General features: G+C 49.3%; 1 protein-coding gene and 1 long non-coding RNA gene across 9 annotated transcripts; both read left to right on the top strand.

Moving 5' to 3' along the window:
• The first annotated feature begins 12,645 nt into the window (after positions 1–12,645).
• Positions 12,646–22,548, top strand: LOC149342621 (uncharacterized). Its single transcript, XR_016282673.1, has 3 exons — positions 12,646–12,793; positions 19,631–19,913; positions 22,408–22,548. It is a non-coding gene; the product is annotated as an uncharacterized LOC149342621 (long non-coding RNA).
• A 14,553-nt stretch (positions 22,549–37,101) lies between these two features.
• Positions 37,102–65,175, top strand: LOC149342620 (uncharacterized). 8 transcript variants are annotated; one of them, XM_089544998.1, is made up of 9 exons: positions 37,104–38,236; positions 39,451–39,496; positions 41,186–41,417; positions 42,757–42,950; positions 48,304–48,388; positions 53,315–53,421; positions 53,868–54,107; positions 56,447–56,492; positions 64,619–65,175. In XM_089544998.1, exons 1-8 carry the CDS (start codon positions 38,218–38,220, stop codon positions 56,448–56,450), a joined length of 927 nt encoding a protein of 308 aa, XP_089401124.1. In that variant the 5' UTR covers positions 37,104–38,217; the 3' UTR covers positions 56,451–56,492; positions 64,619–65,175. The 8 variants fall into 8 exon arrangements, 5 of the variants coding, with proteins under 5 accessions (XP_089401123.1, XP_089401122.1, XP_089401124.1 ...); XM_089545000.1 differs by having other exon boundaries at positions 37,106–38,743; XM_089544997.1 differs by having other exon boundaries at positions 37,102–39,496; positions 64,630–65,175.
• Positions 65,176–65,715: the final 540 nt, after the last annotated feature.

Genomic DNA, 65,715 nt, shown 5'->3' with positions numbered 1-65,715 from the left:
CAGCATCTGACACATGAGTTCAGTCTTCGCTCACACAGGAATTGAACTTATTTATTGCAGGCATACACGATGCTTCAACATTAATACATATGTTGTCATTTGTGCAGACAGTGTTTTATAGTTTGTGGCTTCACGTGTCTGGAGCCACGCGGCTATCAAATGGTGCTTGCGATTAGAAGGGTCTGGAAACCATAAATACGAGATGCTAGAAAATGTTACACGCAGTACTGCTTGATGCGGAATATGCCGAAAAGAATCACAGTTCTGCACGGTCTTACGTACATCCACGAGGATCCACGGTAAAATAAACACAATCCATCTAGAAATCACTGTTAAAGCGAGCTGCATCGTTAGCACAACGCTTTGCAAGATATTCTTCACGCTGTTCTGGTGTCTCTTGCGCACGTTGTCGCTTTCTCGCTTCTTCCTGTCGCTGCCACTTCTACTTAGAGGACTGCATAGCAAAGCATTCACGGTTGGTTGCGACTGAGAGAAGAATGAAAAGGAAAGTGCATGGGCCTGCCTACTGGCTCAAGCCGAGCCACCACCGCTGCCATGTGCAGATAGAAGACTGTTGAAAGATATGACTAAGGATAAAAAGAGAGATAAAAAAGACACGCGTGGCAATAACCGCCTCCGCCAAAGCGGATGCTGGATGAAAAATATTCAGTGGGGCACTTTGTTTACCTAAAGTGCGGTGAGGCGAAAGCCTTAAGCGCAGAGTTGCTGCTTGTGTAACTGATGTGTTAAGATGTTAAACTTCGCCTAGAGCGAAACGCGACAGCGTCTTGCAACGCTGCCAGGGAGTCCACAGAACGCCATCGCCCGTTCGGCTCTACGCTTTGCTTGTCGGTAAATTGGTTTTTGAGGAAAGGAAATTATCTGTCTCGCATACCTCGGTGTACACCTGAACCTCGCCGTAACGGGAAGGGAGGAAGATGGGAGTGAACGAAGACACCGGATTCACTAGACGCGCCTTTGTTCATTCCAAACCATCGAGCAAGCGAAAGTGCTGGTTTCTTGAAAGAAAACATTGAAAAGTATTCACTTCAAGACGCAGCCCAGTTTGCAAAGGGCGGAATGAGGCGTCATTATACACATTTTCAAGGGCGTAGTCATGCTAGGCTAGATAGAGCTTACGTTTCCCTTGAGCTGGCGGCAATTTGCGATAACTACATCATCGAACCGGTTAAGTTTAGCGATCACTGTTGTCATATTCATCATGGGAAGGAACATAAAACCTCAAGAGAAATTAAGCTGGGACTTGTGGAAGTTCAATGCAAAATTACTAAAGGACGATACGTTTCCTTTAAAAACAAAGAACGTGTTAGAAAGAGTTCGGTAGAATTATGAAAAAAGTTGGACAGAAAAGTGGAAGGAATTCAAAGTTGATGCCAAAATGAGGGCTATTGAAAGGTCCGTAGAAATCAAGGACGCTGAAAAAGCAGAACTGAATAACCTAAAACAGATGTTGAAAGAATTAATTATAGAAGAAAATAGAGCTCCGGGACTATACACTGACCTTACCAGCGAAGTTAAAGCAAAGCTTGAGGTTATCAATGTGACATTGTTTCAGGGAGCTGCAATTCCTGCACGAACAGATCGCTTGCTGGCAGATGATATGCCCAGTAGGCGGGATTCGACGACAGAAAAAAGATACGCTACAAGAAAAGATATCGTAGAAATTGAAAACAAAGGCATTCTGACAGACAATCCTAAGGCGATAAGGGGGGCTTTCAGTGAGCATTACCGTGATTTGTTCGCTTCCAAATCGGCTGATGTACAGGCCTTTCAGGATGAATTTTTAAGTCTATTACCCCGACTGACCAGTGAGGACACTGAGATCCTGTCGGCCGACTTATCAACAGCGGAATTGGAATACGCTAACTGTTGATGAGCTTCCCTTGGGGAAATCGCCAGGTGCTGACGGGATAACAGCAGAATTTTATAAGGCGTTCAAACGTCAAACTGCTCACATTTTACAACGCGTTTATGAAGAGTCATTTAGAATTGGTATTTTACCACCGTCGTTTTCCCGTGCACATACAGTACTTACACCGAAAACTGACAATCCTGCTCAGCTTAAGCAAGTAACTGGTTATCGGCCGATAACGCATACTAATGTTGATTATAAAATTTTTATGAAAGTATTGGCCAAACGTTTACAATCAGTTACGGACATCTTGGTTGGCCCCCACAGGACGTGTGGATTTCAAGAGTGGACCATCTTTACGAAAGTTCATGTCACTCGGAGTATACTGGAATGCTTTGACGCTGACTTTAGGTGAGTCGCAATGTTGCAAATTGATTTAGAGAAGGCATTTGCCCGTGTATGTCATGACATTCTTTTTAAAATTGTTGAACATGTCTTTGTTGGAGAAGTTATTTTAAAAGGGGTTAAAATGGCTTATAGTAACTGTGCCACGAATCTGGTTTTTAACCGAGAGCTCAGAGATAGAACTGCCGTTAGAGCATCCGTGCGGCAAGGCTGCCCAATGTGACCGCTACTTTTCGCTCTGTACCTGGAGCCACTTTGCCGAAATGTAATAAATAACACCTGTATTCGTGGTTTCGAACTGGAAGCATGTGAAATTAAAGTGTTGGCTTATGCCGATGATATGGCAGTTTTCTGTTGACCACAGCAGCATAGAACATGCGATGTCGGTTGTTCGTAGGTTTTGTGATGTAACCAATAGCGTTGTTAACCTGGACAAGTGTGCGGGCCTTTGGCATGGGAATTGGGCATCAGCGCCTTTGTTTCATGCAAGTGTTTCACGATCCCTTTAATTGGTCGCATGATTACCAGCCAAGCGCGCCGCAGCTCCACCGGAGTGAAGGATGAACCTCCATCGATGAGACGAGTTGAGCCCCCAGCTCTCCTCTTGTCGTTACGTCACGCGGTCACGTGGTAGCGCGCCGCAGCTCCGCCGGAGCGAATAATGAACCTCCATCGATGGCAGAAAAGTGCAAGCAGTATTGCTTTCGCAATAAAAACAGATAAGCGGCCGAAGCCGCGCTTGCTCCACCAAGGCAAGCGCGCATTTATAGACGCTTTACAGCGCAGCAGCATGGGCGCCGCCATATTTGGTAACATGACCATTCCGCCACGCTGCCAGGGAGTCCACACAACGCCACCTCCCGTTCGGCTGTACGCCTTGGTCGTCGGTAAATTAGTTTTTGAGGAAAGGAAATTTATCTCTCTCGCATATCTAGGTGGACACCTGAACCTCACCGCAACGGGAATTGAGTAAGATGGGAGTGAACCGAGGCACCGTATTCACTAGATGCGCCTTTGTTCATCCCAAACCATCGGGTTGGCATGGCGGAGTGATTAGCGTGCTCGTTTCGCACTGTGGAGAACCTTGTTCGATTCCGCAACTCGGCCAATTTCCTGCTCGGTGTTATTTATGTCGTGTGACTAAAAATTAGGCTAATCGCTTAACCGATATCATTCCAATGTCATCGATGCACTGCGCGCCAATGCTGCTAACGCCGGCTTCGAAGGCCAGAAGTGGCGTACCTTCTAGTGGCGCCATCTGTCGTAAACCGAGCAAAATGCTCGGCGCCGCCACCGCGTGGCGCGCTGATGGCGCTGCCATCTTGATAACAATCTATGATAACTATCTATGATAACCATCTATGATAACTCAAGAGGCAGTGCCCTACTTTTTGAAGCTAGGTCAGGGTGTCTTGGAACTCGCAGATACAACAAGAAATTTAACGAAGATGACACACGTGCAGTGTGTGGTAGATCTGTGGAAACAATTGAACACCTCATAATCAAATGTGATGGTATCCATCCGGATGTTTCTGAGGCCCTAGGGTTTAAAGATAACAATGGTCATGTAAATAAATCTGCAGTGGAAGTTAGCAAAAAGCTATTGGAGGATTGGTGGCTGAAAAGCAGAGATGTGGCATAAGGTTAGAATTGTAGGAAACAGTAGGTAAAGATGATGGCGAATCTTAATGAGAATTGCCAACACAGTAAACAAAAAAATAAATAAAGAAAAGCTGAGCATGGTGGCAATCGCCAACACACCGTTTCAAAGGGGGCGCTTCTATCCGTCCGTCCGTCCAATCCGTCCATCCCGTCCGTCCATCCGTCCGTCCGTCCGTCCGTCCGTCCGTCCGTCCGTACATCCATCCATCCATCCATCCATCCATCCATCCATAATAATAATAATAATAATATTAATAATAATAATAATAATAATAAATACTTTATTCACACCAAAGAATCAATACAAGACGCGGACGCGCCAAAGCCTCAATTGGGCTTGTAAGGCGCCGTCCGGCAGCAGCAACAACCTCTGTTACCAAATCAATTCTTTGTTTTGTGTACATTAAAACATATGCACTAGAGCTGTTCAAGCTCGGCAATAGCATCACGTAACTGTCTGCGAGTGTTCAAGTTGAAAACATTATCAGGCATCTCATTGAATATACATGGGATATAATATGACCTCATAGACATACCAAAATTAGTTCGCACCGCAGGGACAATATATCGAGAAACTTTTCTTAATGGGATTGGTTTGACGTTGGGGAACCGAAATTCAGAGTTCCAGAAATACCTGAGGACAGTGATTTGTTTGAACACAATGTCAAAGGAAGGCAGACCTGAAGAAAGGAATACACTTTGCTGTTTATGGGGTATTGAATAGATAACACTCTTAGCCATATTCTTGAGAATACGGTTTATCCTATTTTTCCATGTTGCAGAACATTTGAAGAAACAGCACATGCCATATCTCAGCAGAGAATACCCCAAAGGTTGGTTGGTTGGTTTATGGGGTTTAACGTCCCAAAGCGACTAAGGCTATGAGAGACGCCGTAGTGGAGGGCTCCGGAAATTTCGACCACCTGGGGTTCTTTAACGTGCACTGACATCGCACAGTACACGGGCCTCGAATTTCTCCTCCAAAGAAATTGAGCCGCCGCGGCCGGGTTTGAACCCGCGTCTTTCGGGCCAGCAGCCGAGCACCATAGCCACTGAGCCACCGCGGCGGCTAACTGTGCAATTAAACGTCTTATGGCAAATGGCAGGTAGGCCCTTAGAGCATAGAGCAAGCATGCGACGCCTCTAAGCTTCTTACTGAGGTGTGCCATTTGCGTGTTCCAGGATAAATCACTGTCAAAGTAAATGCCAAGGTATTTCACGGATGGAACACATGTAATGGGGTAGCAAGAACATGCAGTGCAACTGGAGCTGTGCAAAAAAACCGCAGCGTTTTTCGGGATTGGCTTGTGTGCATTTCTAAAGCACACTAGATGAGTTTTTTGGGGGTTTATATCAATCAGGTTACATTGAAACCAATCATATAGATTAGTAGCGTCCTGTTGAAGTTGACGGAGTGCGCAAGAAAAGTCTGTATTAGATGAGATGAGGAGGGTGTCATCTGCATATTGATAAATCTGTGATGAAGTTATAATGCTGAGGAGGTCATTAACATAGAGATTAAATAATAGGGGTGATAAGATGGATCCCTGGGAAACACCACTGTATAAGTCTATAATTCTGTTTTGCACAGGTCCAAGTTCCACCATTTGAGATGGCTGAGACACATAATTTCTTAGTAACATTTGAAAAGGACCACGAAAACCATAGCAAAACAACTTTTCACAGAGAATATCATGGTGAACAGTATTAAACGCCTTCCTGACATCAAGAAAGAGACCAAATGCCACTTCATTTTGATCAAAACTAGAATGAACGGAATCCGACATCTTTTCTAATAACGTTTGGGTACCAGAACCAGCAACAAATCCGTATTCATGTGGGCTAAGCACGTTATGCCTCAGCAAAAATGCTGACATTGTACATAAGACGTGTTTTTCTAAAATTTGTGATATGCACGACACGATAGATATTGGGCGATAATTCGAGATATCATTTCTTTTGCCACCCTTGTAAAGTGGTATAACACGCGCTTGTTTAAGAGAGCATGGTAAAAAGTCACTTTCAATCATATCATTTAACATAAAAAGAAGGACACACTTCAAGCTTTGGAAGTTTCTGGATAGGTCGCTGATAAATATTCCATCAACAACTCCAGCCGATTTGTTTCCGTCCGTCCGTCCGTCCGTCCGTCCGTCCGTCCGTCCGTCCGTCCGTCCGTCCGTCCGTCCGTCCGTCCGTCCGTCCGTCCGTCCGTCCGTCCGTCCGTCCGTCCGTCCGTCCGTCCGTCCGTCCGTCCGTCCGTCCGTCCGTCCGTCCGTCCGTCCGTCCGTCCGTCCGTCCGTCCGTCCGTCCGTCCGTCCGTCCGTCCGTCCGTCCGTCCGTCCGTCCGTCCGTCCGTCCGTCCGTCCGTCCGTCCGTCCGTCCGTCCGTCCGTCCGTCCGTCCGTCCGTCCGTCCGTCCGTCCGTCCGTCCGTCCGTCCGTCCGTCCGTCCGTCCGTCCGTCCGTCCGTCCGTCCGTCCGTCCGTCCGTCCGTCCGTCCGTCCGTCCGTCCGTCCGTCCGTCCGTCCGTCCGTCCGTCCGTCCGTCCGTCCGTCCGTCCGTCCGTCCGTCCGTCCGTCCGTCCGTCCGTCCGTCCGTCCGTCCGTCCGTCCGTCCGTCCGTCCGTCCGTCCGTCCGTCCGTCCGTCCGTCCGTCCGTCCGTCCGTCCGTCCGTCCGTCCGTCCGTCCGTCCGTCCGTCCGTCCGTCCGTCCGTCCGTCCGTCCGTCCGTCCGTCCGTCCGTCCGTCCGTCCGTCCGTCCGTCCGTCCGTCCGTCCGTCCGTCCGTCCGTCCGTCCGTCCGTCCGTCCGTCCGTCCGTCCGTCCATCCATCCATCCATCCATCCATCCATCCATCCATCCATCCATCCATCCATCCATCCATCCATCCATCCATCCATCCATCCATCCATCCATCCATCCATCCATCCATCCATCCATCCATCCATCCATCCATCCATCCATCCATCCATCCATCCATCCATCCATCCATCCATCCATCCATCCATCCATCCATCCATCCATCCATCCATCCATCCATCCATCCATCCATCCATCCATCCATCCATCCATCCATCCATCCATCCATCCATCCATCCATCCATCCATCCATCCATCCATCCATCCATCCATCCATCCATCCATCCATCCATCCATCCATCCATCCATCCATCCATCCATCCATCCATCCATCCATCCATCCATCCATCCATCCATCCATCCATCCATCCATCCATCCATCCATCCATCCATCCATCCATCCATCCATCCATCCATCCATCCATCCATCCATCCATCCATCCATCCATCCATCCATCCATCCATCCATCCATCCATCCATCCATCCATCCATCCATCCATCCATCCATCCATCCATCCATCCATCCATCCATCCATCCATCCATCCATCCATCCATCCATCCATCCATCCATCCATCCATCCATCCATCCATCCATCCATCCATCCATCCATCCATCCATCCATCCATCCATCCATCCATCCATCCATCCATCCATCCATCCATCCATCCATCCATCCATCCATCCATCCATCCATCCATCCATCCATCCATCCATCCATCCATCCATCCATCCATCCATCCATCCATCCATCCATCCATCCATCCATCCATCCATCCATCCATCCATCCATCCATCCATCCATCCATCCATCCATCCATCCATCCATCCATCCATCCATCCATCCATCCATCCATCCATCCATCCATCCATCCATCCATCCATCCATCCATCCATCCATCCATCCATCCATCCATCCATCCATCCATCCATCCATCCATCCATCCATCCATCCATCCATCCATCCATCCATCCATCCATCCATCCATCCATCCATCCATCCATCCATCCATCCATCCATCCATCCATCCATCCATCCATCCATCCATCCATCCATCCATCCATCCATCCATCCATCCATCCATCCATCCATCCATCCATCCATCCATCCATCCATCCATCCATCCATCCATCCATCCATCCATCCATCCATCCATCCATCCATCCATCCATCCATCCATCCATCCATCCATCCATCCATCCATCCATCCATCCATCCATCCATCCATCCATCCATCCATCCATCCATCCATCCATCCATCCATCCATCCATCCATCCATCCATCCATCCATCCATCCATCCATCCATCCATCCATCCATCCATCCATCCATCCATCCATCCATCCATCCATCCATCCATCCATCCATCCATCCATCCATCCATCCATCCATCCATCCATCCATCCATCCATCCATCCATCCATCCATCCATCCATCCATCCATCCATCCATCCATCCATCCATCCATCCATCCATCCATCCATCCATCCATCCATCCATCCATCCATCCATCCATCCATCCATCCATCCATCCATCCATCCATCCATCCATCCATCCATCCATCCATCCATCCATCCATCCATCCATCCATCCATCCATCCATCCATCCATCCGCCCGCCCGCCCGCCCGCCCGCCCGCCCGCCCGCCCGCCCGCCCGCCCGCCCGCCCGCCCGCCCGCCCGCCCGCCCGCCCGCCCGCCCGCCCGCCCGCCCGTCCGTCCGTCCGTCCGTCCGTCCGTCCGTCCGTCCGTCCGTCCGTCCGTCCGTCCGTCCGTCCGTCCGATCGATCGATCTGGCGGAGCGCGGCTGAAGCAACGCTGTTCAATCTACCGACCGGGGCTGCGCGACGAGGCGAAACCTACTGTAGTATTGCTAAAGCAATAAAAACAGCAATACATAAGGCAATGTGAAGGTGTCCATGACCGTCTTGCGATGCAGAATATCGCGGCTAAGTTTGAAGCATGAAATGCTTTTAGCCCCCGTTGTCGGCAGTGTGGTGACGTCACGCCGAGACCGAGAGCCATCATCCCGGCACTGAAATCCACTTATCCGGGCTCTGAAACGAGAACATCCGGGCACCGTACGAGACTTCACGAGATTTAACGAGACTCTGTAAGCCCTCCTACGCGACCGGCATGCAAGCGCCGGTTGGTCTCCAAAGGAGTCACAAAAAATAACTGCTCCCAGTGCCTTCTCAATGTTTATCAAGATATCAGTCGCTGTGCGTTTGATTACGCACGGAATTATAATTTCCGATATCTAATAACTCGCGCAAAAAGCACATAAATGCCACGATACACTTCGTTGTCATACGTGATCTCTTAGGGGCTTCGCGCATCGAAGCAAAGCCGCGCAGGCACACAGGGGCCCGGGGGAGAAGCGCTGCGTTCAAAGGGCAAGGCATCGCGCCGAACGGGTGGTGGCGTTCCTCCCTTCCATTACGGTGCGGTTCGGGTGTCCACCGAGATGGCAGAGAATTACTGCGCCATTTCCTCTCCTCAAAAAACCTTGCGTTCAAATGGCAAGGCATCGCGCTGAACGGGTGGTGGCGTTCCTCCCTTCCTGTACGGTGCGGTTCGGGTGTCCACCGAGATGATATTAGGCCCGTAACATTTCATGCTTACTCTACTCTCGGTTACGGGAGAGGCAGAGATTTTTTTTAAGCATGAAATGCTTTTAGCCCCCGTTGTCGGCAGTGTGGTGACGTCACGCCGAGACCGAGAGCCATCATCCGGGCACTGAAATCCACTCATCCGGGCTCTGAAACGAGAACATCCGGGCACCGTACGAGACTTAACTAGATTTAACGAGACTCTCTAAGCCCTCCTATACTCCGTTTCATACATAGCTGTCAACGCTACCAAAGGTACGAAAGTAGTCCGCTGCAAAAAACAAGCAAAATGTATCCGTCCGCCTCGCGTCGTGGCTGAGTGGTACGAAGCGCGCGCGTGTGTTCGTTTTACAAGATGCCAAGGTTCGACTCCGGCTTGGCTGTTTTTTTTTCATTTCTTTTTTTATTTTTATTAAAATAATCATTAGGTAGAAAGTCGAAACTGTCAAACTCTAATGCCTACCTTGAAAAACACAGCGCTCTTTACTTGCTTCGAAGGGAAAAGGCAGAGTAGTCTATTGGCGACGGACGTGATTGCGAAGTGCTTTTTTCGGGCAATGAGCGACTTTTTAGCATGCGGCACACAAGGTGATCTTATTCCAGTAGAGAGACCTTCTTTCTTGAACCTCGCAACTGTCCGAGGGCTCACCCCGGTCACCTCGCCCACAGTTTCGAGAATTTCACGCGCAGTCTTCTTCGGGAAGCGCTTCCTTACGCTACAGTAAACGTTGACAATCACCTGCTTGCAGTCTTTCGAAATTTTCGGAGGCTTCAGCTTGGAGAATATGCGAGCAGGAGATGTTTTTAAAGCCGCAGTGGGCGAAGAAAACAAGCGAGTAGGAGATAGCGGTGCCATTTTCGCATACTCGGAAACCGAAAGACGAAAGCAGACGACATCGCCGGCCGGCCGGCTGGCCTAGCTGCGAAAACCTGATACAGGAGGAGCCGAAAAAAAACCAGAAAACTAAGGCACTCTGTTTTGAAGAACATTAAAGAAAAAGGAATCTTTTTGCAAAATAAAACACCCTTATCATTGTACTGCAATATTAACCAACAATAACTTTAATTTTGAGTTCATTACTCTTTTCACTTTCGACGCACTACATTACGATGCGGACGAGGAGCGCGAACAGGCGCCGTAGCCTTGGCTGCGTTGACAGCTATGTATGAAACGGAGTATACGCGACCGGCATGGAAGCGCCGGTTGGTCTCCAAAGGAGTCACAAAAAATAACTGCTGCCATTGCCTTCTCAATGTTTATCAAGATATCTGTCGCTGTGCGTTTGATAATGGACGGAATTATAATTTCCGATTTCTAATAACGCGCGCAAAAAGCACATAAATGCCACGATACACTTCGTTGTCATACATGATTTCTTAGGGGCTTCGTGCATCGAAGCAAAGCCGCGCAGGCGCACAGGGGCCCGGAAGAGAAGCGCTGCGTTCAAAGTGCAATGCATCGCGCCGAACGGGTGGTGGCGTTCCTCCCTTCCATTACAGTGTGGTTCGGGTGTTCACCGAGATGGCAGAGAATTACTGCGCCATTTCCTTTCCTCAAAAAACCTTGCGTTCAAATGGCAAGGCATCGCGCTGAACGGGTGGTGGCGTTCCTCCCTTCCTGTACAATGCGGTTCGGGTGTCCACCGAGATGACATTAGGCCCGTAAACATTTCATGCTTACTCTACTCTCGGTTACGGGAGAGGGAGAGACTTTTTTTATAATTTAAGCATGAAATGCTTTTAGCCCCCGTTGTCGGCGGTGTGGTGACGTCACGTCGAGACCGAGAGCCAACATCCGGACACTGAATTCCACTCATCCGGGCACTGAAACGAGAGCATCCGGGCACCGTACGAGATTTAACGGGACTCTCTAAGCCCTCCTACAGCACCGCCGTACAAGCGCCGGTAGCTTCGCGCCGAACGTGTGGTGGCGTTCCTCCCTGCCTTTACGGTGCGGTTCGGGTGTCCACCGAGATGCCAGAGCATTACTGCGCCATTTCCTTTCCTCAAAAATCGTTGCGTTCAAAGGGCAAGGCATCGCGCCGAACGGATGGTGGCGTTCCGTGTACTATCAGCGTCAAATGAAATGCGAACAAAACACCTGAAACGCGAGCACAAAAAATCAAGCATATTAGAGGCTGGAGGTGAAATACAGGCGTGGCCTATTAACATTTCAGATGAGCGGTCTTTTCGGCTTCGATGGGAAAATCAACTGCTCATGTATTTTGCCTCCCTAGCATAATATATACGAGTTGGTGTGTTCGCGTTTCAATTGGCTTGTTCGCGTTTCAATTGACGCTGATAGTACTGTCTGGCAGCGCTACAACACGCTGTCGCGTTCCACTCCTAAAGGCGAAGCTTAAGCGTCATTAATTAGCAGTTTAATTAGTGGTTAGTTATTAATCAGTAATTAGTCACTAATTAGTAATTTGTCATTACTTCTTCATCAGTTATGTGTGACGTAATCCAGCGGTGACGTCACCAGTGTCACATAGGCAAAGTGGTGCGGAAAACACTTTCGCCTCTGCGCACTTTCTACAGTTTCGAACGCGCTGCAAATACATTCTTGTCAGGCCTGCGTCTCGTCGTGTCCGCGTACGCTTCGTTTTATGCCAGTAAACATTTCATGCTTACTCTACTCTCGGTTACGGGAGAGGCAGAGAGGCGCAGGCTAAGTCCGCACGCAAAAAGTAGTTCACCACACAACCAACGCGAACACATATTTCGTAGTGATAAATCTTTTTATTCAAGTCGACAGGGGTTATCTATGACCAACCTTTTTGGCGAAATTCAGGATATTGATCACTTTTTACTGTTCCGCCGGCGGTTCGCTGCTCTCCGTAGAATTTACTCGGAGATCCCCATCACTCGGCTAGGGCTTCCTCTATCTATTCCGATTCTCCTTTCCTTCGGGGCAAGCGCCAAGGTATATATACTTTGAAATCACTGCGCGATTATATTCACGACTAAGTAATTACACCAGGTAGATTCCCCTAATAAAATGATAATTCACTTTTTTTTCCTTTCCGTATTTTTTTTGTACTAATTCTAGACTGTCACAAAATTATCGAAATACTTCACTCCTTGTACGCGAGTGCCTTTGTATCCGCTAGGCACCCTGGCCAATCCCCCGCCGTAGGTATGTGCCCTTAAGTAGAGTGTACTAGAGAGTAGAGTGCCCTTAAGTAGAGTGCACCTATTCTAGTACACTCTACCTTAAGCCTGAGGACATCATCATCATCTTTTTTTCAGGTGCTGTTCCTTCTTTCTCTTCAGCTCGGTTCTTCTCGCGACCAGACGCCACGTTGCTCGCGCGTTCTTCTCGTGCACTGCAGCCTGCATTTTCTGAGCTCCAGCAACCGTACACGACGACCTACGCCAAGTAAGAGGGCCTTTTTATTCCCGTGCTTATTAGGGTCTTGGTCGCATCTAAGATGGCGAGTTCCTCCCGAGCATGCAGACAGCGACCTGTTCAGTGTGAGGCATTCGTCATCGCGCGACTGGAACCCATTCCAGGGTGATGCGCAGCATGGCATGGAGCCAGGTTTCCCGAGTGCGACGGCGATTAGGAGCTATCGTCTCGGAAGGATTCAGTAGAATTGGAGCTGCCTTACAGTGCTTTCGCAGCTTTTTAAATAAAGTACGCTGCGATTGAGCACTTCAGCTCGGCTAAGTTAAGCCTTAAGCGAACCCCTGCAAACCATATCACAGTGTACCACTCGTGAGTGCAGACTATCCTTCCAACCGCTGAGAGCATTTCAGCGGCCATATCTGTAGTCGTCTTAGACAAGAAAACACTTCGGCGGCTTCAGCAGCTTATCTGTTTTTTCGGCAGCGTCCGCTCCGGCGGACGCAGTTGTCGCTGCGACGCGCGTCTTTTCTTTACTTTTTCTCTTTCCTCTGATTTTTTAGCTCTCCTCTATCTGCACGTGGCAGCGGTGGTGGCTTGGCTCGAGCCAGTAGGCAGGCCCGTGTAATTTCCTTTTCATCCTTCTCTCAGTCACAACAACAACAACAACACTAAGAGTAGCTGTCACGGCGTGATGCTAGACAATGAAATTGGGATTTTGATGATTTCAGGCCAGCCCTGGTTCATTCGCAAACCTGTCGCGAACAATGCATCGACTGACGCTCCTATAAGCTCACTCCTAGTGGAGTCGCCACTGGCTCCAACGTGCCGTGCCAGTGCGTATATCAACTTTAGGATAGGATAGGATACCTTTATTTGGCTCTAGCACAAGTGCTTTTTTTTATGTGGTCAGATGAGTCCATCCGCAACGGTCGGTTGCCCCTATTCCAGGGCTCCGCTGGATGCTGCCGTCAGCTGAGCTCGCCGTATCAAACCGATCTGGTCATCGCGGCAGTCGCTGGAGAGCAGACCCTCCCATTGCTCCACACTGGGGTTTTGTATAACTGGGACGATGTCGACTTTCTGACATGCCCATGTGATGTGATACAGTGTAGGTTTTTCATGGCACCACGGACAATTGGGTGCGTAAAGTGTGGGGTGAATTTTACTTAGTGTGTTTAGATTTGGATATGACCCCGTTTGCAGTTGTCTCCATGTGACAGCCTCTTCTTTGTTTAAAGATTTGTGCGGTGGTGGGTACCGCATCCTGCTGCCTTTGTAGTTGTTGAGTATGGCCGAGTATTCCTGAGGTACTGGCAGGGATTCCTCAAGGTCGTTGACGTTGGATGCTCGGTAGTTAGTATATCCTCGAGCTATCCTGTCTGCCTCTTGGTTTCCTGCCACCCCCGTGTGCCCCGGTACCCAGATGATCTTATGTTTGATCGGCTTGTGTGGTTTTGCATGTGTTTGTTGCGTCTTGCAGTCTGCAGAGCGGAGTATGCGGAGCGCTCTGTGACCTACTCTGCCGCAAAGATAGTTGCGGCAGGCTGCTTGTGAATCAGTAAGAATTGTCAGTGACCGCCCAGTCCGATAGCCCTCCGCTGCCGCTAGAGCGACGGCCGCTTCTTCAGCCTCAGCTATCGTGCAGTCTTGCAGGGAGGCACTGGTAATCTCGTGTAATTCCGAGTTGACTACAGTTGCCACTGCGTTGTTGGTGCCTTGTCCCCTAGTCATGGCATATGTGGCAGCGTCGACATACACTGTTGTATCCTGGGATGCGTGTGTTTTCTGTAAGCGGTCGGCCCTTGCCTCTCTTCGGTCTTTGTGGAGGTTCGGGTCCCTGTTTCTTGGTATTGGTGCCACCCTGAGCGTGCTGCGGTACTCATCGGGGATCGTTTTAGTTCTCAATATTTCTCGAATTTGTTCGGTGTAGCCCAGTTTCTTTAAAAGAACTCTGCCTGTGGAGGTCTGCTGTAGTCTGCGCATTTGGGCAACATGCTGCGCTTCCCGTAATTCCTCGAACGTGTTGTGCAGTCCCAAGGCTAAGAGCTTTTCAGTTGAGGTGTTATGGGGTAGCCGAAGCGCGGTTTTATACGCTTTGCGTAAAATCGCGTCCGCCTATTGTATTTCACTTTTGATATGATTGTAGTACGGGAGACTATGTCGCCCGGCTGACCACTAGGCTCCTGACCAGCTTGAGTGTGTCTTCTTCGCGCATGCCATGACGTCTGTGTGAGATGCGCGTAATCATGCGGGCCACTTGAAGTGTAGATGCCTTTAATAGCGCAAGGGTGTGAGTACAGAGTTGATTTGACTGTATCCACATCCCTAGTACCCTATGAGTGCCTTCTCTGGTATTGGTTCTCCTTCGAGGTAAACTTGTAGTCGAAGTTCTTTACTGGTAGGGACTGTTCGGTTCCGTTTTCCTCTCCAAACCCGTAAGAGCTCAGATTTTTCGGTCGAGCATGCTAGCCCTCTTGCTTTGACATAGTTTTCAACGCAGGTGGCCGCTTCTTGTAGCCTATCCTCTTTCTCGCCGAGTGAGCCAGTGTTAGTCCATATTGTGATGTCGTCGGCATAAATGGCATGGTGGATGTCGTCAATTTCTTTTAGTTGCTTCGCCAGTCCGATCATGGCCACGTTGAATAGCGTGGGTGAAATGACCGACCCTTGAGGTGTTCCCTTGTTAGGCGTTCGAAACTTCTCGGACCGAAGTTCTCCTATACCGATGGTTGCAGTTCTGTTGGATAGAAATGCTTTGACGAAGCTGTGAATCCTGCGCCCGCAGTTCAGGTTGTCCAGGCCCGTAAGGATTGCTTCGTGGCTCACATTGTCAAAAGCCCCTTTGATGTCTAGGGCCATTATCACGTTTTCTCCGTCCCGAGGAACGTTCCGAAGTACACCTTCATATAATTGGAGGAGTACGTCCTGAGCTGATAATTTTGCTCTAAAGCCGAACATGCTGTGAGGGATCAGTTCGTTGTCTTCCATGTAGTTTTGAAGTCTCTGCGTTACCACTCGCTCGTATAGTTTTCCCAGGCATGACGTAAGCGAGATCGGCCTGAGGTTTTCTATCTGCAGTTTCTTGCCTGGCTTGGGTATCATCACCACTTCAGCATGTTTCCACTCCTCGGGGACAGTTTCAGCTTCCCAATGTTTGTTGAGGAAGTCTGTCAGTTCAGCGACCAGCGCATCGCTGAGGTTGCGGATGAGTGCGTTGTTTATTTTATCCGCTCCCGCGGCCGTATTTCTGGTGGTGTTTCGCATGGCCGCGTAGACCTCTTCTCGTGTGATGGGTCTGTCCAGATTAGCGTTATCGTCTCCCCGGTACTCCCCTGTATAGGTCGGCGGGTTCGTGCTGCCAAAGCATTTGGCGCGCAATCTGTCGAGGAGTTCCGAGTCAGTGCCCTCGAACTGGTGAATGAACCGGTATATGGATTTATTGTTTTCAGCTTTTGTCTTAGTCGGATCGAGGAGCGCTCTAAGGATACGCCAAGTCCGTGTCGTGCTTAGCGTCCCACTAAGGGAATCACTGAATTGTTGCCAATTTTGTTTTGCCAGCTGTGTGGCGTATTCCTCTGCTTTCGCTGTAATTTCGGCGATTTTAAGCTTGAGTTTCCTGTTATGTTTTTGTTTTTTCCATCTCCTGGTGAGACTGCGCCTAGCATCCCAAAGCTTGAGCAGCCGACCGTCCACCTCGGGTGTTTCCGCTGTTCGGTTTATGGCTAACAATACTCACCGACTCTCAAACAGCCTGCCGAAATTACATGAATGGCAGGATAGGTCGTCACGCGCTCCGTATACTCCTCGCAGCGAGCGACAGAATTAAAAACCAGGAAGAACAAAGCGACAAGATCCCACACAAAATTGTGTGGGTACCGGGGCACACGGGGGTGGCAGGGAACCAAGAGGCCGACAGGATAGCTCGAGGATACATTACTTTCCGAGCATCCGATGAGCCCGCGGAACTCGCGCCAGCACCCAGGGATTACTCGGCCATACTACAAAACTACAGAGGCAGAAGATTGCGGTATCCCCCACCGCACAAATCTCTCAGCAGAGAGGAAGCTGTCACTTGGAGACAATTACAAACAGGCTCTTTCCCAAACCTACATATACTAAACAAAATGCACCCTACCATATACGCGGACAAATGTCCCTGGTGCGACGGAAAACCTACTCTCTATCACATCACATGGGCCTGCCAAAAGATAGACGTGGTCCCCAAAATACAAAACCCGAGTGCGGAGCAGTGGGAGACTCTGCTGTCCAGCGACCGCTGTGAAGACCAAGAAGGTCTGGTACAGCGAGCTCAACGGGCGGCAGTGGCCAGCGGAGCCCTGGACTGAGGGCAACCGACCACTGATTAGAGGCGGACGACTTCGACAGAGAAGACTCCTGGGGGTAAAATCAAGGAGAAAACGTCTCTGAAGATGCTCCCAAACCGCAGGAAAAAGGACTAGAGTAAAATAAAGTTTTTCCTTCCTTCCTTCCTTATGGTTTTGGTGTACTTGTCTTGCGTATCCCTTAGCATGCTTCCCCATTCCTCTAACGACTATATGCCATTCTCGGTAAGGTTGCTGTCGCATGCTTCGCGGAACGCATTCCAGTCCGTTATTTTTGCCGCGCCCAACTGGCGTCTCAGCCTGTCTGAGGTTACTTGCGTCTTGAGTATGTAGTGGTCGCTGCCTAAATTTTCCAATAGGTTCTCCCATTGTGTTTGTCCGAGTCCTCTTACGAATGTGAGGTCGGGGCAGGTGTCGATGCTGACGCTATTTCCAATTCTGGTAGGGGTTGCTGGGTCCGTGAGTAGGTTGCAGTTGAAGTTATCTGCAGCCTCGGCAAGCGTTTTGCCTTTAATGGTGGCCTTTTGGTACCCCCAGTTCTTGTCCATGGCGTTGAAATCCCCCAAGATGATTAACGTGTTGTTTTTCGCTAGTCTGTGGACACCGTGAAAAAGTTCAAAAAATTTTGCTTTTCTTTGCTTCGGGGGGCTGTACACGTTGACGATGAATACGCTTCCCCCTTTCCTTTTCTTTTTCGGTACGATCTCTACAATCACATGCTCAATGTCAGTGTCGGGTATGCTGTCGTGATTGATGGCTATGACTGCCTTGCTCACTAAGATGGCTGTCTTTCCCGTCATGTGGCTGTCGTAGCATGTGTATCCCGTGAGAGTGGGTGTCGCGCCCGTTTCTTGAAGTGCGATAACGTCAGGTGGTGTTAGCTGCGTCTGAATGAATTGTTTGATGAGGCCTTGTTTCTTACGATAGCCTCTGCAGTTCCATTGCCATATGTCTAAGATGTTTTGTTTGCTGTGGTTCGTGTTAGCCATGATTTAGGTTCTTGAGCTTGTGCAATTGCCCGTTCCCTGGGATGTAGATGGATTGGCGAGAGCTGCTAATGCAGGACGGTTGTAGGCCTTTTCCTTAATGTTCTCTGTGTGTTTTTGTTTGCGGAAAGCACTCCGTAGCTCTGCTAGTTGTCCTTGTTCCTGATGCATTGTCTGTTGCATCATTTGTTGCACCATTTGTTGCATCATCTGTTGTATTTCCGCTTTCAAGTTTGAGCGTTCCTCATCGCTCATCTGCAACGAGGAGTTCGTTTGTGTAGCGTTCGACAGCGGGTGGCAGTTGGATTTTAGGTCTTGAACTATCTTTGTGAGTTCCGCAATTTGGCGTTCCAACTCATTCTGTTTAACGCGAGCAAGTTCTAGTTCGCGCTTAAGTGCTGCTTTCTCTGCGTCTCCATGTTCAAGGTCACGGTTGTTTGCGTTGTTTGTATTGGTGTTGAGTTTGTTACCAGTCCCACCCGAATGTGGAGCAAACCCGGGAGCATCGGCTCTCCAGCTCACCTTGTTGCTGCTTTTCTGGGCGGACCCGGTGTCTTCGTTCTTCCGGTGCTGGTTCCCGGCATTCGTCCCCGCAGGGGGTGGCAGGGGAGGAAACGAATGGGACCGTGAGCGATGCCGTGATGAGCGGGATCCCGAGCGGCTCCGTGATGTCTCTCCCTCCGAGCTGAACCACCGCGGCCGTCTGCTGCGGTCACCGCGGCTGCGGCGTCTGCTGTCGCGTCCGCCGCTGTTGCTGGCGTTTTCACCTGTAGCGTTGCTGAGGGCGGTCTTGGTTTGCTGCCTTCTGACTTTCTTGAGTCGTTCGCGGCAGTCCTTCGACCCGGTAGGGTGGGCCTCACCACAAATCACGCACTTTGGAGTGCAGGAATGTCCAGTCGGCGGGTTTTGCGTTCCGCACTGGCTACACGCGCGCACATTAGGTGTGGGGCACACGTCGGAGCGGTGGCCTTGCTGGAAACACACATAACACACTTGTCTCGTGGGGCGGTACGGGTAGCATGCCGTCTCGCCCCGGTAGTTAGGAAAAGCCAAGACGGCCGTCATCACCTTTGACGGTCCCATTGTCCCAAAATATGATATCAACTTTAGTATCCTCTATATTCTCGCTCTTCCTAGACTAATCTGCGCTAGCTTCTTTGTATTCTATATTCTCGCTCTTCCTAGACTAATCTGCGCTAGCTTCTTTGTCCTTTTCGATTTTTCATCTTTCTTTCCCGTATTTGTTCCTACATTTCAGTATTCAGCTGCGTAGCACTTACCCACTTCCATGATACCGCTGGTTGATTGAAGAGGTGGATTCTTTCAATGTGCTCCGAAATGACCTCCGCCATTTTCTTGTTTTCTGTGCCCCAGGAGCGAATGCTGTCTACATCGTTTCCCCATAGTCTGCTGCGTTTAAGCTCTTACGCAGCCAGTCGGAAGCTTGTAAAGTGAAACGCGTGCACTCCAGTTAGTAGATAATGATTAGGCACGTTAACATTCAGGTAGGAAATATCTGATTTGTTTTCTGCTTTCAGCGAAACTGAAAACATAACCGTGGGCGTCCATTTGGGCGTAGACGCTGACAACGCACGAGCAATGCGAGAGCTGGTCCCGTGCCAGCTTGCCATGTCTGGCGCCACCAAAGGAGACTGCGACGAAAGTCAGCGGCCCAACTTTGTGGACACCAGCGAGCTGCAAAATGCTCAGTCTACGTTCATCGCCGCCGTCGCTAGGGCCAGCCAGCGCCATCTCCAAGGCCTACACGTCACGCTGCTCTGTCCCTGCTCACGGCCCAACATACCCGATGCCACAACAGAGGTATGTGACACATACGCAGCGCTTTTCTGTTAAGGCAGGCAAATAGAGTAAACATTTCTCGGAAATTGTTCTGCAGCTCTTCCGTGGTTGCCTCCTCGCCGATAGTATTTCAGAAGTGCTCGACAAAGAGCAACACAGTCCAGCTGGAATTTAACTCAAAAGGTTGGTCGGTTTTATCGGGTTTAACGTCCCAAAGCAACTCAAGCTATGAGACACGCCGTAGTGAAGGGCTCCGGAAATTTCGACCTCCCGGAGTTCTTTAACGTGCACTGACATCGCACAGTACACGGGCCTCTAGAATTTCGCTTCCATCGAAATTCGGCTGCCGCGGCCGGGATTGAACCCGCGTGTTTCGGGCCAAAAGGGATCACGGAATAGTTCAACGTATCTATTATTGAACGTAAAATGTAGGAGTAAAAATTGGTAAGCTGGTTTTTGAGGAAAGGAAATGGCGCAGTATCTGTCTTGCATATCTCGGTGTACACCTTAATCGCTCCGTAGGGAAGAGAGGAAGGTGGGAGTGAACGAAAGAGACAAAGAGGTGCCGTAGTGGAGGTCTCGAATAATTGCGACCACCTGGGGATCATTAACGCGCACTCACATGTTTATGTTGCGACTGAAAGAACGATGAAGAGGAAATTGCACGGGCATGTCTACTGGCTCGAGCTGAGCCACAACCGCTGCCGCGTCCTGATAGAGGAGAGTTGAAAGATATGAGAGGAAAAAGTGAAAGAATAGACGCGCGTCGCAACGAACGCGTCCGCCGTAGCGACGACACCGGCTGCGCTGACATCGCACAGCACTCGGGCGCGTTTTGTGTTCTGCCTCTATTCGAACGCGGCCGCCGTTGTGCGGGTTCGAACCCGGGGCTCGGTTGACGAGCGCCTTAGCGACTGAGCCACCTCTGCGGCTAGGTGTCTGTAAACTAAAAGCTAGAATACATTGCGCCCACTGAAGTAACACGCTTCCTGCAGAGACTCGCCTCCTGTCTGTGGTCTGACAGCGCATAGCTGGCTAGGCGTAGCTAGATCTAACCTGCTTAGCATCACAGCGGTTTTGCAGGGTGCTTTGAAACTAGCCGCTGCCTATCATGTCTGGTCCTGTTAGCAGTGTACTGTCAATAGAATAAGTTTCACTATCTCGTCTAGTAAAATTCTTATAAAATAGTATGAGTTCACGTCTCATCTCCCACCTTTTCTTTTTTAGCTAATAATTCGAAAGTTTCTATATGTAAGCAGCAGGGCGAAACTACCGGTAATGTAAGCAAGCTGTGAGCCATCGTTCAGACGCTTGCTTCACTTAGTTAAAGCACGCCTGCAACGATGATCTTCGGAGATGATGGTAAAATGGCGATGGTATTACCTTGTGCAATAAAATCCAACCCTATTAGATAGAAAAAGCAACGCATTGTGCCAATGCGCACCTATAATGCCTTCCATGTGTTGCACACGTCTACCTCCAGTCTTTTCAAAGATATTAGGAAACGCTGCAGCCCAGAGCTGCGCAAAGGCCTTCACCAAGAGCCCAGGCGACGACAGCCATCAGCTATTTTAGCTTGACTTCGTACTTTCCTCAGCAGGCCGCCGCGGTGCCTCAGTGGTTATGGTTCTCGGCTGCAGACCCGAAAGACGCGGGTTCGATCCCGGCCGCGGCGGACGAATTTCTTTGGAAGAGAAATTCTAGAGGCCCGTGTACTGTGCGATGTCAGTGCACGTTAAAGAACCCCAGGTGGTCGAAATTTCCGGAGCCCTCCACTACGCCTGGGTCGCTTTGGGACGTTAAACCCCATAAACCAAACCAAACCAACCCAAACTTTCCTCAGCAACATTTTTTGCATTATGTGTAAATTCGCCAGCTGCGCATTACTGCTGCACTCTATACAAAAACAGGAAGGAAATTAGATCAAACAATTTTGTGTGACCTAACCAATTTTTATAGAGCAGAATGTCAGACGGTCTAGCGATAAACTCTTCAGCGCTTCCGTTCAATTCCTTATTGCTGCTTGTTTCCTTTTCTAATTGTTATTGATAACCCACCCTTAAAAATTTAGGTAGGAGAGGGTTTGTTTAATAAATCAAAGCAACTATCTAATTGAAGTAGACAGTTTAGCAGGCTTAGGGTTCGTGCTGTAGAGTCGAATTGGCATCTATCACAATCTGTCGTGGGCAAGAAAAAATTTGCCAAAAATGCAAATTCCTCCGGAAGATAAACAATCAAGAACCGCGAACTCGCGATGGCGGAAGAGTCAACTGAATAAACGGTAGCTTAAATTAGTGGTCGTGTCTTCTTTTCTTCGCTCACTGTTCTGTCCTTGCATTTTGGTCAACCGACCGTTTAAGGGGTAAACGACTGTCCTAGAACTATACGATGGAGTTGAAAAAAAAAAAAACAGTAGTGTTGAGAATAAATAACCAGTATTGATGAAGTTAAAGGCCTGGTTCTCCATTGGTCGGGCTGCACTCTCGACTTCAAAATTACACCGTCACTATTGCAGCATCTCATCAACGAAGCCGCAAGACACGCTACAGCAGCTCTGGCGGGCCTGTAGGATTGTGGAGACACATGGAGACCTGGAGTGAGGGCTTCGGTCAAGAAGACAAGCACAGTATAGTTTTGAAATAAATGTTTTCCTCCACCTCTCCCTACCACAAACCTGGAATAAGCGTACCAAAGACAGTACTAGCACAACTCTCTCTTACCAAAAACACCGCATGCGTGGCCTTCATCGGACGATCTTCAGCCTTTTAAGGTATGTTTGTACGCCGCAACGTCAAACCCAGGTCTGGATGCACCTCATTCCAGAATATAGCTGACGCTCCCTTGATCATGCGCTGCGTCGTAAATGTTGTTCCGTTATTGAAATGCTACTGAAGGTATTTCGCTTTAGTAGAGCTTTAGCAGTACAATTTCATGAACTCATGAACGTTTAGCGCACTGGGGTAGAGCGGGAATAAAAAAAAATTCCCATAGTAATTAAAGTTATTTCTCTCTCTTTCTGTGCCACAAGAGAGATGTGATGATGATGACAATGTTGTCAGGCTTAATGGCACACAGAAAAATCAGAATACGCAAGAATAAAAAAAGGCACACAAAAATACGACTCCCAAATCACCCCGAAACTCGGAAACGAGACAATGCCTGAGAAAACAGAAATCAGGGTGCTTGGAATGCGGCTGAAAAACACAGGACGATGTAGAAAAACCATCGCCTCTATTAAGAATACATTCTAAGAGGATTCTGGTGTGGGCTAGTTGGTTCATTCTTAATAAACAGATTCACAACAGCGCTACGGAACGAGGATCGTGTTCCTTCTGTCCTCGTTCCGTAGCGCTGTTGTGAATCTGTTTATTATTAAGAATACAACAGAGCAAGTCGCAGAATCGTGCGAAGAGTCATCACTAAAAAGAATGGGATCAGACAACAGGACACTCTAAGACTCATAGACAGCCTCATCACGAGCAGGGTAACGTACAGCCTCCCCTACCACGAACTAAACAAGCAAGAGACTCTACAAATCGACACCATACTACGCAAAGCATACAAAACGGCACTCAAACTTCCAATGTCCAGACCAACCGAAAAAATGGCGGTAGCTTAGCTTGGTTAAGCCCGGTAACTGCGAAAGCAATATCCGTAGCTACGCCATGGTTCAGGTAGTGGTGGTGCTTGTGGTCAGACTTGTGGTGATGCATCGGTTATAGAATCCAATCCAATCTATTTCAATCCAATCCAATCCAAACGAATCGAATTGCGCGCCGCGCGCGGCGGGCGCAGGAGTTAGGCAGCAGCTACCAAGCGCGGCCTCGCCTCGCGACGGCACAAGTTGGAGCCCTGTTGTTGTTGTTGAAAACTTTTATTGTCTAATAGATAAGGACCACACCGCCTGGGCCGCTCTGTCTCACCCCCCTTTACGGGGGAGGGGACTTAGGAGCGACCCAGCCGCACGGGATGGTCGCAGTCGATGCTGGCCGGGTTGGTTTCGCCGGCGGCCTCTTCTGCCAGTTGGACGGCGGTGAGTTGGAGCTCAGGGTCAGAGCTCCGCAACAAGGTTTCCCAGGCTTCCCTACTGCTTATGTTTTGCGCCCTGCCTGGGCAGTAAGGGCACTCCCAAATTGCCCTGCTCTTGCAGCTGTGATATCACACCGCTAGGCGCGCCGCGCGCGGCGGGCGCAGGAGTTAGGCAGCAGCTACCAAGCGCGGCCTCGCCTCGCGACAGTACAAGTTGGGCCCCTGGTTTTTGCGGCAGATGGTATGATGTCATAGCAAAGGTCAAGCTAAAGGTCAATGATAGCTACCGCGGCCTCGCCACGCGAGGAGCTGAAAGTGAAAGTATTATTGCTTTCACAATAAAACTAATGGCATTGGGAGTATCGAACACCTTCGACGAACTACGAGAAGCGCAACGCAGTGCGCAATTAGAGAGATTCACTCAAACCAGAACGGGAAGACACCTACTGGAGAAATTACAGCTACCTCTAGGCACACAACGAGACAAGTAACAGATGAATAATGAAGACAGAAACAACATCCGGGTAAGAACCATACCCCGACGCATGGACCCCAATATACACCATGAAAGACGACAAACCAGAGTCCGAGCATTCAGCAGGGAACTCAGCGACAATCTCAGCGTAGTCTGCAAGGACGCAGCAAAGTACCGATACCAATGCAAAACGATCGCTGTTGTAACAGACGGAGGAGGGAAAGAAATAACCAGCGCAACGATAAACAACCCGAACATAGAAGTACCTGAAGAAGCCGCCATTGCTCTGGCAATATCGCACGGCAGTGCAACAGGACGCTACCTCACTATAGTGACGGACTCCAAACAAGCATGCAGAATCTACACAAGAGGGAGGACGGACAGCATCGCCAATCATATTCTACACACGACGAGAAGACACAAAAACACTATACATAGTATAGTGTGGGTTCCCGGACATGAGGGGATGAGGGGCAACGTGGCAGCAGACGAGTTAGCTCGAGGGTACGTCAACCGAGGCGACTCAACACTTTGCACCACGGGCACCTTTCACCCAGTTACCCCCACGCACTCACATATACTCGATCATTACATGGGTCAGAGGAAACGCTACCCAACCCCACACAAAAGGCTTACCAAAGAGGAGGCGCAGACTACAAACCGGTACCTACCCGCACCTGCACAAACTGTAGTGAATCGACAAGTGGTTGGCGAAGAAGAAGGAACGAGCTTTATTAACGGTTAGTAGTTTTTATAGCCGCTTGGCTAGTGACGTCAGAGGGACCACTGCCGATAACAGATGGCTTGGTCGGTGGGCCTCATAAGATAAGCACGGCACGTGTCAGTAGTGCATTCTGTTCATAACACAAACTACACGAGATTTTCCCTACACAATATGCAGACGAATGTCCATGGTGTCAGGGTAAACCACACTAGAACATGTCACATGGACCTGCCCTAAGGCAGACTTAGAGCCAAGAATAAACAACCCGAGTGTGATGCAATGGGAGCACTTGCTGGCCAGCGAGGACGAGGAAGCGCAACGATTTCTTGTACGCCGAGTTAAGATGGCAGCAGTCAAGTGCAGCATCCTGAACCAAGGATCGACCACGGCGCCCAGTGACCCGTGTCAACAACACTTTAAATTTATTAACAGTAAAGTTTTTTCTATCCATACATCCATCCACACCCACGGCAGGGGTTTAGCCAGGGGGCAAAGCGGATACAAACGCCCTCATGTAAGATGTACTCATTGTTGCAACTTCTTTGTTTTCTTTTTTCCCCAAATGTGGCATTTTCTCCCGCACTGTGCGCATCAGCGGACGATCACGTTGTTCCTCTTCCATGTCTTCGAAGCTCACCAATGGAAAGCCACACAAGCGCACGGCAAAAACAAAAAGTAAACCCCTCTCAGAATCGCTGTATTTGATTTCTACGCAAATTTCTTGCAGAGGGCCACAAGAACAATAATAATTTACCTTCTTTTAAGCTGTTGTTTCTTTTTTATTTTTAATCCGTCGGCCCCTCGAGCACCACGTTCTTCTCGCGACCAGGCACCACGTTCCTCGAGCGTTCCTCTCGTGCACGGCAGCCGCCCCATTCTGAGCTCCAGTAGCTGTCCACGACGATCTACGCCAAGTAAGAGGGCCTTTTTATTCGCACCCTTATTACGCCCTTCGCAGCTTTCGCTAATTGCGAGCTAGACCGGAGAAGCCAGATAGGTGTCTGTCTAGTATGAGCCGGTAGTCATCGCGTGGTTCGAGCGCATTCAGGGGTGATCAGTAGCGATGCCTTGGAGCCAGGTTTCCCGAGCTCGACGGTGATTACGAGTCATTGTCGAGGATGGAGTAACTCGTGTTCTGGCTACACTAGACCGTTTTCGCTCGTTTGTGGGTAATGTATGCGATGTGATCCAGCAATTCAGCTCGGCTAATGTAAGCCTGATGCAATCACCTTGAAGCCAAATTACAGTGCACTACGCGGAAGAGTACTCTCCTTCGAGCCTTCACAGCATTTCAGTGGGCATATTTGTTGTCGTCTTCTAAGAAACAAAGCTTCATAATATGGCTGTTACATCTAATGATGACGGTTTGTTTGCACTATAGAGCAGTTGTAATGGCATGATGCTAACAGTAAGTGAGATTTGTATGGTTTCAGGCCAGCGCTGCTTGATTCACAAGGCTTCATTCACAAGGTTGCGGCGACTGGCGCCCCGATAAGCTGTCTCCTAGTGGGGTCACTACCACCTTTCTACCTGGCTTGCATGTGCGTATGAACATCTTAGTATCGTCTCGTTATATTCGAGACCTGCTTAGAATAATCAGTATCCTTTTAGTCAGTTCCCAATCTTTCATCTTTCTTGAACTTATTTCTTCTGTAGTGTGCCAACTGTGACAGGTTCCGCTACCGCCATGCGCCGACACTACGCTGCACCTGACGACGACGAAGTTATGCGCCGACGCTACGCTGCGCCTGACGACGACGAAGTTGCCCCGCTCTCTTGGTGCTGGCTACGCCCGTCTACGCTGCCAGATCGTGCACGGCGGTTCGGTCTCTTGAGGACGCCTAATAAACGCACCCCTACAATTGGTGGAGGTGCGGAGTACGTCCCCTACCAACCTGGAACTCCGGAGCCGTACGCTGCCGCCTGTGTCAACCATGCCAGATGAGACTGCCCCAACACCGGCGGCCAGTTCAACCACCGTCATTTGTTCTGGCGCCATCCGGCAGCGTGACCCTGCCCTCTTCAGTGGCACTGCGGACCAAGATGTTGACGACTGGTTGTCATCGTATGAGCGAGTGAGCAGCTATAACAAGTGGGATGACACCATCAAGCTGAGTAAGGTCATCTTTTATCTCACGGACGTCGCGAACCTCTGGTTTCGAAACCATGAGGCGGACCTACCCACTTGGCCTGTATTTAAGAAGAGTTTTGCGGAAGTGTTCGGCCGCCCTGCGGTGCGCAAGCTCCGTGCCGAACAGCGCTTACGGGACCGCGCTCAACACACCGACGAGACCTTCACAAGTTACATTGAAGACATCGTTGACCTCTGCAAACGTGTCAACGCCGCCATGCCAGAAGCGGACAAGATCCACCACATCCTCAAAGGCATCGCTGACGACGCATTTCAGATGCTCCTTGCGAAAAATCCCACCACCGTCAGTGAGGTTATTAAGCTTTGCCAGAGCTACGACGAGCTCCGAAAGCAGCGTGCTTCTACACGGCGTGCCGGTGTCTGCGACGAGGCCCTCTCCACACTGGCCCTGGGTGGTACTACTCCTGAGGATTCCCCTCTACTCAACCAAATTAAAGCCTTCGTTCGTGAAGAGGTCGCTCGCCAGCTGTCCCTCATATCACATTTTCAAGACCCCGCCCGCCAAGTTCCTGACTCGACCCCGTCTTTGGCTCCTACCATTCGCCGTGTCGTGCAAGACCAAGTCGCTGATCTGCTACCGTCCAGCCCTGTGCTCCCGCCTGTGACAGCACCCCTGACGTACGCCCAAGCGGTGGCCAGGCCACGACATACGCCGGCACCCGATTCCTACCAGGCCGCCCCTTCTTTCCGTCCTCCGCCTCCGTCTGAGCCCCCGTCTCACGCTCCGTTCTCAAGGGTTCGCCCGCATCCTACGAATCCCTGGCGTACTGCGGACAACCGACCCATCTGTTACGCCTGTGGTCTGCCCGGCCATGTCGCGCAGCTTTGCCGCTAGCGCCTTCCGCCTTCTCGACCTGATCTGCGCTCCTACCCGTACGATGCCGAACTATCCTCGCCGAGAAGGCCACCTGGTCCCCCCTTTGTTTCCTCTGATCGCCAAAATTACACCACTCGCCGATCGCCTTCCCCTCGACGCCGTTCCCCTTCTCCGATGCTGCGACGTTCTAGCTCCGCGCTTGTGGGAAACTAACAGCCGCAGTTCCGGGGGCAAGAACTGCGCTTGTTTCGAACTCCTCAAGTCCTCCGTGTCGTCCCGCTAATGTAATCGTAGTGTTCGTGGAAGGTGTCAAGGTTCTCGCCCTCGTCGACACGGGCGCTGCAGTATCTGTTATAAGTGAAGCTCTCTGCCGCCGACTCCGCAAAGTGACTACCTCACTTTCTGACTTTTCGCTTCGCACCGCCTCATCACAGCGCATTCATCCCTCAGCCACATGTACGGCCCGTGTTCTCATTCAAGATGTTTTGTACACCATCGAGTTAATTGTGCTGTCTCACTGCTCACACGAGATCATCCTGGGATGTGACTTCCTTTCGACTCATCGTGCCGTTATTGACTGCGCTCGTGCTGAAATTGCCTTTTCTCCGCTGTGTGACGCTTCCTTTTGCGACGTACCTACGCAGTCTGTCAAACTTGTGGTCGCGACTGATACCGACATTCCTCCGTTTTCTGCTGCCCTCGTACCCCTCTCCTGTGCCGGCGTCACTCATTCAACTGTTTTCTTCACGCCTTCCGAAACCGCTTCCCGCCACCCCTGCCTCCTGCTTCCCTTTGCTGTTCTGACGATCGACCACGGACAAAGTGCAATTTACGTCTCGAACCCTTCTTCGTGCCCGTCAGCAGTGCTCCGAGGTGAATGCCTCGGGCGTACTGAAGAATTGATTCCTGCCTTCCCTACCCTATTCTTGATACCACCGCTTCCTTCGATGTCGATGTGCTCAGCTCTTGTGATGTTAAGCATGATCCACCGCCCTCCGAAGTCTTCCACCGTGCCATTGACGCCGACCTTCCACCCGCGCTACGTGATCAACTCGTCGCCCTCCTCCAGCGCTTCAGTTCTTCTTTCCATCTTCCTCAGACTGCCTTGGGCCGTACGTCTGTCGTTGCGCACACCATCGACACCGGTACACACGCCCCTCTTCGCCAGCGCCCCTATCGTGTCTCTGCTTCTGAGCGCCGCGTCATTTCTGATCACGTGGACGACATGCTCCGTCGGGGTGTCATACAGCCCTCCCACAGTCCCTGGGCGTCTCCTGTTGTGTTGGTAAAAAAGAAAGATGGTTCCATCAGGTTCTGTGTTGATTACCGCCGGCTCAACAACATCACACGCAAGGACGTCTATCCCTTGCCACGAATCGATGACGCCCTGGACTGCTTGCAGGGAGCTGAGTATTTCTCCTCGCTGGATTTGAGGTCGGGCTACTGGCAGGTGCCCATGGCTGACGCTGATCGCTCAAAAACTGCCTTCATAACACCTGACGGCTTATATGAGTTCAACGTCATGCCGTTTGGCCTTTGCAACGCCCCGGCAACTTTCGAACGCCTGATGGACACTATCCTTAGTGGACTCAAGTGGGAGAGTTGTCTTTGCTATCTCGATGACATCGTCGTCTTTTCTGCGGACTTTCCTTCTCATCTCATCCGCCTGGAGCGCGTTCTGACTTGTCTTACTGACGCTGGGCTCCAGATGAATTTGAAAAAGTGCCGCTTTGCTGCCCGACAACTCACCATTTTAGGACATGTAGTCTCTAAAGACGGCATTCTTCCGGACTCCGCCAAACTTCGTGCAGTTGCCGAATTTCCGAAGCCCACCTCACTGAAGCAGCTCCGTAGCTTCGTTGGCCTTTGCTCGTACTTCCGTCGCTTCATCTTGAATTTCGCCTCGATCATCGCTCCTCTGACCCAGCTACTCGCAGGCAGCTCCAACCTCTCCGCTTGGACGCCTGCTTGCGATGACGCCTTCGACACCTTGCGCCGCCTTTTGGTTTCGCCTCCTATCCTGCGCCACTTTGACCCGACTGCGCCTACTGAGATCCACACTGACGCCAGCGGTATTGGACTGGGTGCCGTTCTCACCCAACGCAAACCTGGCTTCCGTGAATATGTGGTCGCCTACGCCAGTCGGACCTTGAGCAAAGCGGAGGCCAACTATTCTGTTACCGAACGAGAATGTTTGGCCATCATTTGGGCCATTGGAAAATTTCGCCCCTATGTCTACGGTCGCCCGTTCTGTATAGTAACCGACCACCATGCCCTGTGCTGGCTGGCCTCTCTCAAAGACCCGTCAGGCCGCCTAGCTCGCTGGGCTCTGCGATTGCAGGAGTATGACATTCATGTAATTTACCGCTCTGCCCTCAAGCATAATGACGCGGACGCTCTTTCCCGCTCACCGCTACCTAGTGCTTCATCGCCTGCTCCTGTGTCTGCTTACGACTTGTCCTCGCTTGCCACTGCCGACATGTCCACCGAGCAGCGGAAAGACCCTTGGATCGCCACTCTTATTAACTTCCTTTCGAGTCCTACGACTGATAATTCGTCCCGTTCCCTCTTACGTCAAGCCCGTCACTTTTCTATTCGGGACGGTCTCCTCTATCGTCGCAATTACCTGTTCGACGGACGCAAATGGCTCCTAGTGATCCCCCGCCATCTACGCACCGACATTTGCGCCGCTTTCCATGCGGACCCCCAGTGTGCCCACGGCGGCGTGTTGAAAACCTACACGCGTCTGCGTCTCCGATTCTTCTGGCGTGGCATGTACCGCTTTGTTCGCCACTTTGTGCGATCTTGCCCATCCTGTCAACGGCGTAAATGTCCGCCTCACACCTCGCCTGCTCCACTGCAGCCGTTACCCTGCCCTGCCCGCCCGTTTGACCGCGTTGGCATAGACCTCTACGGCCCCCTCCCTCCCACTCCCGCTAGTCACCGCTGGATTATCGTGGCCGTGGATCATCTTACACGTTATGCTGAAACGTCTCCATTACCATCTGCCTCCGCCCGCGACGTGGCTTCCTTTCTTCTAAAGAACCTGTTTCTTCGCCATGGTGCTCCTCAAGAACTGCTCAGCGACCGTGGACGCGTATTCCTGTCTGACGCTCTTGAGGCCCTCCTCCAGGAATGCCGCATTATCCATCGAACCACTTCCTCTTACCACCCTCAGACCAACGGCCTGACCGAGCGTTTCAACCGAACCCTCAGTGACATGCTGTCCATGTACGTCGACGCCAACCACTCCAACTGGGACCAAGTTCTTCGCTTCGTCACCTACGCGTATAACACTGCGACACAAACCACCACTGGATTCTCTCCCTTCTTTCTTCTGTACGGCCGCGAGCCCCCCTGCCCGATGGATACTCTTCTTCGCTACCGACCCGACATTTCCGAGTCCACGCCACTGTCCGACGCTGCCAGGTACGCCGAAGAATGCCTCCAGCTTGCTCGCTCGTTTACCACGCAGACCCAGTGGCAGCAAAAACATGACCGCGACACTTCCGCGGCCTCTACCTCCTACCCTGCCGACTCCCTTGTGTGGCTCTGGGTGCCTCCCACAACTCCTGGCCTTTCGCGGAAACTGCTGCATCGGTATCATCGTCCCTACCGGGTTCTCAAGCAAACCTCTCCGGTCAATTATATTGTTGAGCCCGTTGCACCCGCTGCGGACTTGCGTCGCGGTGGCCGCGAAACCGTCCACGTCGACCGACTGAAGCCGTTCTACGACCCCTCTGTTCTTCCTTCCCCTTAAGACGCCAGGATGGCTCCTTTTCACCCGGGGGAAACTGTAGTGTGCCAACTGTGACAGGTTCCGCTACCGCCATGCGCCGACACTGCGCTGCGCCTGACGACGACGAAGTTATGCGCCGACACTACGCTGCGCCTGACGACGACGAAGTTGCCCCGCTCTCTTGGTGCTGGCTACGCCCGTCTACGCTGCCAGATCCTGCACGGCGGTTCGGTCTCTTGAGGACGCCTAATAAACGCACCCCTACACTTCCTATATTAAACTATTAAGCTCTGAAGAACTTTTGCACATCCATGACCCCTCTGGTTGATTTCAGAGGTGGATTCTTTCAACCTGTTTCCAAATGGCTTCCGCGATTGTCTTGTTTTCCATGCCCCCGGAGAAATGTCTACATCGCTTACCTCTTCTACTCTGTAGCGTTTCAGCCTCAAGCAGCCACTTGGAAGCTAGTAAAGTGGAGCGCTTGCACTCAAGTTTTTAGATATTGATTTATCACCTTAATATTCTGATAAGAAATATCTTGCTTGTTTTCTGCTTCCAGCTAAACAGAAAACATTACCGTGGGCGACCATTTGAGCGTAGCCGCGGACAACACATGAGCCATGCGAGAGCTGGTGCGGTGCCAGCTTACCACGCCTGGCGCCACCAAACGGGGCTGCGACCAAAGTCAGGGGCCCAACTTTCGGGACACCAGCGAGCTACAAAACGCTGTCTGCGTTGTTTGCCACCGTCGCTATGCCCAGCCACCACCATCAAGTCCTACGCGCCACACAGCTCTGTCCCTGCTTACGGCCCAACACAGCCGACGGCACCACACAGGTATGTGACATGTACTCACCGCCTTTCTGTTAATGGAGGCAAATAGAGTAAACATTACTGGGTCGATTTTGTACAGATCTTACGTGGCCTCCACTTCGCTAACACTGCATCATTTGTGCTTATTAAAGAGTAACACAGTCGAACCCTGATTTATCAATATATGCATAATTGGAAGTGCAAAAAGCGACTATAGATAACCTTATCTATGGCCTAGAAGTGAGAGTATATTGCGCCCTTGTCAGTGACGAGCTTCTTGCGGCGACGTGCCGCGCGCCTGTGTGCCGGTGTGCTTTATACGTTGCAGTGTCTTGAGAAAGCTAGACTTAATGCTGTGCCGCCTTTCCCTTTCTCACCATCGAAGCGACTTCCGACCATGCTTTGGAACCAGCCACTGCCTATCATGTCTAGTCCTTTTAGCAGTACACTATAAATAGAATAATCGCTTATTAAAATCAAGCTAATGCTGGTTTCGGCAGTGCCTTCGGCAGCGAAGCAAGACGCGCAAGGCCCGCCGCTCAGGTTACATTAGGTTGTTTGCCGCATGAAATAGATGTAGGGCTAAAAATCAGTACAAGAGACGGGAGACAATATTAATGCACTCCATACGAGCACTTCATAGCAAGGTTTCTCAGAGCAACAGCATCCGACTGTCGCCGAAGGCCGAGTTGCCAACAAGCCCGATTTTAACGCTCATCACAACTTCATCTAGAGACGGTCATTAACTGAGGAGACCCATTTAGTTGTTCTTTGAGTGCCAGTCACAACATTTGCGCCTATCGCACTTGAGTATACGGCATATTTAGTGTCAAATATGTCTCGCACGACTTAGAATTCTTTAGGCTTTTTGTATTAGTTTGGAGGTTAATTCCTTAAGTACTCACGTCCAAAATTTCGGCCTTTGATTCGAAATCGAAAGCAGCTTTCGTAAGCCGTATGAGAGTAAAGCTGTTTTTAAACAGCATTGCAAAAACATTTAGCACATCGTTTATTTTTTCAGAATAAAGGCAAAGCTGCTGTGCCAGCTCGGCCATTTCTGTACTTTAATTCGTTATCAATAGTTAAACAAACTAAAAAGCTTTGGGTCGTCAAAATTTCCGGAGCCCTTCACTACGGCGTTCCTCACAGCCTGAGTCGCGTCTGGACGTTCAATCCTCATGAACGAAACCAACCTCAGCATAGTTGAATGTAGCGCTTGTCTGAGGACGATATATCATTTTGTAGCGTGTTTGTAGCGTTTAAGCTGTAGCATTTTTTTTTCCTTTTCTCCTGTTTGTTCCTTCTTTTATCCTCACTCATTCAAATGGAGCATAGAAAGTTCTCAGAACTGACTCAACAAGCACGACTTGCCCGTCGACTCTATCCCCCTCCCCACCTCCGCCTATCTCACTCTCAACAAATCCTCTGGAGGCGACTCCAGACCCGAACTCTTCCTACCCCTCAGCTTCTATCCTACTTCCACACGGTTTCCCCCGAGTCCACTCTCTGCAGAGAATCGCACGCCACCCTGGACCACATCCTCTTCGTCTGCCCTGCCGATCCTCCCCCGCAGGGATAGCCCGCTATCGGAAGATGGGAGGAATGGGTGAACCTCCTTGCGTCGCAGGAGGTTCTCGCTGTGTGAACCGGGTGCCAGTGCCATAGCAATACGTGGCACATGCGCGTAATGTGAGGGCTGTGCGGTGGCTCTGAGACCTTGCATGGTCCAAACTCCCTTGCATAATAGTTTTCCATCCATCCATCCTTAGAAAGAATATAGATAGCTTTAGTGACGCTGTAAAAGTCTAGAAGTTCTGCATGCGCAATTCACTTTGTAGGCGTTATACAGAGGAGAATATACATATACATCAGAAAAACTTAAACAATATACACAAACGAAACATAGGTGTTTCGAAACATAGGGTCACTATGAGCGCGCCCATAGCTTTCAACAGCATGAGGGAGAGTCACTGTCAGCGGCGTTATCACAGATCACGCAATCCCTCCGATTAATAAAGCTCATCTGAGCGTCGAATTATTGAACTGTCAAGGTGCCCCACATCTTTTAAGGCGAAAGCGTTTAATGGCTCATACTGTCGTGACCAAGACGTGTTAGCAAATTTGTCCGCGTTTCAGATTGGTCAATATGGTCGTGACGTCACTGCGCGCGAATTTTGACGGGTGTTTACTGAAATATGTGAGACAGTTACTGCGCAATTTCCTTTCCTCGAATACAATTTTCGACTGCAGTGTCCACCGAGATATGTCAGACAGTTACTGAGTAATTTTCTTTCCTCAAATACAATTTTTATTTCCTTCATTACGGCCCCTCTTTCTCTCTCTTCTTTCACTCCGCTTCCTCCCTTCCTGTACGGTGCGGTTCAGGTGTCCACCGAGGCGAAAGAAAAATTACCGACGATTACGTTACTTCCTAATGCGAAATTTGAGCGCAGCAAATAAGCTGTTTCACCTTTTCGATAGATTGAGGCAAAGAACTCGAGCAACACATGTATGCGCTATCACAGATTTTTTTTTTATTTTTCACACGTATTCCTTTAATAAAGACTCCACTAACAGTTCTTGACAGTCATGAAGGAAGCTTTGTGGTCGGAGAAATAGACTGATATATGTTCGACTTGGTACACCAATGCTTGATTCTCAAAGACGAGATCTATACAAGTGCCTCGCGAGGTTGTCACAGCCGTGGGACGCGTTACGAGCGAGAGGAACGGGATGTTCTCCCGCATAAGTGTTAGGAAATTGCTCTTTGTCTTTATGTCAACATTAAAGTCCCCCACTACTAACATCGGTGTGGATCGATGGACGGTTAATGCGAGTTGCAGGAAGTGCACGACGTCTTTCGTGAGTGCGGTAGGGGCGAAGTAGGCAGCTACTACCAGCAAGCCGTTGGGCAACTTTGCGGCGCACAGTTCGCCAACTTCATGTGACGTGCCAAACATTTCGACTGGTATTGCAGAGAGACCTGTGCGCAAGTAGATAGCGACTCCCGCCGCTCTGTTGTGGTCTCTGCGAGCACCACAGCAGTATAGGAAATCTATGATTTCGAGAGGCTCTTCGGGATCCATCCAGGTTTCAGCAAAGCAAAGTACAGAGGAATGGCGCAGAATGTGATCGTGGTGTACGTCCTTGGCATGTGCGGCAAGCGAGCGTACGTTAAGAATGTGGTTGTGAATGATGAATCAAGTGCTGCCAGCGAATGACGCGTCCATTGGCTGTCTGCGTGTGTTACTGATGTGTGGTTAACATGTTAAGCTTCGCCTGTAAGAGTGGAACGCGACAGCGTCTTGCAACGCTGCCAGGGAGTCCACAGAACGCCATCGCCAATTCGGCTGTACGCCTTGCTGGACGGTAAATTTATTTTTTGAGGAAAGGAAATGTATCTCTCTCGCATATCTGGGTGGACACCTGCACCTCGCCGTAAGGGAAAGGGGGAAGGTGGGAGTGAACGAAGGCGCCGTATTAGCTAGACGCGCCTTTGTTCATTCCAAACCATTCAGCTGGCATTACGGAGTGGCTAGCGTGCTCGTATCGCACTCCGGAGACCCTGGTTCGATTCCCCAACTCGACCAATTTCGTTCTCGGTTTTATTGATTTATGCGGTCTAACTAGAAAGGTTAATTAGGCTATTTCATATTTATATTCTTGTATTTCTATCCATCGTGTTCTGTCATTAACCTGTCAATTGTTGGAACTGTCTAGGATGTTCGACACAACGTATATGAAACGAGCAACGTCTTACTGAGTGGGGAAGTGCGTGGTGGTGGAGGGAACGCGGCTTCGTACTTATCTGTTTTTTTTCAGCAGCGTCTCCTTGCGCGGACGCTGTTGTCGCTGCGGCGCGCGTCTTTGTTTTCTTTTCTTTTCTTCTGACCTCTTCATTCTCCTCTATATTAATTAGGCTAATTGATTAATTAAGCAATTAACTAAACTCAGTCCAACTTAGTTGCAGCATCACTATACGATCCCTTTGAATGGTTGCATGGTTACTAGCCGAAGTACAATTGGCCCCATTTGAAATTCGCGCACTGTGACGTCACGAGCATTTCGACCAATTGAAAAGCGTTACATTGGGGGCGGAGCTGGTTACGAGGCCGACGCCGACGCCGACGCCGACGACGACGCGAAACCCAGGAACGGACGCCAAAGAGCTGCGCTCTAAAAATCTCTGCCTCTCCCGTAAACGAGAGTAGAGTAAGCATGAAATGTTTACGGGCCTGATGTCATCTCGGTGGACACCCGAACCGCACCATACAGGAAGGGAGGAACGCCACCACCCGTTCAGCGCGATGGAACGCAAGGTTTTTTGAGGAAAGGAAATGGCGCAGTAATTCTCTGCCATCTCGGTGGACACCCGAACCGCACCGTAAAGGAAGGGAGGAACGCCACCACACGTTCGGCGCGATGCCTTGCCCTTTGAACGCAGCGCTTCTCCCCCGGATCACGTATGACAACGAAGTGTAACGTGGCATTTATGTGCTTTTTGCACGCCTTATTAGAAATCGGAAATTATAATTCCGTGCATTATCAAACCCACAGCTCCACTGATATCTTGATAAACATTGAGAAGGCACTGGCAGCAGTTATTTTTTGTCTCGTTTGGAGACCAACCGGTGCTTGCATGCCGGTCGCGTAGGAGGGCTTAGAGAGTCTCGTTAAATATCCTTGTCTCGTACGGTGCCCGGATGTTCTCGTTTCAGAGCCCGGATGACTGGAATTCAGTGCCCGGATGAGTGGATTTCAGTGCCCGGATGACGGGATTTCAGTGCCCGGATGAGTGGATTTCAGTGCCCGGATGACGGGATTTCAGTGCCCGGATGAGTGGATTTCAGTGCCCGGATGACGGGATTTCAGTGCCCGGATGAGTGGATTTCAGTGCCCGGATGATGGCTCTAGGTCTCGGCGCGACGTCACCACACTGCCGACAACGGGGGCTAAAAACATTTCATGCTTAATAACAGCGCGATTTTCTTTCCTCAAAAAGCGTTGCGTTCAAAGGGCGACGCATCGCAACGAACAGGTGGTGGCCTTCCGTGGACTCCCTGGCAGCGCTGCAACACGCTTTCGCGTTCCACTCCAAAAGCCAAAGATTAAGCGTCATTAATTGGCAGTTGATTAATGCACCAACAGAATGTGAAGTGAAATATCGCGTAGCAGAATGCAGCACTCAGTCTTTAGCCTTTCACCACTTTAGCCGCTGAAGTTCCTCGTAACTTTATTCAACTTTCGCATACCAACCTCTCCCCAAACGAAGAACATATTTTTTCATTAAGCTTGCAGGTCGTTGCCGCGATGCGCTCGAAGATGTCGATCACGAAGCTGTTCATGCTGGACATGGCCTTGCTGAAAACTCCAGTGGAAACTGCAGTGGAAACGCCAGCAAGGGGGAATGAGTTCAGTTAATTGCTTAACCGCCCAATTAGCCAATTAACCTTTCTAATCAGGCCTGATAAATAAATAAAACCGAGTAGGAAAGTGGTCGAGTTTGGGAATCGAACCCCGGTCTCCGGAGTGCGAGACGAGCATGCTAACCCGCCACGCCAGCTCGATGGTTTGGAATGAAAAAAGGCGCGTCAGGTGAATACGGTGTCTTCGTTCACACCCATCTTCCCCCCCCCCTTCCCATTACGGCGAGGTTCAGGTGTCCACCGAGGTATGCGAGACAGATACATTTCCTTTCCTCAAAAACCAATTTACCGACGAGCAAGGAGTAGAACCGAACGGGCGATGGCGTTCTGTGGACTCCCTGGCAGCGTTGCAAGACGCTGTCGCGTTTCACTCTTAGTGGCGAAGCTTAACACCTTAACCACACATCAGTGACACAAGCACCAACACCGTGCTTAAGGCTTTCGCCTCCCCGCACTTTAGGTCAACAAAGTGCCCCCCTGAATTTTTAAGGCGAAAGACTTTAATGCCTCATACTGTCGTTAGCAGACGCGTCGGCAGCCGTGTCGACAGACGCGTCGGCAGATTTGTCCGCCTTTCGGCGTCACTGCTTAGAAAGAAACTGCGCCGAGGGTGGGAATCGAACCAGGGCCTTTGGCATTTGAAGCGGAGACGCTACGTCCGCCACGAAGGCTCAAGGTTCGAGCATGAATAAAGGCTCGTCTAGTGAATGCATGGGTTTCATAAATAAAATAAAAGGTGTAAAGTCAAGAAGAGGAAAAATAAAAAAAATAAGAAAATAAAAACAAAATAAAAATGAAATGAAAAAAAATAAAACACAATACAAATAAGAAAAGGAGCACAAATAAAAATTTTAAAAAACATTTATGAAAAATAAAAAGTAAATGAAAGCAGTGCGCCAGGCAACGCTTTCGCCTTGCAGCACTTTAGAGAGCCAAAGTGCCCCCAGGATTTTTTTTAACTACGTATTTCGAAACATGCGAAATCCGCATTTAGCAATATTATTGTGTCTGGACGTTGACGTGCTTCTAAACAGCCTTACAAAAAATCTTTATGCCTACTTTAATCCTCTTTTAAACACAACAATCATTATTCTTGAGACTACTGTAGTTGAAACCTCTCAACAGTTTCATCAGTTTGGGGTGAGCGAGTACTGTCAATCATATCATGTTTCTGGGCTGTGCTATCTTAGGCACGTTGTAATCCTTGTATTGTGCTGGATAACATAAGTTGAAGTTTCTGTGCTGCTGTAAAACGAATTATGAGATCAAACAAGCATATTATACTCCATGAATATCCTCTCCTTCGCACTCTAGCTTCCTTCGGCATATTCACATTTGGGCTGGCTCAATGTGCTTTTGTTTTTTGTTTTTTTCTGCCTGTAGATGAGACCACGAAAGTCGCAGAGAACACCGTGAGGCGTCAAAACTGGTGAGTTGCGGAGCCGGTTTTCTATGTTTTTGTTCTAAACGACCTCAACTGCAATTTCACAAGTTGTAGCCTTCAGCATCATCCGGCATATGGTACTTTCGCTAAATAATTTCAGCCGTGTGTTTCATCACTGTTTTCAGTTAAAACGAACTTAAGTGGGCGCCATTACTAGCAATGTCCGCAGAGGGTTCTGCCAGAATAAAATACTTGGAAGGAAGGCATTCGATAAAAGACAAAAACGAATACATGACAATTTCCATCGCACAAGAGTGGTCTGATTCTGCTTTAGCGTTTGTTGATGCGGGACTTTTTAGCTGCAAAAGCTTCTTGAAAAACCAGGCCCTCAGAGCTGCGTTGTTATAATAGCTTCTATATGTATATTGTCCATCGACTGCTAGAAACCATTAGACTTAGCCGAATCCTGTGCAGTCTTGCTGGCATTAGAGAACCGGAGACTAGAAAATGCATATGTAAATTAGCTAAAAAAAATTTGCAGTGGCCTATCTCTGCTATGCCGGGATATACGGTCAGGTGTCCACATCTCGGTGGACACCTGAACCAGAGGGAAGGCGCATAACTGCCCTCTTGGAGCAGGCGGCAGCTCAACCGTGCTTTAAGCTAAGTGGTGGTAGAGACAGGTGTGCGCTGCATGCGTTGGATTGACAGTGTTGTGCCAGAAACGCGGCGCTGAAGCCATAGGCCGTCGGCGTTCGTTGTGAACTTCATTGGCGCTGGTGTTGACAACACTCCGATCATATTAACAGGACCTCGTCCAGGCTAAAATAAACCAGTCCTCTGATAAATGGCTGGCTGAAGTTCGCGATGCATATAAAGGGCGGCCAACAATATTCTGGAATCATATAAGCTTGTGGGGAAAAACTAATCAAATTAAGTAAAGAAAGTGCGCCTAATGGCTCCCTGGGTCAGTGGACGCTTGAATCTTGCTTGTAGGTACGTGGGGTGATGACAGAGATGTGGGCTGCAGGCATCGACAAGGTTGTGCCAGAAACGCGGCGCTGAAGCCATAGACCGTCGGCGTTCATTGTGTCCATTGGATTTGGCGTTGTCAATGTTTCACACTCCGATCATTTTAAGGAAATGAAGGCGAGCGCGCGCGGCGAGACACACCAGCTGTGCGTACTGGCGTCACTTGCTCCTCGCGCATGCGTAGTATAGGCGCGCAAGAGATCACGCGAAACGATAAAGCTATGGGCAGTCCAGGTCACGCTACAATATCTATAGTGGCTACACAGCCACCATAGTCGTCCATAGAGAGAGTAGTAAACTTCTAATGAGAATAGGTGTCTGGCTTACAGATACCAGCTCTCCAGCCCTCTTCATAGAGTGTTTACATGAAGTACTCAGGGACCGTAGGCTGGATAGAACTTTGAATAAGAGTAATAGAAAGTACCCTAGTAATCCTCGATTTGTTGGCGCATGTTGTTTTGTAACACAGAGGAAACATTTCAAGGCATGATGGTGGACCTAAAGAATAGCCGATGTACGAGCGCTTGTACTTCAGTTTCTGTGGTTGCTTCATTTCATATTTTTCGCCATGCTTTAAAGCAAGCTAAAAACAGACGAGCCCTGACCAACGTATTAAGTTAATGCTTGTGGTGAACTTGCCGTCAGTGAATCATTGGCTCCTCCTCTATATACATATGCTAATTTCTTTGATATCGACTGCAGGGATTACTGCCGCCACCTACGCTGCCTGGACATCGGCCAGGACCAGCCGTGGTCCATGCTCGATGGCCGCAGACACCGTGTCCACCAGGCAATGGCTCACGTGCGGGGCGAACCGGCCGAAACTCTGCACGACACAACACGTGCTCGGACAGCTACCACCTCGGCCGGTGCATTCCTTAGCGTGCAGTGTTCGGTGCACTCTTCATCCCACTCCAGCTCCTCGCAGCCTCAGGTACGGGAGCAATGAACCGGCTATGTCGTCGTCAGATGGACGAAGTGGCAGAAAACACACAAGCATAGTGACCGCGCAGATTCAAAATTTCCCTATAAGTCAGCAGTTAGGGCGTTACAACCAAGTGTGTGTGTGTGTGTGTGTGTGTGTGTGTGTGTGTGTGTGTGTGTGTGTGTGTGTGTGTGTGTGTGTGTGTGTGTGTGTGTGTGTGTGTGTGTGTGTGTGTGTGTGTGTGTGTGTGTGTGTGTGTGTGTGTGTGTGTGTGTGTGTCTGTGTGTGTGTATATATATATATATAAGCACGACGTGCACGCGTCCTTTAGACTTTCCATTTTCTTAGTTCAGCTAAAAGCTTGCCTGCGATGAGGACGCTTCTGAAGTTTGTTTTGATTCTGTTAAAATATGATATTTTAAAGCAGCGGTCGACATACACAACCCGGCTGTATATCTGAGATGATAGATGCATCCCGTGGCGGTACAGCCTAATTGTATGTCTAGTAAATGAAATCAACAAGACTGGAAGGGCAATGCTCTGTGTGAATGCGCCCCTATACGCCTTGCACGAGCTCAACACAGTTAACTCGAATGTTTTCAATATTCGTTGTGAACAGCACATACTCAAAGTTTCGGAAAGGCGTCACCGAGAGGGCCCAAGAGATGATAGCCAGGAGCTATTTGAGCTGGACATCGCGCTTTTCTCAGCAGTAATTTTTGACTGTGTCCTTATTTCCCAGCTGTGGATTCCTGCTGCTGCACTGTAGACAAGAACAGGAAGTAAACTCAGGTCAAAATGATAGCAACTCTGTGCCAGCTGATTATTAAATTTTCATTGAGCAGGATATCAAATGGGCCAACTATAAACTGTTCAGCACGTCGCACTGACTTCTTCATTCTGGCTGTTCCCTGTTCTGATTTCTCACGATAACGCACACTTAAACAGTGAGGTACGAGGCCCGCGTCTTGTTTCTTTCTCTACCGTACTTCTGCGTCCTTTGTGTTTTAATTTTCGAGAAGTACAGCTTAAGGTAGCCACCGACGTTCGTGAAATTTCATGATAGAGTAGAGAAAACAATAGCATTGGCCAAAAAATTAACGAGAATTGGTGAAGTCTTGGGGCTGCTTTTGGAGTGGATGTGTTGCTGTGAATCTGTCGTCTTCAGAATTCTATCAGTGACTTCAGCTTGTCAGCGCGTTGCTTTCACTAAGTGAGAAACGGGGATGGCTACGCTTTGTAGCTATCTGTACGCAATATATCATCATGACAGAGACTTCGTGTATCAAATAACAGACCCCTGTCCTTTTGCTTCGACGTCATGGGAGTGACGGTGTCTTTAACGCAGGCGCAGGCAGGTGGGGTCGAAAGCGCAGCCGTCGAGCAGGCCCCGAAGTATCGCGAGGAGGAGAGTGGTGACAGCACTGACCAGCACGCCGACGCCCAGCTGTTCGCCGTCATCGACCACCTACGCTCCATTTGCGGGAGTACTGACTTGACGTGGCGGGTAGGCGAACTGTGCCGGGTTGAATGGCGTGGCCGGTGAGTGAGCAGCCCGCGCATGATTCGTGCATAAGAGTGCATCAGACAAAGCCGATGACCCTTTGATGAAAAACACTAAAGATACTATGCGAGCAGAGGCTGCCTTAAATGCGCATCTACATCGATGTCCACAGCTTTGCACGGTGTTAAATTTAACTGATGTGAGCGCGCACCATCCGCATCAAATTAAACACCAACGCAACACGTATAATCTGAATAGAAAAACACAAAAAATATTAGCTGGTGGAGAACAAATACAGGCCGGTTTCTTTAACACTTCCAGTGAAATGCCATTGCGCCTTTACTGTGAAAATGAACTATAAAGCAGTTTCTCATTATGATTTTCTCAGCCGCCATTACCTTGCGTGGCTACAGCACCGTAACACACATGGTTCAAACTGTAGCCGCTTCCTTGCATGACTCGCCACAGCTTTTCTTTTAAATTGACAGCACTAATGGTCCGGTTCAGCGGAGAACCCAGTGTAGTGGTCGTCGTCGCTTGTGTGTGCATAAGACAGATTGGTCTACCGGTTCATGACGTCACCGGTTCAGCTGTGTGGGATTAGAAGGTCCCAACATGACGTACACGTCACTAGGACATGGAACTATATAAAATGATTGAATTGCGGTGCTAAGAAAAGGGGTAATTAGTCAGGAATTGAATCCCTAACCCGTTGGGATGCTAGTCAGACACGCTACCCTTACAGGCCACGCAGGCACTCTCGTACCGCTTGGTTAACCGGGGATTTATAGGTGTGACATGTGGGATTTTTTACAAAATATACAGTGTCCGAGTCGGCGTGGTAACGAGCAGCCTCTTACGGGATCCATTATCGCTTTCGTCTCATACGTTTCAAGCCGGAGCTGAAGTGTCCCTAAATTTTTTGCCTTTCCAAACGTTTGAGGTCTAGAAAGTTTGTGGATGCAGGTCACCCACCACTGATAGTGGGTGACCTGCTCGAATAGAGCGCGATGTTTATGGAGTTCCACCGACTTAACCAAAGCGTTTCAGGTTGTTGGTGGGTTAGGGAAATTAAGGTGCGCGTTAGTCAGTGTCTCCGATCTGATGACGGCTACTGAGTCAATTTTAAGCGCTGCGGTAGGTCAACAAATAAATAAGTACGTTCGTTTCACTACTGCAAAGATATGGGGGAGAGGAGAAGGAAGAAATGTTCCCCATGGCCTCTCACATGTGTTTCTAGGGCTGGTTACCTTGTTTCTGGTAGGGCTGAAATCCTATGGTGGCTAAGTGCTTAGGGCGCTCGGCAACTGAGCTGTAGTACTCGGGTTCGAACCCAGCCGCGGCGGCCGCGTTCCAATGGAAGCGAAACGAAAAAGGCGGCCGTATACTGCGTGATATCAGCACACGCTAAAGATACCAAGGTGTTCGAAATCGTTCCGAAGCCCTCCACTATGCCACCCTTTTCTCCATCCTTTCGGCTCATTCCTCCTCCCCACTCTGAGGTGTCAATTGAGAAGTTAGACAGTTGCTGTGCGTTCGCTTCTATCAAAACCAATTCTTTTTTGTAGAGCTCTGCGTCGATCTCTGTCGCAGGACTTGGCTAGGAAATTGACGGCACCCGGTCATTGAGCCACGGACAAGCTGAACAGCTCATTTCTCTCAATTCCCTCGCTGCTAAGACCCGCGCGTTAGTTCCGCGGTTACTGCGCTCAGCTATCGAGCCGATGTACACGGGTTTTAGGCCGACGGTAGCGGCCGCAACTCAATGGAGGCGAGACGCAAAAGGGACCCGTGTGCTATCTGATGTGAGTGCACATTAAAGCGCCTAAGGTGGTTGAAATTTGTCTGGTGCCCTCCACTAAGGCACCGCTTTCTCTAACATCTTACTCTAGTGGTACCTCTTCCACGTAGTGGTACAGGTGGTTCTGTATAGCCTCTCTATATTATGCGCGTACTAATGAACTGCATCAGTATACAGGGCGCGTCACCTAAGAGTTTACAGCGTTTGTAAAAAAACGCTTTTTTCAGTTAGACGACTGCTTTTTTCGGCATGGCAGTGTCAGTGGTGTAGTTCATCAAAATACGGCTAAGACGTGCGAATAGATTACTTTTTAACTATTACAGTTAGGCTCCTTAATTATTCAGAAGCGTGTAGCTCATCATTAGTAACATCCATATGGGTTTCCAGAAATTCAAAAGCACAGCCGTCCTCGGTTGTGTGGCTCAAAACGTTTTTGCTGCATCGCGCCAAAATACTTGCCATTTCGAGAAGTTTGCAGGCAAAGTAACCTCTCCGGGGCACGTAATTCGTCGAAACAGCATCAGAATCAGTACTTAAAGGTAACGAAGGGCAGAGGTGTACGGAGTGCAGGAGAGGCTCTCTGTACAGTTTGGATAATGACTTCTACTACTAGTGTGCCGCCAGTGGGTTTAGGTGTTGTAATTTCTTTTCCAGCTTTGCGTATGACACAGACATACCGTCCTGTGCTGGAGTGTGCAGCGCCGGTGTATATGTCGATGTCTCTGGAGTGCAGTTTTTAGTGCTTGGCTTGTGTTTGGCGTAGTTTTGGTTTTTCTTCTAGGATTCCGGCTAATTTGCTCGGCGCAAATGGTGCCGCACTTTCGCTTTGCAACAGCTGGATGGGTACGGTGTGTCTGTGTTTGTTAATGTAGCCACCCTGCTCACCGTGCTGAGGGCTAGGTATCTGTTTCTTTTGTGCCACTTGTGTTCCGTACAAAATAGCTCCGTGTTTTTGTGACTGCATGCTGCTGACGTGAATAAGCAACGCAGTGGCAAGGGTGGTTTCGCACCGTAATTTTTCGCTGTAAAAGGCAAGTTATCTTTGCTGAGTCATTTTCTTTTTCTCTTGGCGCCGTAAATCTTCCGCGAATATCTTGATTCACGCATACCCCTCTCTACCCTCAGGGCTATGTGGCTGGTCCAGTGACCGCGCTTTAAATTTTCTAGTCAGTTTAGTCGAAATAACGAATTAAGCGCTACAACTGCCAAAGATTTAAGGTTCCGGAACTAAGCCCTGTACAAAGGTTTCCCCATGACGCCAGCTAAATGCGTTTCCTTGTTTTATTTTGCGAGTATATTCCTATAAAATGTACTAGTGGCGACACGCTCACTCTGCCCGTGCAGTGCAGGTATGACTGCATCCGGACCGCCAACGTGCCAACCTCGAGTTCGGGGACGCAGCTCCAATAGGCGGCCGCTTCGGGGTGCGGGTGCTGTGTTTCGATACGAGACCACCCACAGCCTGCCCCACCCCCAGAATAGGCCTCCACAACCCCACACTGGACTATGGAAGGCGCTCGTCGGACAGCGACAGTTCAAGACGAGCGCCTTCCTCTTATAATACTTCCTGCCTTTATCGCAGTTGCTACAAGTACTCTCCTGCTTGAGACGGAAGTGGACCGACTCTGGACTTTCTAAACCGCAGGTCGAAATACCGGCGGTAATATTGGTCTTTATTAATGGTCATTTTCAAACTACGAAGCATCCAAACTTATAACAATCGAATATTTACCAAGAAGTTAGAGAAGTTAGAGAAAAGCCTATCTATGCACAAGATCAATCGGCCATACTTAGTATCGCGAAATGTTCAAAAATCATGACTAGCAAGGTCCTCTACGCGGCGGCGACCAAATCAGCAAAGGACGGAAGGGCACCTTGACTTGTACCGCTACCAATGAGACTGATGGCGTTGCCAGCTGCATCGTCGGTGCCGTGATGTCAACGAACTGTTTGGGCTTTGAACTTTTGGAATGTTTCATCGTGCCTCTCTTATCGGCAAATCGTGTCGAAAAATCGAGGCTTGAGTCGCGGAGAAATCATATTATTTCTTTTGATGGGAACAAGCAACGCCCGTGAGGTACTTCACGTTCCTTCAAGTCCTTCTAGGATTCCTGCTGATATCAGCGGACGGCCAGCTAACAACAGAAATGAAGTGCAATGATTTGGCCATAAGCACAGTGACCAGGACGCACACTAAGTGCGCCTTGGACGCATTCGTCAAGGATTCGATGAAGCTCTCAGTGCATGGTTCATTCGTTTGGAGACAAGTGTAGTGAGCCACCACTATGCCTATGCTTTCAAGAAGGCTCAGCGTGTTCGGCCAGAATGCTTGCCGAAAGCCACGGGAAATGGTCCTGCGTACCATCGCCGACCCGGCATATGGGTCCACCTGTCCCTTGTAGCATGGACGAGCCAGACACATCATGTTTGACTTTCTTGACTAGTAATGGTTTTCGTGTTTCAAGCTTCTGTGAAATGCTCCCTAAGGTACTCTGGGTCTCGTGGTTGCTTTCGGTTAGCGTCACGGTGTGAGGCTGAAGAACAGTGCTTTATGCGTGATGATGCATGCTTCTCCCTTCCTCTCTAAAGATCACCTGGCTGGACCTTGTGAACGTGGCTGTGGACTATGAAGTGTTCCACTGGGTGGTTTTGAGGAGATTTGTACTGTTGTAAAAACCGCTGCAGAAGCTGCAACACATCAGTTAGGTAGGTACGACAAACGGATGCGAGCCCAGCGCGGTGGCTTAGTGGATGTAGCCTTCGCCGGCAGAGGCGAAGAGCACGGGATCGAATCCTTGTCGCGGCGATAGTGTTTAGAAGAAAGCTAAATCCTAAACCTTTACTTCTGTGTAAACTAATTCATGTTATATAGCCCCAGTCAGCATAAATTAATCTGAAGACTTTTGTGTGGCATACCCTAAATCTTTTTTCCATTTGCAATGCACTACATTGTGCTACATTGTGTGGTACCGATTTTTGACAGTTCAGTTTCGGAGCTTTTCTAGTTTATACCATGACCTTTCGTGTTGACTAAATGCTAAGCTCTTTGTACACTCCTCCGGTGAGCCGACGTGCATACCTTACAGCACTCGCGCCCACGGCAATTAGTCACAGCAGTCAGCGGCAGCATAACCTCAAAGGCGATCACATAGACTACCGCTAAAAGCCCTGGTAGTCGCGACATGCATAACTAGTTACCGATAGGGTATGGAGTAACAACTATAAATACCTGTCTGGTTCCTACTGCGCTTGTGTGTTGCGTTCTGGAAACTATAAAAAGTGACCGTACGCACGTTACAAAGTTTTATGTGCTTTACTTGTAGCTACTTGGACCATAACTTTAGCCATCGCGCAATCAAATTACCGCCTTCCTCCCTCCCTCGGCTGATTCATGTGTGGGACTCCACCAATGGTTCGTCACTCGGGAGCTATTGCACCCCCCTCCCCCCCCCCCCTCATTATTTCAATGCCGCTGACCATTATCCATTTCTGTGGAGCTCCCATAAACCAGGGATAAGCATACCATGAACACATGCTCAGCACAACACAGTGACCAAACATACATTGCAACATTATCACGCTCTTACCAGTCTTCGTCAGATATCGGCAACCCCAAGAGGACGAGCCCCCAAGAGCGTGTCCAGACCCTTGCCACATGCGTGCTTACTCGGCGAGGTGAGTGTGAGGGAGGATTGACGCAAACTCTGATGGCGAGGATGAGGGAGGAGAGAGGTGGCGAGGAGTGTGAGATGAAAAGATGAGCCTGCGCGGCGGAAACGTGGGGTCTAAATTAAGGGTTCAACTTGAAGGACAACGCAGCGTGCTGCGGAGAGGATTAAGATAGGTGTAACACTAAAAGACAGGAAGAGAACAGAGTGGATCAGTGCACACTAATTGCCTAGTTATAGAAGTTTGCTATCTGGTCCTAGCCTGTTTCACGGACGAACGACGATCAAAGAAAAATATTAGCTGAGGTTTAGCTCTTGTTAATCCGGGCAAGTTGCGTAAGCAAGCAGCAACTGTACTGCCCGAGGCGAACGCGCGTATTTATTCCCCGCTTCCCTCCCGCTTCCTGTCTCCTCTCTCCACAATCCGATACATGCGTCGATAGCGCGACTATTAGAAGCGCGCGGCAGCCGTGGTAGCGCAGCGACCGTCCAGCCGCCTGGTGGAGCGCGGCTGAAATGGTTGCTATGAAAACGGCGCTCCATCTGTTTGACCTCGGCCACCGCTGGGAGCTATGCCACGGCTCGAAACCTGGCACAGTATTGCTTACGCAATAAAACTGAAGAGGTATAGTTAACCAGTGGCCTGCTTTATCCCCATGGACCATTCACTCTGAGCTGTGTACTAACTAAGCACGAAACGGGAGAATGCGATCGAAAACACAACGCAACTTAAACCAGCAAGCACACTACACAGTTTCTTGCAGGAAGCTAGCTGAAACAGAGGAGCCACTCAAACTGCGCCGATTGATCTGATGCCCATCACCCAGGAAAAGCTGCCCAAGTAAGAACATACCGCTTTTACAAAGGAATCACGGTTGCTAATAAAACCATTTTACGATATTCACCACGGCCAGCAAGGATCTGTCATCGGACACCAGAAGTGATGGGGTGCTGGTAACCGACTTGGATGAAAAAGAATAAGGAATACCAATGGCGGCAGGAGAAAACTAGGGGCGACGAAAGGGATCTAAAATTTACAAACCGATGAGGTTACTTTGCGTTGCCTACAAGGTATTACTAATGTAATCCCTAATAAGATCAGGAAAACTTTGGACTTCAATCAACCAAATAACCAGGCAGGCTCTCGTAAAGGCTACTCGTCAATTCACCCTACTAATACTACCAAACAGTTAATAGACAAATGCGAAGAATAGTATAATCAACCCCTATATACAGCCATCATAGATTACTTGAAAGCAATTGACGCAGTTGAAACCTCTGCAGTCATGCAGGATATAAATTCGCTTTGGCTTAGCTTGGTTAAGCCCGGTAATTGCGAAAGCAATATCCGTACCTACGCCATGGTTCAGCTGTTAGTGTAGCTGGTGGTGGTGCTTGTGGTTAGACTTGTGGCGATGCATCGGTTATACAATCCAAACCAATCTAATCTAATGTAATCTAATACAATCCAATCCAGTCCAATCCAGTCCAGTAAGGCCGCCGTTCATGTGCACCGCCGTCGCAAACGGACGGCGCGAGATGGTCGCCCAGCTCTTCGGCGTGACGTCACACAGAGGTCATGCGAAAGGTCATTTCATGTGCACCGCCGTTGCACCGCAAAGGCTTGAAAGTGAAAGTAGTATTGCTTTCGCAATAATAGGATCGGAGCATAGGTGAAGCTCATCTAGAAATGCTGGAAAATATAACGACATCAAAGCCACCACAGTGCTCCTTAAAGTCAGCAATACAATTCAAATGAGAATTGGTGCCAGGCACGTAAAAACGATCTCCCCGATTCTATTCTCCATCTGTTTACAGGAAGTATTCAGTCACCTGATTGGGTACAGTTGGCGAGAAGAGTAAATGAAGAAAACCGAAGTAACCTGCGATTCACTCATGGCATTGCGTTGCTAAATCGCTCATCTTCTTTCACTCGCCAATCTATTCCAACTCTGATTACATCGCACTTCTAATTCAATATCGATTCTGAGTCCATTGTATCTCACTCATCAATCGATTCATATTGTGTTCAAATTCCGATTTTACTGCTATTCATAATCTCATCTCAAAATGCGTAGAAGTTTCAAAGGACAAGGGATAGCTCCCGCAAAGTTCGTTTTCGCACAGATTTTTCCACGTTTCTTGCGAGGCTGTCTACTATATTTCTTGCAGGGAGCAACTCGTCCTTCCCCAAGCGCTTCTTTTGTTCCTCTTCCCATTTTGTCCTCTGCGCTTTCTTATTCACTCCTGCTCGGGTAACGGCGCAAAATTTAATTTGTCAATATGTCAAAAGGACAGATCGCTGCGAGTCCTCATGCCACTACCGGAGCGATGGTGCAACTGTTCAGCGATGCGCTACTGCACCGGCAGAGGGATCTCTGTAATTATTACGGATTCACGATCGGAGACAGACACTCCTCTATTCGCCAATGGCCCATAAGTCGGACAGCGCACCGGGCCCCAAACTTATGTCAATGCCCCACAACAGTAAACATATCTCAACCGTCTACCAGTACACATGCCCTAGCTGCCAACAACACCAACCTTCACTGTTTTATTTGGTTTGGGCCTGCAAACCCCACCCGACGTCGCCCTACCCATAACCTTCCCCACTATTCCTCTTAGAGACATGCCCTGTTAAGCACAGAGCGTAAAAACCAGCGCCGGTTCATAGAATGTGCTGAAGAGACAGCGGTAGGGTGGCTGCGGTGCGAGAGGGGTCATGGACTTATACCAATTTTTCTTGAGACCACTCTGACCTGCACGGACCCGCAAGAAACGCGACAGCTGCTTTGGCGGGCCTGCAGGATCGTGGAGGCACATGGAGCCTTGGACTGAGGGCTCCACTCTCCACTCAAGAAGAGACGCACAGTATAGCTTTCAAATAAAAGTTTTCCTCGTCATCCTCCTACCACAAACCTGGAAGAGGCGCACCACAGACAGTACTAGCACAACTCTCTCTTACCAAAAACACGCTGCACCGTTGGCGTCCAAAGAACGATCCTCAGCCTTTTAATGTAACTTTGTCCGACGCAACGTCAAACGGAGGTTTGAATGCGCCTCATTCCAGAATACTGCTGACGATTCCTTTATCATGCGCTGTGTTGCAAATTTTGTTCCGTTATTTAAAAACTACTGAAAGTATTTATCTTTAGTATTGTAGTTAGCAAGGGAATCTACCGGTAGATGTTGTGTATAACTGAAGGTATTCGCAAGTTTGGTGCAAAGCAATAATACCACTGTCGCTCGCACCGCAGACGAGAAGTAGCTGAACCGGCAAAGTGAGCCCGAACTTTGTAATAGGGATTTCTGGATGTGGGCCACCCCCTCCCCCGGCCTCGGGGCTCCTGACCACTTGGGAGGAATGGGAGATCCTGCTGCGCTCGACAGACCCGGCGAGGCAGAAGATCGCCACTGACCGGGCCGCCCACGTCATGGAACTCCATCAACTTATGAACGTTTAGTGCAGTGGGGTAGTGCGGGGACCAAGGGACCTATGTGTCCCAAATCCTATGGTCAATAAAGTTATTTCTCTCTCTCTGCGACAAGAGAGATGTGATAATGGTGATGATGATGATGATGATGATGATGTCCTCAGGCTTAATGGCACACACCCACGGCGGGGGACTGACCAGGGGGCAAAGCGGGTACAAAGCACTCATGTAAGATATTCTTCTTCTTCATCCTCTTAAGAATGGCACATGCCCACATGGGCGGATTGGCAAAGGTGTAGTGGCGTAAACAAACAAATTTCCATAGGCGATTACGACAAAATATCGGAGCCAAGCATGAAGTTTGAAAAATGTACCGATGAACAGAGAGTTAAATAAGTTAAATAACAAAGGCAAGCTCCATTGCTGTCTCTTCTTTTGTTTTGCTTTTCCCCAAATGTAGCATTTTCTCCTGCACCAATGTTGTGCGCACCACTGAAAGATTACGTTATTCCAGTAAAATGCCACCGAAGAGTATGGCAAAAACAAAATAATAAACCACTCTAAGAATCGCTGTGTTTGATTTCTGCGCAAAATATTTCTAGGGACAACAACAACAGCAATAATTTATCTTCTTTCGATCCCGGCCGCGGCGGCTAGAATTTCTTTGGAGGAGAAATTCTAGAGGCCCGTGTACTGTGCGATGTCAGTGCACGCTAAAGAACCCCAGGTGTCGAAATTTCCGGAGCCCTCCACTACGGCGTCTCTCATAGCCTTAGTCGCTTTGGGACGTTAAACCCCATAAACCAAACCAATTTATCTTCTTTTCAGCTTTTGTTCCTCCATTGTTATAGTTCCATCGGCCCCTCGAGCAGCACGTTCTTCTCGTGACCAGGCACCACGTTCCTCGCGCGTTCGTCTCGTGCATGGCAGACGCCCTATTCTGAGCACCAGCAGCTGTCCACGACGATATATGCCTATGTAAGAGGGCTTTGTTATGGGCACCCTTAATACGGCCTTCGTAGCATTCGCAAATTGCGAGTTATACCGGATCATTCATATAGCTGTCTGTCCGCTGTGAGCCTGTGGTCATCGCGTGGTTCGAACCCATTCAGGGGTGATCAGTAGGGAGGACTTGGAGCCAGGTTTCCGGAGTGCGACGGTGATTACGAGTCATCGTGCAGGATGGAGTGATTCGAGTGCTGGCTACACTAGAGCGTTTTCGCTGCTTTGTGGGTAACGTATACGCTGTGATCGAGCAGTTCAATTCGGCTGAGCTTTGCCTTATGCGATCACCTTCAAACCACATCACAGTGCACTACGCGGGAGAGTACTTTTCTCCGAACCTTCAGAGCATTTCAATGGCCAAATTTGTTGTCGTCTTTGAAGAAAAAAAAAGCTTTATATTATTACTGTTACGTCTAATGTTGACGGTTTGTTTGTACTCAAGAGCAGTTGTAACGGCATGAAACTAATAGTAGGCGGGATTTGTATGATTTCAGGCCAGTGCTGCTTCATTCGCAAGGCTTCATTCACAACGTTGCGGCGACTGGCGCTCCTATAAGCTGTTTCCTAGTGGGGTTACTACCGCCTTCTACCTGACTTGCCAGTACGTATGGAAATCTTAGTGTCGCCTCTTTATATCTGACATTCTAGGTCCTCTTAGAAATAATCTGTAGCTTCTTATTCACTTCCCAGTCTCATCTTTCAGTTATTTCTTCCTACACTTAAGTATTAAGCTCCGAAACACTTTCGATCATCCATGACGCCCCTGGTTGGTTTCAGAGGTGGATTCTCTCAATCTGTTTCAAAATGACTTCCGCGATTTTCTTGTTCTCCATGCCCCAGGAGCAAATGTTGCCTAAATCGGTTACCTCTTCTAGTCCGTAACGTTTCAGCCTCAAGCAGGCACTCAGAAGCTTGTAAAGTGAGCCCCTTGCACTCCATTTATTACATACTTGGTAGGCACTTTATTAATCTGGTAAAAAATATCTCACTGCTTTTCTGCTTCCACTAAAACTGATAACATAACCCTGGGCGACCATTTCGGCATAGCCGCGGACAACACAGGAGACATGCGAGAGCTGGTCCCGTGGCAGCTTGCCATGAATGGAGCCACCAAATGCGACTGCGACAGAAGTCAACAGCCCAACATTGGGGACACCAGCGAGCTGCAAAACGCTGTCTGCGTTCGTCGCCGCCGTGGCTATGCCCAGCCACCGCCACCTCCAAGGCCTGCACGTCACACAGATGTGTCCCTGCTCACGGCTCAAGGCTGCCGATGCCACCACACAGGTATGTGACACGTACTCACCGGCTTTCCGTTAAGGCAAGCAAAGACAGTAAACATTTCGGGGACGTTATTGTAGAGCTCTTACGTGGCTTTCTCCTCAACAAGGGTACTTCAATTGTGCTGAATCATTAGCAACACAGTCGAGCCCTCATTTATCGATATATCTATAATTTCATGTGCAAAAGGCGGTGATAGATAACAACATCTCTAACCTGGAAGCGAAAATACATTGTTCCCATATTAGTGACGCGCTACTTGGGGCGACGTGCTTCCCGCCATTGTGCTTTATTCGTTGCAGTGTCCTGAGAAATCTGGACTTAATGCTGTGCCGCCTTGTCCTAAATTCTTACCTTCGAAGCGGCTGCGGACCATGCTTTAGGGCCAGCGGCCGCCTATCATGTCTAGTCTTTTTAGCCGTACGCTATAAATAGAATAATCGCTCATTAAAATCAAGGTTCAGCTGGTTTCGGGATGCTTTAGTCAGCGAAGCACGCCGCGCAAGGGCCGCCGATAGGCTTACATAAGGTTGTGTGCCGCAAGAAATAGATGTGGGGCGGAAAATGAATACCAGAGACAAAAGGCCATATGAATACACTCCGCACGAGCACTTCATCACAAGGTTTCTCATAGCTACAACAACAGTTGTCCAAGACTGGGGCGCCGACTAGTCTGTTTTTAACGCTGACTTTAAATTCATCTAGAGGCGGGAGCCCCATGTATTCTTGCTTTGACTGCCAGTCCCTACATCTGGGTCTATCGCTCTTCAGTATAGGATATATTTGGTGTAAAATATGTTTACACGATTTAAAATTCTTTAGGCCGTTTCTATTAATTTGGCGGTTAATTCCATAAGCACTCAATTCCAAGCGTTTTGCCTTTGATTCGAAATCAAAACCAGCTTTCGTGAGCCGTATAAGCGTAAGGCTGTTTTTAAGTAGCATTGCAAAACTGGCAGTGGTTTAGCTCTGGTTAAACCTGGAGGATAGAGAAAGCAACGAGGAGAGAGAGAGGCGATGGAGGGCGCGCGGCAGCGGCTGCGGCCCCGGCACGCTAGCTGTGGGCCAGTACTGCGCATGCTCAACTGGCGAGAGCGGCGGCAGCGGGGCGGCAGCGGGGCGGCAGCGGGGCGGCAGCTGTGTGACGCCCTTGCTCCTCGCGCATGCGCAGTATAGTCTTGCCTCAGCTCCGCGAAATGTCTCAGCGACTCGAGTAGTGTTGCTTTCGCAACAAAAACCTTCAGCCCACGGTTTATTTTTTCAGAACAAGAATAGAGCTGTTTTGCCTGCTCGGCCATTTCTGTAATTTAATTCGTTATCAATTGATAAGCAAACATTACTTTATCATTTCTTTTGGGTGTCGAAATTTCCGGACCCCTTCACTACGGCGTCCCTCAAAGCCTGAGTCGCTTCGGGACGTTCAATCATCGTGAACCAAACCAACCTCGGCATAGTTGAATATTACGAGTGTATGGGAGCGATACGCCAATTTTTAGCGTATAAGCTACCGCATATTTTACGTTTTGACCTGTTTGTTCCTTCTCTTTTCTTCACTCATTCAAATGGAGCATGGAAAGGATTTAGATAGCTTTGCTGACGCTGGGAAATTCTACTGCGCAATTCACTTTATAGAGGTGATGGAAAACTGAAAATATTCATAAACGGAACGTAAGTCTTTCGAAAGTTAGGGTCAACTTAAGAGCCTTCCCATAACTTTCAGCAGTCTGAGAGAGGGTCACTATCAGCGGCGTTATCAAGGAGCTACACAATCCCACCGATTAAAAAAGCTCATCTAAGCGTCGAAAAATTGAGCTGTCGAGACGCCCCACATCCTTTTGAACTTTTCGCATACGAACCTCTCCGCAAACGAAGAGCATATTCTTCATTAAGCTTGCAGGGCTTATCAACTGTGTTGCAGCATTTCTAACTCCAGATTTTGAAACATGCGAAAGCCGCATTTGTCATGTTATTGTGTGTGGACTATACATGCTCATAAACTGCGTTAAAAAAATCGTTTTTGGTACCGGAATTCTGCTTTAAACACAACAATGATTATTCTTGTGACTACTCTAGTTCAAAACTCTACAGTTGCATCAGCGTGATGTCAGAGACTACAGTCAGTCATATCAAGCTTTTGGGCTCTGTTATTTTAGGCACGTTGTAATTTTTATATTGTGCTGTCTAAGGTAATTAGTTGAAGTTCCTGTGCTGTTGTAAAACAAATTATGCGGTCAAACAAGTATAATATAGTCCACGAATATCCTCTGCTTCGCACTCTTCCTTGGACATAATCTATATTCACCTTTGGGCTGGCTGAATGTCATTTTGTTTCTTTCTACCTGTAGATAAGGCCACGAAAGTTGCAGATATCACCATGAAGCATCAAAACTGGTGAGTTGTGGAGCCGGTTTGTTATGTTTTAGAGCGCAGCTCTTTGGCGTCCGTTCCTGGGTTTCGCGTCGGCGTCGGCCTCGTAACCAGCTCCGCCCCCAATGTCACGCTTTTCAATTGGTCGAAATGCTCGTGACGTCACAGTGCGCGAATTTGAAATGGGACCAATTGTACTTTGGCTAGTAACCATGCAACCAATCAAAGGGATCGTATAGTGATGCTGCAACAAAGTTGGACTGAGTTTAGTTAATTGCTTAATTAATCAATTAGCCTAATTAATATAGAGGAGAATGAAGAGGTCAGAAGAAAAGAAAAGAAAGACGCGCGCCGCAGCGACAACAGCGTCCGCGGAAGGAGACGCTGCTGAAAAAAACAGATAAGTACGAAGCCGCGTTCCCTCCACCACCACGCACTTCCCCACTCAGTAAGACGTTGCTCGTTTCATATACGTTGTGTCGAACATCCTAGACAGTTCCAACAATTGACAGGTTAATGACAGAACACGATGGATAGAAATACAATAATAGCCTAATTAACCTTTCTAGTTAGACCGCATAAATAAATAAAACCGAGAACGAAATTGGTCGAGTTGGGGAATCGAACCAGGGTCTCCGGAGTGCGATACGAGCACGCTAGCCACTCCGTAATGCCAGCTGAATGGTTTGGAATGAACAAAGGCGCGTCTAGCTAATACGGCGTCTTCGTTCACTCCCATCTTCCCCCTTTCCCTTACGGCGAGGTGCAGGTGTCCACCCAGATATGCGAGAGAGATACATTTCCTTTCCTCAAAAAATAAATTTACCGTCCAGCAAGGCGTACAGCCGAATTGGCGATGGCGTTCTGTGGATGGATGGAAACAACTTTATTACACAAAAAAAAATCTTCCAGGGTGGTCCCCTACTGGTCCAGGAGTCCACGGGCTAGTGCTTCGCGTAAAGCCCGATCCACTAGCCATTTCTGGCCGGCGGGATGAGCGGTCCGTAAAGCAGCCTCCCAGGAAGAATGAGTGGGATTGGGGTTGGGGGATACTGCCTTTGGGGAAGGACATTCCCAAAGGTAATGGAAAAGTATGGATTTGGGCACGCCACAGGTGTTACAATCAGGAGGAAAGGTGGGATGAAAGCATGAGAGGCGGTGGGGTGAAATAAAGCAGCCTGTCTGTAATTGCCGCCATGTGGCGCTGGATAAGGGCGACAAGGTACTGTGGGGTGGTGGCAGTGTCATGCGGCTGAATTTGTAAAATGTGGTAATTTGGTGATATGTAGAGAGGACCGAAGGGGCTTCTTGCGCAGGGTTGGGTGCCTGATCCTCCGGGGTCCGGGAGGAGAGTTCTCGGGCCAGCGCATGAACGCGCTCATTACCGGGGATCGAGGCATGCCCAGGGACCCACGACAGAGTAACCGTTCGGTCGAGAGAGGTGGCCGTGGTAAGAATACGGTGTGTTGCCGGAGTCGCCACGCCCTTTAGGTAGTGGCGGTACGCGGCCTGTGAATCTGTGCAAATTTCTGTTATGTTTTTGTCAATGATGGAGTGGGCCAGAGCAAGTGCGATGGCGGCTCCTTCCGCCTCTGCAGGCGAATTAGTTCGAATAGTGGCGGCGGCCCCCACTGTGCCGTCTTCATAGGCTGCGACTGCCGTGAAATATCCTGGTTTAGAATTTTGTGCCGCGTCGACATAAAGGATATCGGAGCGGTTGGTGTAAGTTTTCGTGTAATAGCTCGCTCGTGCCTGCCGCCTACCGTGATGGAGACTAGCACTCATATTGCGCGGTAGGGGCTTCTGATATATGTGATCCTGCGTGCGCAGAGAAATCATGTAAGGTGTAGGACTTGTTGGGGTGGGAATTGGTGGATTGAGACGTAGCTGTCGCAGTAGGCATTGTCCTGTTTCCGTGCGACTCAGGCGGACTAATTGGTTGGTGCGTTGAGCCTCTATTAATTCGATCACTGTGTTGTGGGTACCAGTGGCCAGGAGTCGTTTCGTGCTAACCGTTCGTGGAAGACGTAAGGCAGAGGTGACAGCCGTGCGTATTAGGATGTCTGCCTGTTGTGTTTGCCGCTGAGTGAGTATGTGGTATGGAAGGTGGTATGTAATGCGGCTAATGATTAGTGCATTTGTCATATTGAGGGTCTCGCGTTCAGACAGCCCATGATTGCGTGCTGCCACCCGCCTGATAAGTGCAGCGACCTGTTTGGTCTGTCTCTGCAAGAGCTGAAGGGTGGCGGTTGCATCGAGTGTGTTCTTAATTACAAGGCCGAGAATCTTCACCTGAGGCACAATGGGCACTGGATTCCCGTACATGTGCAGTTCAATCGGGGGGTCACTGGGGAGGGGTTCCAGCTGCAGGAGTTCCGATTTATTTGGAGAGCAACGGAGGCCTGTGTTTGCTAAATGAGTGGTGGTGATGTCTATGGCAGATTGCAGGATATCCTGGGCTGTTCCAAGGGATCCTCCCGTTGTCCAGAAGGTTATATCATCTGCGTATATGGCTGTGTGGAGCCCTGGGACAGCAGCAAGGGCCTTTGCCAGTGGCGCTAGGGCAATGTTAAAGAGTAAAGGTGATAGAACCGCCCCTTGTGGGGTTCTCCGGTTAGGCAGGGGGAAAGGCTGGGAGGCAATATCCCCAAGGTGGAGGTCTGCCGTGCGCCCCTGAAGGAAGGCCCGAATATATTGCCATATGCGGGTGCCACACCCCGTGGTGGCTAATGTCGTGAGGATATGGTCATGGCTTATTGTGTCGAAAGCCTTATGGATATCCAGGGCCAGTATGGCTCGCGTAGAGGCTGTACGACGCTTAGTGCAAAAGAGGGACTTTTTAAGCGCGAGAAGTACGTCTTGCGCCGAGATGTTTGGGCGGAAGCCGAATTGAACGTTTGAGAGAAAGCCTGTTGTTCCTAGGAATGGTTGCAGCCGATTGAGAATGACATGCTCGAAGAGCTTGCCGACACAGCTCGTTAAGGAGATGGGGCGCAAATTTTGAAGAGTGAGGGCTTTGCCCGGTTTGGGTATAAATTGCATGCTGGCATGGGTCCAGGCTGATGGGAGCGTCCAAGCTTGCCAGTGGTTATTAAAGAGCTCCGTGAGTTCCTGGAGGGAGACATCGTCCAGATTGAGTAGTGCCTTGTACGTTATGCCATCCGGCCCCGGCGCCGTAGAGCGGCGAATACTAAAGAGTGCTCGGCGGACTTCGTTTAAGGTGATGTCGGCTTCAAGTTCTGGGTTAGGTGGAGGTAGATTGGGTGGATCTGCCGACTGAAGAGATGTGGGTATATAAGTGTCCCGTAGTTGGCCGCGTTCTGTGGACTCCCTGGCAGCGTTGCAAGACGCTGTCGCGTTCCACTCTTACAGGCGAAGCTTAACATGTTAACCACACATCAGTAACACACGCAGACAGCCAATGGACGCGTCATTCGCTGGCAGCACTTGATTTATCATTCACAACCACATTCTTAACGTACGCTCCCTTGCCGCACATGCCAAGGACGTACACCACGATCACATTGTGCGCCATTCCTCTGTACTTTGCTTTGCTGAAACCTGGATGGATCCCGAAGAGCCTCTCGAAATCATAGATTTCCTATACTGCTGTGGTGCTCGCAGAGACCACAACAGAGCGGCGGGAGTCGCTATCTACTTGCGCACAGGTCTCTCTGCAATACCAGTCGAAATGTTTGTCACGTCACATGAAGTTGGCGAACTGTGCGCCGCAAAGTTGCCCAACGGCTTGCTGGTAGTAGCTGCCTACTTCGCCCCTACCGCACTCACGAAAGACGTCGTGCACTTCCTGCAACTCGCATTAACCGTCCATTGATCCACACCGATGTTAGTAGTGGGGGACTTTAATGTTGACATAAAGACAAACAGCAATTTCCTAACACTTATGCGGGAGAACATCCCGTTCCTCTCGCTCGTAACGCGTCCCACGGCTGTGACAACCTCGCGAGGCACTTGTATAGATCTCGTCTTTGAGAATCAAGCATTGGTGTACCAAGTCGAACATATATCAGTCTATTTCTCCTACCACAAAGCTTCCTTCATGACTGTCAAGAACTGTTAGTGGAGTCTTTGTTAAAGGAATACGTGTGAAAAATAAAAAAAAAATTCTGTGATAGCGCATACATGTGTTGCTCGATTTCTTTGCCTCAATCTATCGAAAAGGTGAAACAGCTTATTTGCTGCGCTCAAATTTCGCATTAGGAAGTCACGTAATCGTCGGTAATTTTTTTTCTTCTAAACGTCCTGAACTGCAATCTCACAAATTGTATCTTCAGCATCATCCCGCACGCGGTACTTTCGCTAAATAATTTCGATCGTGTTTCATCACTCTTTTCAGTTAAAACGTTAAGTGCGCGCCATTACTTGGAAGTTATTCGAGAAACAAGAGACATAAACGAATACATGACAGTTTTCATCGCACAAGAGTGGTCTGGCTTCACTTAAGCGTTAGTTGATTCCGGACTTTTTCGCATATCAGCCTCCTTGAAAAATCAGCCCCACAAAGCTGCGTTGTTTTGATACCTTCTATATATATATATATATATATATATATATATATATATATATATATATATATACACATATATATAGCCTAAATGGACTGCTAGAAACCATTTGACAGCCGAATCCTTGCTGTCCTGGAGGCATTACAGATCGAGAGCCCAGAAAAGGCTAATGTAAATTATTTTTAAAAAAATTCAGGGGGTACTTTGCCTCTCTGAAGTGCTGCAAGGCGATAGCGTTTCATAGCGCACAGTTTGTTTTAATAGTGAGATGCTTTTAGCTCCCGTTTTCGGCAGTATGGTGACGTCACGCCGAAACCGAGAGCCAACATCCGAGCACTGAATTCCACTGGGGGCCCGCGGACCTGGGTGTCCCAAACTCCGCAGTTGTATATAGATTTTTCACCACCACCACCAACACTCATCCAGGGACTGAAACGAGAGCATCCGGGCACCGTACGAGATTTAACGAGACTCTCTAAGCCCTCCTACAGGACCGGCATACAAGCGCGGGTAGCTGCGCGCCGAACGGGTGATGGCGTTCCTCCCTTCCTGTACGGTGCTGTTCGGGTTTCCATCGAGATGACAGAGAATTACTGCGCCGTTTCCTTTCCTCAAAAAGCGTTCAAAGGGCAAGGCGTTGCGCCGAACGGGTGGTGGCATTCCTCGCTACCTGTACGTTGCGGTTCGGGTGTCCACCGATATGACAGAATTACTGCGTAATTTTCTTTCCTCCAAAAGCGTCGCGTTCAAAGGGCAAGGCATCGCGCCGAACGGGTCGTGGCGTTCCGTAGACTGCCTGGCAGCGCTACAACACGCTGTTGCGTTCCACTCCTAAAGGCGAAGCTTAAGCGTTATTAATTAGCAGTTAATCAGTATTTAGTCATCAGTATTGCCGTACCATTCAACATGAACCAACCAGCCCGACTCAGCCCTCTCCTTGAATTTAGTCTAATCAGTAATTAGTCACTAATTAGTAACTTGTCATTACTTCGTCATCAATTATGTGTGACGTAATCGAGTGGTGACGTCACCAGTGTCACATAGGCAAAGTGGTGCGGAAAACGCTTTCGCCTCTACGCACTTTCGAGAGTTTCGAACATTCTTGTCAGGCCTGCCTCTCGTCGTGTGCGCGTACGCTTCGTGTTATGCCTGTAAACACTTCATGCTTCTCTACTCTTGGTTACGGGAGAGGCAGAGATTACTTTATTTATTTTCTTATTTTTCATCTTATTTTTGTTTTTATTCTCTTCAATTTTTGTTTTTCATTTTTGTTCCCTCTATTTTTATTATTTTTGTTATTTTCTTTCCTTGTTTTTATTTTTATTCCTTTTATTGTTTATGAAACCCATGCATTCACTAGATGCGCCTTTATTCATGCTTAAACCTTGAGCCTTTGTGGCGGAGTGGTAGCGTCAGCGCTTCAATTGCCAAAGGCCTTGGTTCGATTCCCACCCTTGATGCAGTTACTTTTAAGTAGTGACGCCAAAGCGCGGACAGATCTGCCGACAGGGCTGCTAACGGCAGTATGACGTATAAGGGCTTTCGCCTTAATATATGCAGTTAGCTCTGCTGTGCCGAGACACCTCTGCTGTGCCGAGGTGTCCACGTCTTGGTGGACACTTTAACCAGAGGGAAGGCGCACAACAGCCCTCTTGGAACAGTGGGAACATTAATCATGCTTTAAGCCAAGTGGCGGTAGTGACAATTAATAGAAACGGCCAAACGAATTTTAAATCGTGTAAAAATATTTTACGCCAAATATATCCTATACTGAAGAGCGATAGACCCAGATGTAGGGACTGACAGTCAAAGCAAGAATACATGGGTCTTCTCAGTTGATGACCGCCTCTAGATGAATTTAAAGTCAGCGTTAAAAACAGACTAGTCGGCGCCCCAGTCTTGGGCAACTGTTGTTGTAACTATGAGAAACCTTGCGATGAAGTGCTAGTATGGAGTGCATTAATATGGTCGTCTGTCTCTGGTATTCATTTTCCGCCCCGCATCTATTTCTTGCGGCAAACAACCTTATGTAAGCCTATCGGCGGCCCTTGCGCGGCGTGCTTCGCTGACTAAGGCACTCCCGAAACCAGCTGCACCTTGATTTTAATTTGCGATTATTCTATTTATAGTGTACTGCAAAAGGGACTAGACATGATAGGCGGCCGCTGGTTCTAAAGCACGGTCCGAAGTTGCTTCGAAGGTAAGAATTTAGGACAAGGCGGCACAGCATTAAGTCCAGATTTCTCAGGACACTGCAACGAATAAAGCACACTGGCGGGAAGCACGTCGCCCCAAGTAGCGCGTCACTAACATGGGCACAATGTATTTTCGCTTCTAGGTTACAGATATTGGTATCTATCACCGCTTTTTGCACATCCAATTATAGATATATCGATAAATCTTGGTTCGACTGTGTTGCTAATGATTCAGCACAATTGAAGTACCCTTGTTGAGGAGAAAGCCACGTAAGAGCTCTACAATAACGTCCCCGAAATGTTTACTGTCTTTGCTTGCCTTAACGGAAAGCCGGTGAGTACGTGTCACATACCTGTGTGGTGGCATCGGCAGCCTTGAGCCGTGAGCAGGGACAGAGCTGTGTGACTTGCAGACCTTGTAGGTGGCGGCTGTTGGGCATAGCCACGGCGGCGACGAACGCAGACAGCGTTTTGTACCTCGCTGGTGTCTCCAATGTTGGGCCGCTGACTTCTCTCGCAATCCCCTTTGGTGGCGCCCTTCATGACAAGCTGGGACGGGACTAGCTCTCGCATGGCTCGTGGGTTGTGCGCGGCTACGCCCAAATGGTCGCCCACGGTTATGTTTTCAGTTTCGGTGTAAGCTGAAAACAAGTCATTTTTTATTAGATTAATAAGGTGCCTAACCAGTATGTAATAAATGGAGTGCAAGCGCTTCATTTTTCAAGCTTCTGAGTCACTGCTTGAGGCTGAAAAGTTACAGACTAGAAGATGTAACCGATGCAGACAATATTTGCTCCTGGGGCAGGGAAAACAAGAAAATCGCAAAGTCATTTTGAAATGCATTATGAGAATCCTCCTCTGAAATCAACCAGGGGCGTCATGGATGAGCGAAAGTGTTTCGGAGATTAATTAAAATGTAGGAGGAAATAAATGAAAGCTAACAGATTGGGAAATCACTAAGGTACAGATTAGTCTAAGAGGACCTAGGATATGAAATACAAAGAGGCGACACTGAGATTTCCATACGCACTGGCAAGCCAGGTGGAAGGCGGTAGTGACCCCACCAGGAAACAGCTCATAGGAGCGCCAGCCGCCGCTACGTTGTGAATGAAGCCTTGCGAATGAAGAAGCACTAGCCTGAAATCATACAAATCCCGCCTACTGTTAGTATCCTGCCGTTACAACTGCCTCTTCAGTACTAACAAACCGTCATCATTACATGTAACAGTAATAATATGAAACTTTTTATTGCGAAAGCAATACTACTTTCACTTTCAAGCCTTTTCGGTGCGACGGCGGTGCACATGAAATGACCTTTCGCATGACCTCTGTGTGACGTCACGCCGAAGAGCTGGGCGACCATCTCGCGCCGTCCGTGTGCGACGGCGGTGCACATGAACGGCGTCCTAACTCCCGCTCTCTCCGCCAGGAGCGCCACAGGTGTTGTGACTTCACGCCGAAGAGCTGGGCGACCATCTCGCGCCGTCCTTGAGCGACGGCGGTGCACATGAACAGCGGCCTAACTCCCGCTCTCTCCGCCAGGAGCGCCACACGTGTTGTGACGTCGCGGCGAAGAGCTGGGCGACCATCTCGCCCCGTCCGTGTGCGACGGCGGTGCACATGAACGGCGGCCTGACTGGACTGGATTGGACTGGACTGGATTGGATTGGATTTGATTACATTAGATTACATTAGATTTTATTAGATTGGATTGGATTGGTTCGGATTGGATTGTATAACCGATGCATCGCCACAAGTCTAACCACAAGCACCACCACCAGCTACATTACCAGCTGAACCATGGTGTAGGTACGGATATTGCTTTCGTAATTACCGGGCTTAACCAAGCTAAGCCACAGCGAATTTTTTTTCTTCGAAGACGGCAACAAATATGGCCACTGAAATGCTCTGAAACTTCGGCATGCACTCTATGCCCAGAACCTTTCGCCTCTTCCCTCCACATCATTTCCCTCTGCCCGGCGGACCCCCCCCCCCCCCCCCCCCCCCCCCGCGGGACACAGAGAACCTCAAGACCTGGGAGGACTGGAAGACCCTGCTGCGCTCGGAGGACCCGGCCGTGCAGACCATCGCCACCGGCCGTGCTGCCAGTGTTGAGGACCTTCGGAACATAAACACTTGAGTGCAGTGGGGTCGTGCGGGGACCCTGAGGCGTGCCCCGAATTTCTGTGTGAATAAAGTTTTTTCTGTTCTCTCTCTCGAAGCAAAGTTTCTCCTGCGTAGTGCACTGTGATGTCGTTTGAAGGTGATCGCATAAGTTTTAGCTCAGCCGAACTGAACTGCTCGATCACAGCGTATACGTTACAAAGCAGCGAAAACGCTCAAGTGTTGCCGGAAGTCGAGTCACTCCATCCTACAGGATGAATCGTAATCACCGTTGCATTCCGGAAACCTGGCTCGAAGTCCGCTACTGATCACCGCTTAATCGGTTCGAACCGCACTTTGACCACAGGCTCACACCGGACAGACAGCTATATGAATGACCCGGTCTAACTTGCAATTTGCGTA

Source organism: Amblyomma mixtum, chromosome 5 (genome assembly GCF_055824585.1).
Source record: "Amblyomma mixtum isolate Tamu chromosome 5, ASM5582458v1, whole genome shotgun sequence".
Lineage (NCBI taxonomy): Eukaryota > Metazoa > Arthropoda > Arachnida > Ixodida > Ixodidae > Amblyomma > Amblyomma mixtum.
Note: the sequence above shows the minus strand (reverse complement) of the source record. Positions and strands in the feature narration are given on the sequence as shown.

What these genes read in the sequence shown, in the direction of transcription:
- LOC149342620 (XM_089544997.1), top strand. Translation starts at nt 39,327, where the DNA reads ATGAGATCAAACAAGCATATTATACTCCATGAATATCCTCTCCTTCGC. An exon ending in ACCGTGAGGCGTCAAAACTG is followed by an intron (nt 39,497 to 41,185) that starts GTGAGTTGCGGA and finishes TATCGACTGCAG; the next exon opens with GGATTACTGCCGCCACCTAC. An exon ending in GCCTTCTACCTGACTTGCCA is followed by an intron (nt 53,422 to 53,867) that starts GTACGTATGGAA and finishes ATTTCGGCATAG; the next exon opens with CCGCGGACAACACAGGAGAC.